The 72,089-nt window shown below is 32.5% G+C and overlaps 4 protein-coding genes and 1 long non-coding RNA gene across 10 annotated transcripts in view; 2 read left to right on the plus strand and 3 right to left on the minus strand.

Moving 5' to 3' along the window:
* The window catches only part of LOC107934199 (serine/arginine-rich splicing factor RS2Z33), a 3,790-nt gene extending 2,875 nt beyond the window's left edge, over positions 1–915 (minus strand). Inside the window, exons 1-2 of one of the 6 annotated variants that reach the window (XM_016866570.2) lie at positions 799–915; positions 1–122 (exon numbers count right to left, since the gene is read on the minus strand). The exon at positions 1–122 is cut by the window's left edge and continues 7 nt beyond it. In XM_016866570.2, the coding sequence (XP_016722059.1) occupies positions 1–103 (103 nt within the window). In that variant the 5' untranslated portion in view covers positions 104–122; positions 799–915. Of the gene's footprint in view, positions 129–798 lie in introns of those variants that run through there. The other 5 variants (XM_016866572.2, XM_016866571.2, XM_016866574.2 and 2 more) reach the window with 5 other exon arrangements.
* Positions 916–15,628: 14,713 nt separating this feature from the next.
* On the plus strand, positions 15,629–25,624 carry LOC107934193 (SAC3 family protein A). Its single transcript, XM_016866561.2, has 14 exons — positions 15,629–15,971; positions 16,150–16,222; positions 17,159–18,028; positions 19,319–19,756; positions 20,779–20,880; positions 21,546–21,643; positions 21,789–21,966; positions 22,132–22,623; positions 22,737–22,877; positions 23,006–23,065; positions 24,061–24,191; positions 24,308–24,441; positions 24,537–24,772; positions 25,111–25,624. The coding sequence occupies exons 2-14, from the start codon at positions 16,163–16,165 to the stop codon at positions 25,210–25,212; spliced, it is 3,042 nt and encodes a 1,013-aa protein (XP_016722050.2). The 5' UTR covers positions 15,629–15,971; positions 16,150–16,162; the 3' UTR covers positions 25,213–25,624.
* A 2,931-nt stretch (positions 25,625–28,555) lies between these two features.
* On the minus strand, positions 28,556–30,571 carry LOC107934189 (uncharacterized). The gene has a single exon (XM_016866558.2). It carries the CDS (start codon positions 30,569–30,571, stop codon positions 28,556–28,558), a length of 2,016 nt encoding a protein of 671 aa, XP_016722047.2.
* Positions 30,572–39,798: 9,227 nt separating this feature from the next.
* Positions 39,799–40,293, minus strand: LOC121208110 (keratin-associated protein 5-1-like). Its single transcript, XM_041078609.1, has one exon. The coding sequence runs from the start codon at positions 40,291–40,293 to the stop codon at positions 39,799–39,801; it is 495 nt and encodes a 164-aa protein (XP_040934543.1).
* A 7,464-nt stretch (positions 40,294–47,757) lies between these two features.
* Positions 47,758–49,448, plus strand: LOC121207746 (uncharacterized). The gene is made up of 2 exons (XR_005902857.1): positions 47,758–48,987; positions 49,122–49,448. It is a non-coding gene; the product is annotated as an uncharacterized lncRNA (long non-coding RNA).
* The last annotated feature ends 22,641 nt before the right edge of the window (positions 49,449–72,089 follow it).

Raw genomic sequence — 72,089 nt, forward strand, 5'->3', positions numbered from 1 at the left:
ATCTGCTAAACATGTCCTCGAGATCACGTGATCTTGTCCTTGACGATAAGTGACCAACATAAAGGCGAGTACCACTACCGCGGCGGTCATCATACCTAGGCATTTTTCTTTACCTGCAATAACTAGCTCCAGAGGAACCAAAAACACAAAATTACTTATATTTACATATCACATCGTAGAAGAAATATTTCTTTTTCATATGTAACAGAATCAGAAAATCTATAATTCAAGTTAAAGATGTCTTAAAGCTCCCCTCCAGTAGATATTTATATTACTACAACAGGAAATTGTAATCCATTTCAAACATAACATGCTAAAATGCAAAGCAAATTCCAATACCATTTTAATTTTCAAACGAAAAACTTTAAATCCAATTGCACACAAATATCAAATGATAAAAGGAACAACCAAACAGTACTTAAATAAAACGTTGTTTCTATGCACTAATTATCTTGTATTATACCTCACAAGACCGGGAAAAAAATACTTTTTTTTTTCTGAAAACAAAAAATTAAACACGAAAGAAAAAGAAAACACATTGAGTATTATTTTAATTTTCAGAATTCAATTTCCAACAGCCAAATTTACAAATCATAGAAACGAAAACAGACAAACAAATAAATAAACGATATGCAAGGGGAAAATTAGCATTAAAGGCGGCCAAATTCAAATTTGAAAGCTCAACAGCCTTTCAGATCTATAAAAAAATAACCAATAAATCGAATGTATAATAAGTGAATGAGAATCAAAATTGAAATAAAAAAATAAAAAATTTTGAAATTAAAAAACAATACTTACAATGAAATCTCAGAAGAGGAAAGCGAAGGAGGAGAAGATGAAAACCCTAGATTTTTCGAAAAGGAAAAGAGAGAGAACTTAAACGCTCCGTTTTCTTTTTTATTATTTATAGGCACATGGATAAGAATCAGTCAATACTCAAAAATTAGAGATCGTTAAAATTACCAAACAACCCCCATATAGTTTCATGAAATTACAGAAATGGGCTTCCAAAAAGTGGAATGTTTCAAACGTAAAAGCTGGGTAGAACCGGACAATGTTCTAACTTCCAAGCCCGGTCCAAATGGAGGATTTATAGAAACCGGTAATTGGACAAACTCGGAATACGTGTCATAAATTTTAGAGTAAAAAGGTTATGAAAAACAGCATGGAAATATCCTTATTTTTTAATTATCCAAATTCAAACATGCTTGAACTTTGAATTTGTTTATTGTCCTTAAATTATTTTAATATTATATTTAAATCTAAAATTATCCGTTAAATATTTGATTTCGTAAAAAATCGTAATTTAAATTAATTTATATATAACCAAAATTACAATCATTCTATAACTAGGAAATTCATATGCTATTAGAATAAGCGAGACAAATTTAAAATAATAGATATTCGAGATATCTATTTAAATCTATTCTGAATTCGCAACGGAATATTACGTGAATCAACTATATATTTGTAAAAAAATGAATCCGGTATTTACGAAAAATTGAATCTATTTACTATAAAAGGCGCTTTACCTTTTAGGCACTTTACCTTTTAGGTTTAGTATAAAATGCATTCACTTTCTATTTTTCTAAGAATATCCACTTACTCCTCTCATGTTAAGAAAATACTATAAATCCCATCAAAATCTATTTACTCAGTAAATTTTAAATAAAAAGATAATTATACCATTGTTATTTTTATGAAAAAAAACTAATTACTAATTTTTAAAATATTTTAATCAAAATCGATAGTCTTAACTCGATTGGTATAGACATTGTTGCCTATAAAGGAGGATGTGGGTTCGAGTACGCTGAAACGCATTGTCCTCCTATTTATGAGTTGGGGAAGAGCTGTAAATAGTTCTAGACATTGTGTCAAATAGAGCAAATATAATCATAACCTATAATAAGAATGTTTAGGTGGGTTTTAAAATCCTATTCCCACATTTGAGGCTCACTTTTTGCAAGTTTAAGTAGTTTCTTAGTTAATTAAAAATATTTAATATATATTAAAATGTTTAAAAATATCAAATGAATTGAATTAAATAAATTTCAAATATAAAAATATTAATCAATTATATAAAATATTTATCAACAAACTTTACACATAAATTTTTAATCATTGGACAAATGTAAAATAAAAAAGGAAAAAATCTCCACAACAATATTAAAATATTTCACAACAAAATCATCCAATACAAAGTATATAAAATGAAAAGAAACTAAAGTGTGCACATAATTTTTCTTTATTCCTTTAGTTTTTTTATATAAATTATTTACTTTTATTATTTATTAAGAGAGTATATATATTCTTTTAACATTATTTATGCATTAGTCGATGTCCAATGTTTTAATTGATCGAACCAGAATTTGATAAGACGAGCCAGTATAATCAGTATAGGTTGAAATTTTCACCGATGTGAAAAAGAGAATTGACTATCCTAATCTATTATTAGAACCTAAACATTTGCTGGTACGACCAAAATTCGTACGGAACCGATCAAAGTAATTGCAATAAAGTATAATTACTTTAATTCCCGAGACATGTTTGGGTTGGCTAGTATACTATAATTACATCTTAATTTCTTATGTCATTTTTGATAATAAAAACTATAATTACATGATTTAAAAAAATTAAAAGTCACTATAGGGAATTCGAGGTAATATTGTCGATTCTCAACTAGATTCATCCATCCATTAGGTGGTTTGCTAGGCACGACATAAATTGAGTTTTTTTGTCTCCAAGCCTCTCTAACTAAACCCTAAATTTAAATTAAATAATTTCAAACATGCTTTTATTTAAATTTAATTGTAAAAACATATAAATATTTTCCATTGAAAATCAAACTAGTTTTGCCATTGTTATTAGAGATGATGTGGGCAATTTTATCCAAGCTTTGTCAGGGCATTTTCAAAGAGTCATAAAGGCTCATGTGCCAAAGCTATTGTTGTTGATAAACACCAAATTATACATATCTATACCCCAAATACTTAGCATATTTATGGATGTTTATTACTAGATTTGTGGATTTTGGTGCTCTTAATCCGGTTATTTCATGTTTTGTACTCAGGAGAGCACCAACAGTCGAAAGAAGCCAAAAATGAGCTAAAAAGGGACAAAACGGACCAAATCGAGAAGATGACACGGCCTAAGGCTTGCCACACGGGCATCTCACATGCCCGTGTCCTTCGGGGGTGTCGACCAAGGTTTTTACGATTCACACGGCCTGGCCATTGAGCCCACACGGCCGTGTGTAATTCAACGGATCGAACACGGCCTAGTAATCACGTCACACGGCCGTGGCACACGGGCGTGTCCTGTTTTCAAATAGTTATATTTTACACGGAAAAGGGTACTTAGGGAGGAAGAAAGCCAATCCAAAACCTATATAAACACCCTAAGTGTGACCTAGAGGGGGGTCGCTCTTTCCAGAACTTTTCCTGAATACAGAACCACACACCATGAATTACTTGAATAAAGCCAGACGATCCATCTCAAAAGCCGGAGCTACTCTGTAACACCCCTAACCCGTATCCGCTGCCAGAACAGGGTTTCAGAGCATTATTACCATTTGCAGATCACTTAAAAAAATTAAAATGCTTACTGATTCAATGCATCATATAAAATAAATATATTACCATTCAATCAACAGTTTGGCACTTGTATAAGCATCAAACAACAACATTGTTAGTATACTTGCACATATCTCATATAAATTCAACATTGATAAATCTATTTTCTCGACATGTCGCACTTGAGTTTAATAATAGTCTCAATTACATAATTTCCTTGTATCAACATATCAAAGATAATCATATATGTACATGTCATGAAACATATCATGCTCTTACCGTTTCTTCACAAGCATATATCATTCATTTCATTATATCAATATTTTATGCTTCATCATTTCCATATATTTTATGTATATTTATTCTGGTAATAGCTTATATCAAACTTAACATAAATTATATTCCATGTACTTATACTTATTTCGTTTATCCATTTTCATAATTATTTCATACAACACTTTTGTTCATATGTTTCCATATGACCAGTTCTTGTAAACATTTCACACAACCATTTCATATAACCATTCGTCATCTGATACATTTTACCTGAATATCAATTGTTCAACAGATGTTATAGCGTCTCCCATCCACGGTCTTATTTATCTTTGACGTGATGCCATAGTGTCTTTCAACTATGGTCTTACTCATTTTCTGTCATGTTGCCATGATATCTTTCAACCATGGTCTTATTCTTTTCATGTCACGTTGCCATGGTATCTTTCAACCATGGTCTTACACATCTCATATCAGGTTGCCATGGTATCTTCCAACCATGGTCTTACACATTTCATATCAGGTTGCCATGGTATCTTTCAACCATGGTCTTACACATTTCATATCAGGTTGCCATGGTATCTTTCAACTATGGTCTTACACACAGGTTGCCATGGTATCTTTCAATGTTGGTCTTACACATTTCATAAGTCCAGGCTAAATCCCCTGTAATATAAACTCATAGAGTATTGTCGGGATTACCAGTCCAGGCTAAATCCCCTGCAACGATAATTACTCTAATGAGCTTGGATCTGAATTACCAGTCTAGGCTAAATTCAGACTCTAATTCGAATTACCCGTCCGGGCTAAATTCGTTTTACACATATTCTTCGGGGGGCTATATCAGGATAGGATCACCCGTCCGGGCTAGATCCTTTTTACCGTCAATTCCTTTTCAGAGATCCATCGAATTTTCCTTTCATTCAACCGGGATTTCTTCCCCTTTTATCAAATTTATCAATGTTTCATAAATTTTCATACAATGAACATTCAAATCATATTCACATAAATAACATACAATCTCAAGCATTTAAGAATATAATTCAAGTTACACGAACTTACCTCATTGCTTGCTTGTGTTTATAATTTTATTAATCTGATATCTTTTCTTTTCCACGATCAAGTTTCATATTTGAGTCGTCTGGATCTTTATAAATAAATTTGATCATCATTTTCATTCATTTCATATTCTAATGCATTTAATTAATGCTTTAGGCAAAATTACCATTTTGCCCCTAAACTTTTAATTAATGACGATTTCATCCTTAGGGTCAGGAAAATAAAATTCTTGCAATTTAATCCTTATTTCCAGCTATTATTCTCATATATATTGATAACAATCCATGAATTCTATAAAATATCAGAATTTTTCATAATTTCAACACTTTTCAATTTAATCCCTAAAACATGTTTTCCCCCGATCTTGAACTAAATTAATAATTTCATTCAACTTTGTAATTTAAATAATAAAATAATCCATTTCATGCAATTTGGTCATTTCTGATATGTTTACAAAATTGCCCATAAAGTTTTACTTTTATTCAATTTAGTCTCTGAGCCTAAAATATGCAAATTAGCCATGCTAGATGAATATTCATACATATTTTTCCTCCTCCTCCTTTCCATTCCACATCCTTAATGTAGATAACACACTTGTAAGTAACATTATCCATAATTTTTATTATTTACTTTTATGAATATTCAAGCTGTCTATCTGCATCATAGTCACTAAATTATTTATATCTAGATCTATAGAACTCCAAATTAATATCCGATAATTTTCCATGAATCTAGACTCATATATATTCTTACCATAAAAATTTCAGAATTTTTGGTTTAGCCAATAAGTACAGTTTATTCTTTAAAGTTACCCATGTTCTGCTGTCTGACAGTTCTGACCCCTCTTCACCAAAAATTAATTATCTCCTCATACAGGATTCAAATGATGTTCTTGTTTGTTTCACTTAAAAATAGACTCATTCAGGATTTTAGAAATATAAATTCAAGCCCCTAATTATTTTTATTCAATTTTTTATGATTTATCAAAGTCAAAACAGGGGAACCCAAATTCATTCTAATCTTGTCTCACAAAATTCATTATATCTCAAAATTTACAAATCCATTGCTTACACTATTTCTTCTATGAGAAACTATACTCAATAAGATTTAATTCCATATATTTTTTTCATATTCTAATTCGATTTCTACAATTTATGGTGATTTTTCAAAGTTAGTCTACTGCTGCTGTACAAACTATTTTTGTGCAAGCTATTAATTACCATGTTATAACACCCTTCTTTTCTTTTTTTACACCATTTCTCATCACTTTCTCTTATTTTCTCTTCACTAACATATCAAAAACATAGGACCTTATGTAAGAAAACTCTATTATAACATTATTTCCATGCTTTGTCAATAATAACAAACTTAAAAATATATTGAAATCTTGATATACTTACCTTGTTCTATTGATACTAATCTTTAACTTGATTTTCTCTCTCCTCCAGCTTCTATTTCTTGAATCCAACTTGATATTCTAACTCCCCATGCTCTCCTTAACATTTTTGTCTCTTGGTAGCTATGGAAATTCATTTGATTTTTGGGTGAAAATGGTGAATTTTTGGTAAAAGGACCAAATTGTAAAGAAAGCAAAGCTTTCTTTCTTCCTCTCTTTCTCTCACGTTAGTGCATGGGAAAATATGGATGAGAATTTCTCATCTTTCTTTCTTTATATACTAATAAAATAATAATAAAATATCTTATTAAAGTATTAATAAAACAATATTTATCTAATTAAATAATTATAAAATATCAAAATATCTCTAGCATCATTATTACTTTCTAGATTTCTCTCTCTTCCAATTGACCATTTTGCCCTTTATTATCTTTTAAAATTCCATCCTTGAGTCATCATTTAATTTCGTAAAATTGCAATTTAGTCCCTCATAGTTCTTCATCTATTCAATTTGGTCCTAATTCATCCATTTTCCTTAGTTTCTAGATCATTCCACTATTAAATTATTTACACTATTGGTCCTTCAATTTTTTCATATTTACACTTTAACCCCTCAAATTATGAATATTTACTCTTGTACAATAAAACTTTTCTCGCTTTTACAATTTAGTCTTTTCTTGAATTAATATATCATAATATACTTCTCAATATTGACATAACTCAAAATTTCCCTTTTTGTCACTTTATTTCCTTATTTTACTATATCAAGGATAATATTTTATTGTAAAAATTTTCAGGGTATTACATACTTTAAGACTGAAGATCTCTCTCAGAATTCCTTCAGGGGTTTTAGAGTTTTTTTTATGTTTTGTTATTTTCATACTCTTGAGATGTACTCTTATTTTATTATGAACTAAACCCCTTAGATACCTAAGGGAGATAAAACCTATGACGGATCTTATTATTATTATCTGAACTGTAAGATAAATACTTGATTTGTTCTTAATTATGTGTTCTTAATGCTTGAGTTAATATTCCAGGTATTAATTTATGATTTGATGTGCTTATGTAGAGGAGGAATAGACCATGCCTAAGAATAGATTTGGCATAATTAAGCGGAGTTGATCGAACGCCTAAAAATAGGGTTATGAGATTTTACCGGATTAGGGTGAAACCTAATATAGGAGTCCATTGAGTGATTTATTGCTTCTATAGGGGTTTTAATTAAGAAAAAAATTTTGACTAATTCAACTGAGGGTTAGACGTTATTAGTCTCGAAAGGGATAATAATATAGGTTAGAGAGTCTTACGGATCAAGTCAAGTGAATAAATCGTTCGGTTCAGAGTCAGATAACAAGTGAAATCTAGGTGGATTCCTCCTTGAGTGTCGTCTTTATCAATTGCTTTTCTTCAAGTCTTTTTCCAAATTTTCTCTTTGCTTTAATTAAATCAGTTAATTAGTTTAAACAATGAGTTAATTAAAACAAACCCTTTTATTCTTAGGCTAGATAATAAAAAGATAGTTATTACTAGTACTTTTGGTTCCCTTGGGTACGATATCCAAGTCTTGCCATTACTATGCTATTGTTCGATAGGTGCGCTTGCCTTTTCGTTGTGATAATAGTTAGTCTAGGTTTGATCTTCATTATAAATATTTATTACTTGTTACAAATCACGCGATCAATTGTCCACGAGGCTCTTTAATGGATCAAGGTGTCGAACCATGACAAAGTTGTTATTGAACTTGATTGCATGGAAGTGTTCAATGCTTTGGGCCAAGCAGATTCCGTGTTGTCGGAGTTTGGTTTAGATTTAGACGATTGCATTGAATTAAAATATCAGTTTCGTAATTTATCCTTCCAATGGATTCAACGGAGTGCCAATAAAGCCACTTATTCTTTAGCGAGGGTTGCCCTATTTTATGCAAGCCATATTGTTTGGGATCTCACCCCTTCATGTTTGAATTCTATTATCCTTCTTGAGCTTCTTATTGATAATGCTAGGATTAGGATAGAAATTAAGAATATGCATATTATTGGATTTGGTGTCTTAAGTGTAGTATTTTCGTCAATATACACTTGTAATTTTTTTCGAACAAATTGGTTAATAAAAAAATTTCATTACTTAATTTGATATACTTTGTATAAATTGACCTCAAATGGTTTTTCCATGCAAAGCAAAATGGATGCAAATGTTGCTCACTAGTTGTCTAATGTTTAACTGATACTAAGCAGTATTGCGTGGTTGGATCGTGATACAAAAAGACAGGTTGTTCTAGTAGACGAACCTAAACATGTCATTAATTTAATCGGAAATGAATAAATTGATTGAAAGACTAATATGTCGTCTATCAAGTCCAATTGGGGGAGATACCTTATCTTGGGCATCGGAGTGGAATACTCCCAGAAGATAGAGACATATATGTGATTGACTGAATTGACAGTATATGGAATAGGAACCAAGTAGAATAGATCATGAATCTGTTTATGGATTTATTCACTTGTGATGCTCATAGTGTGGCATATTTAAATCCTATGTGGATGGCGGACTATGTATGTGTTGTAATAGCTCGTTTTTAGTCAAATTAGAACTGTGATTTTGAGACCACAAGTCTGAGGTTAAAATAATTATTTTATTATTATTTCAATGTTTACAGCATGATATTATGTTAGTGTGAAAATTTCATTAAGAAATTTTATTGTTTGAGTGGTCAATTTGATAAAATAGACTAAATTGCGTAAAGTACAAAAGTGATGTTTTAATAGTTAAAGGTATTAAATAGTAAAGGTCCTTATGTGATGAATAATCCATTAATTTACTTAGTGGATACTTTTGGACATTAAATTGATGATATTAATGGTTTTTCATTAAGGTTAAATTGGTAATTTGGATATTAGGGTTAATTAAATAAAAACAAACAAAATTTTTAATGCCTTCATCTTCCTTAGCTAAAAATTTGAAGATAAGAAAAACTATTTTAGGGTTCAACATTCGACAATTGTAAATCCTTACAATTAGGTATGATTTTTGTTCTATTTTTGATGATTTCTATGTTTTTGAGATCGTTGCAGCTTAATCTAGCTAGCCCAAAGACTAATTTGCAAAAATGTTAAAGGTTTAGGGTTTTTCTATTGATGAATGTTGGTGTGTTTTGATGTTTAATGGTAGAGAATGTATGCTTGTTGTTAGATAAACAACATTTGTAAAGTGATTTTTGATAAAATTGTCAATTAGGGGTTAAATTGTGAAATGTGTAAATTTTGCAGCTAAATTGTGAAATAAATGAAAAATATGGACTGCTAAGGACCTAATTGAAATTTGGCTAGCATAGGTTTTGGTTGAATTGCATGAATTTGTGATTTTATGAAATAAGAACTAAATTGTAAAAATGTGAAATATTAAGGAAAATGTGTAAAATTGCCTTAATGTATATTTTAGACTGAATTGAATAGGGAGATTATTAAATAAGTTAATTTTGATTGCAATTAGATCAAGAAAGGCGAAATACAGATTTAGATCGGGGAAAAAACAATGTTTAGGATTGATCGACTTAATTTGCCGTTTTTGCATCCAAGGTAAGTCCGTATGTAATAATTATTGTTATAATTGTGTTTTAAATGCTTTGATATTGCATAAATTGTTAATACGACCTTACGAACACGTTCGACAATAATTCGGCAAGTATGAACTTCTGGTTGAACCATAGGAATAGTTAGGGTACAAATGACATGTCATTAAGGGTTATGTGATTTGGGTGCTGGTCCGTACATCCTACTAGTGGCTGAGTCATTTGGCATGTGTTGCGGATACTTGTCAGCTTGTGTGAGCAGCACCATGTAGCTTCATCATGACTGTCAGCTTGCGTAAGCAGACCTGTTGATAGCTCTAGTGTGAGCATTATATGTGATACGAGATTGAGATAGCTTTAGCTATGTATGTGGCACTTAGGGTGCGAGATTCCTGAGTATCTGATAGTATTCCGAATGGTTCAACGGGTATGTCAAAGATGTTGATGAGTATGAGTTTGATACAGGATGGTATATGTACGAACATGAACCAAGCAATACATTAAAATAAGGAAAATTATGAAAGTTACATCTAACTTTATGAATGCAAATGAGGTAGATTGGTGATTCAGTATAAGATATGTTATATTATGTATTATTTGCTTAATTTGAGCATATATGATGAGTTGATTTAAATACTATACGAACTTACTAAACTTTATAGCTTACTTTGTTTAATTTTCTGTGTTTTATAGTGAAATCAAAGCTAGCTCGGATTCGGGGATCGTCGGAGACTTAGCCACACTATCCTTCTATCTCTTGGGTACTTTTGAACTTAAGTGTTTTAAGCATATGGCATGTATAGGAGTTTGGCTAATGACTTTGGTCATTTGAAATGACTTGTAAATGTTAAATGTTTTTGGTTGTATATAGCCATGAGAGTTGACTTAATTTGATTGGTATGGTTGTGTGTATATATATGTGTATATAGCTTGTGTTGTGAGTTTATAGATGGATATATGATGCTTGTGGATTATAGATATTGTGGGTGTCAAATGGTTGATATTGGAAAAGTTATATGCTTGTGAGTTGGGCATAATGGTGCATGTTTGAAAGTGTCTAATTAGTTGATTTGTGTATGTGAATTTGGTATAAATAGAATGACCTATTTTGTGACTTGTGTGTATTGTGGATAATAGTATAGAATTAGCAAGAATTAGGCTTGATTTAGTTGGTTTGAATGCCTATATATGCTTTGTTTTGGTGCTAATTGGGTCGATGTAGGTGTAAGCAAGTTTGGATGGCAAAATGGCTTGGTAAATAGCCTTATTTTATCCACATGGATAGAGACACGGGCGTGTGTCTTAGCCGTGTGTGACACACGGTCAGGGCACACAGTCGTGTGTCCCCTGATGTTGAAATAAAAATCAAGTCAATGTGCTCCACACGGCCCAGCACACGGGCGTGTGATTAGTCGTGTGGCCTAAGTCAGTATACCCTACAGGTTTGGCACAGTCTAGCACATGGCCTAGCATACGGGCATGTGAGACCATTTTGATTGGGCACACGGGCTGGTCACATGGGCGTGTGCTTAGCCATGTGACCCAAGTCAGGGAGTTATACGGGGTAGGACACGAGCTGGAACATAGCCATGTGCTTCCATTTTGAATGTCCACATGGCCTATGACACAGGTGTGTCTTTGGCCGTGTAAGACACACGATCGAGCCACACGGGCGTGTGTCCCCTGTAGTTTAAAAATTTTTCTAAATGTTCCAAAAATTTCTTGGGCTATCAGTTTAGTCCCGAATCACACTTAAAGCATATTTAAGGTCTCGTAGGCTCGTACTAGGGACAATGTGATTGATTTTGAATGATGATTGCATGAAATTTGAAAATTGTATGTGAAATGAATGTTTAATTGTTTTATAAGTCTGGTAATACTCTGTAACCCTATTCTGGTGTTGAATATGGGTGAGGGTTGTTACATTTATATGTGTAACTCGTACACTTTGATGTAAATAAAAGCCCGAGTTCAAATAAATAATGAACAGAAAGCTGATGCGTTAGGTGTACGACTTTTGTAGTATGTAGTGTCATTCAAAACAGTAGAATTCATAACTTGAAACATGGGTAAATGACGTCCTCTCATATGCATTACATGATTGATGAAAAGTAAATGTGGTCACCGATCGTTCGTATTTGTGATGGATGACTTAATCACTATTTGATAGTGATTTGACTTTTCATGAAAAAAGTTGGAATGGTTACCATGAAATAAAATAAGTTCATATTAGGAAAGTAAATATTATCACAAAGAGATCAATGATATCCTATGAGAGTAATACACTTATGACAAGGTCATTAGATGAGCACCGAGTAGTTGCTTTCATAATGATATATCGTTAAGGAGAGCTCAGTCAAGATACCATAGTGGAATGACTTTGTGATTAAATGAGTTTATAATTAATAGGCGAAAAGTTGGAGCTTAATTATAAATCATTTGAGCCCTAATTACATATGTCCAGTCGATCCCCCCGCTAGCTCGTTGAAACCAGAAATGAATTGTGTGTTTGAATAGAAATGAACGAAATCAATAGGAAAAGAGAAAAGAGAAAAATTCAGGAATTATCATGGTTTTTTCTGAAATGGAGAAATGGAATCATTTGAAATAATTGTAGGTTTCAAAAAAAGGAAATTTGCAATTCTATATGGGTTACTTAAAAATGATCGAAATAATAAGTTTATGTTTTTGAGTTGTTTTGAAGCTCAAAAATGAAATAAATCATTCGATTATAGCGAACATGTTAAGTTGTAAAATATTAAACATATTTTCTCGAAATTTTTATCAATGGCAAAATCGTCAAAATTTTATCGGGGGTAAATTTGGGATAAGAAGATTATTTAATTGGAAAATTAATATTTACTTTGAAAAATAGAAAAATATGTATTAGTTTGGATAAAATTATAAAGTGTTGGGATAAAAATTCAGAAAACACATTTAATTGGGCCCAATACAATAAGAGGCTTGAATCCCCATTATATACATATGAGGGGAAGCACACCTTATTACCTCTTCTCCTTGTCCTAGTTGGACTCAAAGGTTATTTTTATATTTGAAATAAACTTCTACAATTCAATAAGGGTTTTAACTTCTCTCTTTATAAATAGATGCTACCGATAAAGCTATTTACATCACATTGAGAAATTATTACTTTGCTGAAAAATAAAATGAATTTATTATCAACTATTAAATATATTTTCTAAAATAATAATTCTATAGGTTTCTGTTAAAAAAGAGAATTTTCGTTTTCATCCCAAATAAAAAAGAGAACTTTTTCTAGTTATGTGTTTCGATTCAATTGGTTCGAGCTCACACTTAAAATAGTTTGTGGTATGAGAATAAATGAGAAAATAATTTGGTTGAAAGTCGAAAATAACGAACGTCTGCTAAGCCGAAAACACATGTATGAATTCAGTTAGGGTTTATTGCTATAAATATCATAAACCAGGTCGGTTTTCAAAATTTTAATTTTTCACTGTTCAAGAAAACCATTTTCAAACCGAATTTTCTCCAACATGTATGGGATAAGCTTGTTAGCATATGATTAGTTTGGTTATTCTATTTGATTTTTTTTTTATGAATTACAAGAGGAGGGCAAAACCTAATAACAACTTGATTAGAACTCAGGCCACAGCTAGAATGATAAACACCCTGACCATCATTCTATTTGATTTTTGTCTAAGTTTCGATTCTTTTTTATGAAAGCTCTTTTATTAAAAATATTTGTAACAAATTATTATTTTTTTAAATAATAAAATTGGCTAATTAAGTGCATTGTATTTGGGTTTATGCCTAGATATTTTTAAAAATAACTAATATATAACTTTATCGAACTAATTGATGGTTTTATTTTTAACCCATATATAATAATTGAAGTAAATAATTGGGGTGTTTTGAAAAATAACCATCAATTCAATGAGATCATTAATAATAATGATTACTCAATTGTTTACAAATATGAATTGCTTTAACTTTTCAAATACACTCAATTGCATGGAGTAAGCAAACAAATTTTGATTATGAAAATAGGAACTCATTTGTGCAATGAGTTTAGCAAAGTCAAAAGTTCTCAAATTAGAGCATTAAAAAAGGTAAATTGCTTATAAATAATTTCTTAGCTTAGCGACAAAAGTATTTGTATTATTACTTAAAAGCTTAGGTTCAATCCTTAATAATATCACCTTTTCTTTTTGAGTATTTAATCTTCTATGCTTAAGGAGAATGATCGAAAATTATTCGAGTTAAATTAACTTATTATTTTTTACATTCTATTTTATACTATATAAAAATTATTTATTTTTTATATAATTTTAATTTTAATCTAAACAATCCAAATTATTATAATGATTATTGATATTACAATAAAGGATGGGATTTATAGTTGAAATATATTTATATTTAAATTTAAATAAAAAACAAATTGTTACTCTATTATTGATCTATTGAATTAGGGTCCTACTTAGGTGAGAGTGAAGTGCAAATGGCTAGCATAGGCTTTAATATGTTTGGGTGAACTAGAATGAGAGTGGTTGTTTTTCTCTCTCTATATTTCAATTTATTAACAAAAATAATTGATGTTGAATATATTCCATTCCAAAATTATTATCTTAAAAATTTAATAGGAAAGAAAAATTTAAATTATTATCCTATAAAAATTTTTAACTCACTGCCACTGTTGTTTTTACATTAATTGTAGGAATCCACCCTGAGTCTTAATTTGATTGCTATAGATATTGTTACTAGTGCAGGAGGTCATGAATTAGAGTGCGCTAAAGTGCATTATTATCTTATTTAAGAGTTATGGATGGACTATGGATAGTTCCAACTATAGTATAAAAAATAATAAATACATTATCTATATTTAAATCCATATCTAATATATTCTCTAATTTAATTTAATTTTAATTAAATTATTTAAAATTAATTTAAATTTAATAGTAAGAAAAAATATTAATTACGAAGTATTTATTTTGTCTTCGATCTTTATACTTTCTATACTTTTAAAATTTAATTATTTTTCTTTTATTTTTAAAAATTTAGTCTCTTTACTTTGATTTGAAATTGAAATCCAACTGTTAACCTATATATATTTATTAAATTTGAATAAATCACATTTTAATATTCAAAGTTTTAATTTAAAAATTACAACTTAAGTAGCAACACAAAATCAAATTTAAAAAAAAAGTCTGATAATAATATTATTGATTGGACTTTAAATTTTAGGTTGAAATATGCTGCCATATGTTCCTCTACTTTTCATAAATTAAAAAATTAATTTGAATACTTTTATTTCTAAGAATTTGGTCACTTTACTTTCAATGTTTATTACAATGTCTATTTTTTAGTTATATGGCTACCAACTGAGTATTTTTTTATTTCAAAATATTACGCCAAAAATTTTAACAAAATAAATTTAATTGTGTTAATAATTGAATTTAAATTTTAAAATATAAAAAGGGTAGAGAACTAAATTCTTGAGAATACAAAAATACGGACTAAAATCCAAATTTATAAAAAGTACAAGGACTTGTAGCATATTTTAACCTATATTTCGATCGATTCAGATAAATGGAGGACTAAATTAAAAATGTCTGAAGAGTACAAGCACGAGATATAAATTAGATCTTTTAAGAAGATATTGCAAAATTATTGTGGCAAAATCAAGTTGGAGGGTTTTTGTATTGATAGTGAAATCTTCTCAACCGGGTCCGGTTCTTTTTATAGATTTCGACATATCGGCCCAAACCCATTAAAATCTATAAACAGTAACCTCTTATTAAATCCCTTTTTCTCATTTATTTCTTATTAATTTTTTCGTTTTCCAATTACAAATTTCCTCCGATTCTCTTTCTCCTTTGTCTGTCTTCTTTTCTCGCTCGTGGGGTTTCTTTCCTTTTTTTTTTAATTCAAATTTTCTCTATATTCTCTGCTCTATGTTGTTTTATTCATTTTAGTTGATGAAATCTTATATTCAATTTTTTGGCATATAAAAATTTCCTTTTTTTTGTTATTTTTTATTTTCTGGGTTTTGTCCTTTGATCTCAAAACTTTGTTATTTGCTGTTAAATACGTCCTTTCACATCGATTCCGAGGGTTTTTTAAGGTAAGAAGTTGGTCTGATTTCTTTAGATTTAATTAGGGTTTTGTGGTTCCCCAAATTTTCTAATATTATTTCAATGCAAAACTTTTAACTTATTCCTGGTTACTTCATTCTTGATTCGGTACAATTAGTAATTACTTTTTTACGGTGCTAATATTCTTTTGTTTTTGGTGAAATATAGGGATGATGATGAAATGATGAATCAAGCTGCCAATACACAAACATTAGCTTCAGTTGACCCGAACGCTGTTGAGGTAATTTCCTTTTTGTATAGCTAAAATGGCTAAAGAAGTTGATATAAGTAATGGGTTGGGTTAAGAAAGTATTGAGATTGAATACCTAAGGTAATAGTAATTTTTCTAACGAATATGCTTTGGGATTTCAAAATTGAAAATAAAAGATTGTAGCAGAGCTTGTGATGGAATTTTTGATTTATTTAGTTAGATTTTAGCGGTTTAGGTATTTTGGTGGTGAATGGTGTAGCTTCCTGTAGTTACTTTAGCATTGGATGACAAAGATGTTGAAATCGAAAATTGAAGGTAGTAACATTGCTTGCAGATTGGGTTGAAGTGTTATGTTAGGGTTATTTGCCTTAAAACTTTTTTCGAAACAAAGAATGTTATGTGTTGTGAATTCGGTTTGAATATAGAACTCAATTAAAAGTTAAAAGGGCTTCATAATCTTAGATTAGAGATGGTATTATTGCTTGCAATGAATTTGGTTTGAAGTTCATGAATTGTTTAGTTAGGTTTTGGGTTTTTAGGCTTTCTTTTCAGGCAGAAATTTCTTGTTCTGAACTAGATTGGTTTACAGTTGGATTATAGAAGTGTTGAAATCTTAAACTGAAAGGATTTGTTTCTAATGAGTAATGAATTGTGTTTGAAGTTTCTATGTTGTTTAGATACCTTACAGTGACATTTTAGGAGTGGAGTTTTCTTGTTGTGAATTGGGTTTGAGTTTACATCAATGTTTTGTTTGAAGAAGGAAAAGTTTTTTTCGGTTTTATTTGTGTATACTGCATCCAAGTTAATTGCATGTTTTATTATTAATCTGATTTAGGGTTCTGAATTTTGAAGAACCTTATCTTAGATAAGTTATCTACTATTGTAGTAACTGGAATCTGATTCTGTTATTTTGGTTGGTTGTTGCCTTCGTATGTCATTCATTAACTTTTTTTTCTTTTTTCTCAGAACCGGTATGTTGTTAATGCAAATCAAGGGCAGACGTCTTTATATGTTCCCTCAACAACTGGTTCAGAAGCTGCATCATGGAACATGTATAGGGTAGAAAACCACTCTGCAGAAAGTGAAAGTTTTTCAAATTCCACTTACCACCATGTGCAGCACAGCGAGCCATCCTCGAGAACCGTTCAGGATGGGTCTAATGCAACATCTCTTGCCACTTCATCGAGCTTAGGAGGAACAAATACACAACCAGACTATGGTGGCTATACTTCATACTCAAATTCTGCTGGTACTTATTCACATGGGAGCGCAGGTTACCAAGGTTACTATAGTGGTTATCAGCAACAACCTAACCCCTCTTACTCTCAGCCAGTAGGAGCATATCAAAACACAGGTGCTCCATATCAGCCTATTTCCTCATTTCAGAATACAGGGTCTTATGCTGGGCCTACAAGTTATTCAAGCACTTACTACAATCCTGGTGATTATCAGACAGCTGGAGGTTACCCAAGCAGCAGTTACACTCATCAGACTACTACATGGAATGGGAGCAATTATGCAAATTATACTACTCAGCAGTATTCAAACTACACTCAAGATTCAAGTGGGGCTTATGCCGCTGGTAATGCAGGTGCAAATTCTTTGCATTATCAGCAGCACTACAAGCAATGGGCTGATTATTACAATCAAACGGAAGTTAGTTGTGCCCCTGGAACAGAAAATTTGTCTGTTGCTAGTACATCCACTCAACTGCCTCAGGTGTCTCAGGTTCCTGGTGTTAGTGGTGGATATCCCACTTCAAACAGCCAAGCCCCCACAACTTTTGCTCCACCTTGGAGGCCAGAGTCCAGTTCAACTCAAACACCATTGTTGCAGGTTTGAGTTTTTGTTGGATGCATGGTCCAGGATTAGCTGAATTCATGCATAGTGACGACTTGTTTGAGCTAACTGCTGATCTTAAAGTGTGCATTCTATCATTATTTTGTTCTGTTTGTGTTTGGGTCTTTTGCTGTATTAGTTATACATACTATTACTATGGTTGAAGGTGATTGTTTGATGTGTGCTTTTGCAGATATTTTACTTATGTTTCTATTTTGTTAGATTTGAGGTGTAGTATGATAAGTGCAGTATTTTGTTTGATTGTTATTGATCAACTTTCTGTTTGATGGGATATATATTTATATCATGGATATTCTTCTTCTTCTCAATATTTTGATAATGAATTTTGGATGCTTCCACCAGGTAAGATTTCATTGTTCCTAAGATGAAGGGATTTGGAACTTTATAAAATATACTTCCTTTCTTTGAAATGAATTAGAGCATGCTATGCATGACATATTGGGGCAAGTTTGTTACAAAGTTGGCTCCTTAGACTGACGTTCCTCTATCTGTGGTAAAATCGAGACCATTGTTAATTTTGAAACTAAAATTTCCTGTGGAATTAACCCTTTGTTGTGACTTTAAAACAATACACTATTGGCATAATTATTATTTATATACATTTTATTTTTTAGTTGGATGATGTTTTTATGGCCTAGAGTTCTATCGAGCCACAATATGTTTAGCCATGTTGTTATGATGTGAGTATGATTAGTTCAAATTCCTCAGTTCTCGCTGCCCATGGGAAGGTAGTTTTTTTTTTTTTTGCAAGGAGAATCGTTGCTCATTCTTTTCAATACTCTACTGGTGGAATCCCACTTCTGCTGCATTCTCTAACCAAAGAATGGAGTGATGTATGTACTGATAACAACATTTCTAAAGGATTTGCTTAAGCGGGTAGAGGGATAGGAATGGATTTGTATATAAACTGTTATCAAAGTAATGCTTGTTGTTCGTGCTGTGATAATAGTCCTGATTCTATTGCATGCTTCCCTTTGATATCTTCTCTTTTTATAATATTTTAATTATTTTTTATTTTTCATGAAATACTCCTGAATAAGAATGCATTTATATTCAGAAGCCTTGAGTGTCTTATATGGTACATCCAGATTGTAAGGTGGGTTTCATAGTATGGTTGGACAAGGAAAATGATAAATTTATGTAATTATATTATAGTGCATCAGGAATTTTATTATGTGCTTCTTGTTGCTATATTATGTTAATAGTATCTTTGTGGATGCCTATTACTTAATCTCTTTTTCATCTTTTTGTGCACTTTTTGGTCAGCCTGGTGCAACTGTCACTGGTGCTTATGATAGTTACCGCACACATGGGGCTCCAAGTTTTCAAAATCAGCATCCTAGTCCTGTACAGCCACATTTTGTGAAGCCTTTGGAATCCAAATCTTCATATGGTAACTTTCAGGAACAACAAAAAACTGCTTGCCCTCAACTTCCCAATTTACAGTATCCTGTGGCTCAGCAGGCACCTCAAAATTACCAACCACCTATGCAAACCGTTCAATCATTAGAGACACAAAGGGTAAGCAAACTACAGATTCAAACAAATCCCAGAATTGCCTCTAATTTGCCATTAGGTTTACCAAAATTGGACAAAGAAGGCCCCAACAACAGTGCAATAGCAAAACCTGCTTATATAAGCGTTTCCCTGCCAAAATCCAGTGAAAAAGTGTTGTCCAATGATGCAGCTGATACTGTACTTAAGGTAAGCTTTCTGATGTAATTGGATAGTTTTTTTTCTTCAAAATAAACACCATATAATTATCCTACTAAGATTTTCTATACGGAAATGAGGTGTGTAAGAAAGCTGCCTTCTGCCACCCAAGTTGAGCATCTGAATAGTAGTACCTGAAACATATATACTTTGTCTAATCTTAATTTCTTTGTTGCCTGAAGCTCTGGAACTAGATCACTCATTGTTGGCATAGTTCGTTATGAGAGTAATGATTTATTGCTCTCTTAGAAAGTGCTTGAGTGCTATAATGTTACAGGATTTGACAGCATGGTAGAATTATTTCCATGTACATTGAAAAAACTTGAACACCATTGGTCTGCAAATCAATGATGATGTGCCAGCCTGGCTGTTCTACATGCTAAATTTGGTGATAGATGCCTAGAAACTTTTTCCTGAGTTCTGAATTTGTTTTATCATGATTAATATGATTGTTTGAATAATAAGGATTATTTAGGTTTGCTGTGTCTGTAGATATATCTGGGATGCTAGCATCTGATCTGAGAATCCAGATACTTGCTTCATAGAAAGGGCATTATGAGATTCAAACTTAAATTTGTAGTTTGCAAGACGTAACTAACTTTGTTGAATTAATGTTGTTTCAAAATGTTTATATGCATGCATATTTGTCAGTGTTTGGCTGCACTTGGTGTGTTAATTGCTCATCCCCTATTTTGTGGTAGTCCTTTTATTCATTTGAGAGGCAATCTTCCTTTTTATATTTTTGGCTCCTAATACCAGATGGCTAAACTTGCTTGGTTATGCAGTGCTGAATTAAAATGCATCTTTGCAATGTGGCAGATGATGATTTAGACATAAATCACTCTTGGAAATTGTTCTTAAGTCCTTTATTCTCTTAGATTTAGATTGTATAGTTTAGTTACAAGCGCCCTCAACTGCCCCCTGCCTCCCTATGAAAAAAAAAAAAAGATTTATCATGGTTTACATATTTCAGATTTTTGAACAACGATTGATGGCTGCTTTATTGCTTTCAGGCTGGTGTGTTCCCAAAATCATTAAAGAGTTATGTTCAAAGGGCATTGGCTCTATGTAAGGATGAAAAGCAATCGGCAGCTTGCCAGGAAATCATGAAGGAGGTGAGGGCTTTCTTTTAAATAAAATTTTGGCAGCTGTTATTCTGGATTATGTGCATAATGAATTGTTTCCTTTAATTTCTCTGTTTTTTTAAAAGTTCTATTCATGCCATGTTCATCAAACATTCATTAAGAGTTTGGGTTAATGAATTCTTAATATGCTTGTAACTAAAAGTTGTTTAAATGAAGAATATAAGTGTTTCACTACAGAAATTTCATCTTTACAAATTGACAGAGCAAGGAGGCTAGCTCGAAACTTAGGATAGCCTTTAGCCACTGAGCTGACCTTGTCATGTTGATTGTCTGCATTTAAAAGAGGGTACTGGGTCCACTAGAAAGGAAGATTGAAAACAATGATTCATGTGCCTAGCTTTATGGACTGATTTTTGACAACTTTTTGACTTCCTATGTGTATGCTATTATTTTTCTTTATAAGGGATGCTATGGAAAAGGTTTTTCTGTGGTAGGATTTAGCTTTAAAGTTATCGAGATTAATTGGTGCTGATACCTACATGTTAAATGTTATATATTTTGGGATATTTTGATGTACTTGACTTCATTTTTGTCTTTTTATTGTTCTACTTGCCATAAATCTGTACTTCTCTATTTTACGCTGGATGCATGTTATGTTTTAACTTTGTCCTTCACCTCCTCCTGTCCTCTTTCAGATAATTACCAAGGCAACTAGTGATGGAACAATTCATACACGAGACTGGGATGCCGAGCCTCTCTTTCCAATACCAAATACAGATATGACTGATAAGAAGTATCTATTCTTGTTCCCTATCTAAGCTTGATTTTTTGTCTTGCTTTTATTTGGAAATATATGGCATTCATTTAGGTTCTAGTAAATAACTTGTTCTGCCTCAAGCCTTATGCCTCTCTTCCTTTCTCTTTTTATCTTCTCACAGCAATTCACAGAATTCAACCCCTGTTTCTTTATTTTCAAAGTACAAGAAGAGTCCAACTAGACGGACCAAGAGCAGGTGGGAGCCTTTAGAGGAGAAATCAGTTGACAAATTGGGTTCTCTCAACAATTATGCTGCAAAATATAGTAGCCGAGTTCCTCTTGATGAAAAGGACAGAAAGGTAAAATTTCATTCCATTGCATTTGTTCTTTTGTAGCAATTCTATGCTAGGGTTGATGCTTTTTTTGTTTTTTGGTGGTAGGTGTTTAGTGATATCATTGGTTCTTAAGGCATTGCACTTCTGCTACAAATAATTTAACGAGCTCTTTGTTGAATTATTGTGCAGCCCATAGGAGCAAGTTCTGAGGGGAAGACTGATGTTATGAAAAAGATTAGGTTTCCACAGATGGAGCAGAAATCTGCTAGTAAAACTGTTCAAAGACAAGCAAAGAGGCAGCGTCTTGCTGATGCTAGTGCTGCTGATAATGGTGATGCATCTAGTGATAGTGACAAGGAACAAAATTTAACAGCATATTATTCTGGTGCTATTGCACTAGCTAATACCCCAGAGGAAAGAAAGAGACGTGAAAATCGTTCTAAGCGTTTTGAGAAAGTGCAAGGAAATCGAGCAGAAAGTAATCACTTTAAGGCCAAAAATGCGGGCACTGGAAATCTATATGCTAGAAGGACTACTGCTTTGGTGCTTAGCAAGAGTTTTGAAGATGGTGGCAACAGGGCTGTTGAAGACATTGACTGGGATGCACTAACTGTGAGAGGAACATGCCAGGAAATAGAGAAACGATACTTGCGTCTTACTTCTGCTCCAGATCCCTCCACTGTAATCATCGATATTTATAGTTTTGTTGTCGTAATCTTTGCATTCCATCTTTTGAATTATTTAGAAAGAATGATGCGATATTTGCATATTTGAGCTTCCTTATTGATTTACAGGTAAGACCAGAAGAAGTTCTGGAAAAAGCTCTGCTTATGGTTCAAAATTCCCAAAAGAACTACTTTTATAAGTGTGATCAGTTGAAGTCTATTCGCCAAGACTTAACTGTCCAAAGAATTCGTAACCATCTAACAGTAAAGGTATATCTGATGCATAACCCCGTCTTTGGGAGAATAAGACGTGTTTATGTTGATGAGGGTTTCTTTTTTAAAACTGATAAATCCTGGATATTGTGCTGATTTTCAAGCATAATTTCACTGCTAATCAGGTTTATGAAGCTCATGCTCGATTTGCTTTGGAAGTTGGGGACCTGCCAGAGTATAATCAGGTTTGGACTTCAATTCATTTTATTATAATTTCTTTTTTGGAGTAGCTTTTGTTGAAATGTGTAATGTATAATAGTGGTTTGTTAATGGGACTAAATTCTGTCTTTACATAATTGTTATGTTTTCAGCCTTTTGTTTATCAGATGTGGCCGAATGCTTGCCCCCAAACTATAGTTATCCTTGTCTGCCAAGTTAAATGAACATACTGTGCTTTTACAAAAAAGCTGATAAAACACATGGCTAAAGTACTAAAAGAACTCTTATCCTTCTATATGCCCAATTACACCCTTTAACTGTTACTTTTGTTCTTTTTTTTTCGGCCAAAACCATTACTTTTGTTTAAGCAAGCCCTTTTTGCATGAAAACTAAAAAATAAAAAGCTGTTACACATAGGGGTTTAACTAACAAAAATAATAATTTAAGAGCTTTATTAGATAAAAATTGTACTTTGAGGGCTCAATTAGACAAAAATAATATGTTGTTATTGAGTATGGTTATCTAGAAAATTTTGAAAAGTGCAAGGGCTTTTCACGAATTTTAGCCTAAAACACACATATGGACACTAGTTAGTAGTGTGTATAACTATTGTTTGAAACAGTACCATATTGCTAGGTTTTTTCTCTTTTGGTGGCATTATTGTTGAGTAATGTTTTATGTAGCCAACACTCTTCTAGTCGGTCATATTCTCTATTTCAGTGAGATTATTGTCAGGTAATGTTTAATATTGCTAGTTCACCATACGTTCATCCTTATTTTCAGAAATTTGTGAACGAGTTGCCAAAGGATTTGAGTAGTATCTTTCTTTTTTTCCTCTTTTTGGGGCGTAATGCCATTTTAAGTCAGCTGGTGCTTAGCATTCACCATCTTGAAAGATTTGGCAACTGATATTTGATACTGAGTTGGAGATAATAAATGTAAATGTATAAAGATCTTGTGTTACTATCTTACATTTGTAATCATATTCGCTTTTCTTTCCTTTTCCTCCCATGTGGTCCAGTGCCAATCACAGCTGAAAATCCTTTATGCTGAAGGAATCGAGGGTTGCCATATGGAGTTTGCTGCTTATAATTTACTTTGTGTTATAATGCACTCAAATAACAACAGAGATCTTTTATCATCAATGTCACGGTTAGTTCTGTTGCTTTTTGATGTACATTAATTTTTCCTTAATTGCTTGAATCATTTATGTTATTATTCAGGCAATGAATTTTGACGCAGAATATCCAATTATATCTGATTTCCAGGTTATCTGCTGAAGCAAAGAAGGATCAAGCTGTTCAGCATGCACTTGCAGTTCGGTCAGCAGTGACTTCAGGAAATTATGTCTTGTTCTTTAGATTATACAAAACGGCACCTAACTTGAACTCCTGCCTTATGGGTAAAGTGTATTCTACTGGGTTATCTCAATGCTAATAACTAATTACATATATCAAAGGAGTGCTAAGGTCTTTCTTGCATTTGTTCCTTTCGCAGATCTTTATGTTGAGAAAATGAGATATAAGGCTGTAAGCTGTATGTCTCGTTCTTATCGTCCTCAAGTACCTGTTTCGTACATTGCTCAGGTGCTGGGCTTCAGCAGTGGTGTGCTTACAAATGAAGGAAGTGACGAGAAAGAGTCGGATGGATTGGAGGACTGTGTTGACTGGTTAAAGACACACGGTGCATGCCTTGTTGTGGATAGTAATGGAGAGATGCAGCTTGATGCTAAGGTATCGTTAATCTCATCCGGATAACAAACATATCTAATCATATTAAGCTTTTGATAATTAGCAATATTCCTGTCTTGGTACATTCATTAGATCCTTGTGTTGTTTAATTAGCCTGATGATCTGAGCTCTAAATAAAGCCATCAAAAGTCTGCTCCCGTGAGAAAATATCACTTCATGTCATGAGAGAATATCTTCACAGGAGCAGTCCGACTGTTCCTAATTTCAAACTTTGGGCGTTCACCATTTGCATTGCCCGTTTGTTTCCCCCTTTTCCCTGTCTCCTCAAGATACCGGAAGTTTGGTTATGCATTGCTCTGACTAGTGTTCTTAATGTGCAGGCATCATCTTCAACTCTCTACATGCCGGACCCTGAAGATGCTGTAGCCCATGGCGATTCCAGTCTGGCAGTTAACGATTTTCTGACACGGACATCATCGTAGCCTTGTTCTCCTTTTTTAAAAGTGTATTTGAAAGCATTAGTAAGACGACGAAGTGTTAAGCATTTGCCAAATCGCTATCAAAGAAAGAGTGGGAACATTTCGTAGAAGGCGTGGCAAAATCTGAAAGACTCAACATCTGACGACGTTTCCTGTACCCTAAGAAAGAGTAAGATCCCATTTGTATACCATGAAAAACTAATTCTAAAAGAACTCAAAATCCTCTCAGAAATGGGTTGTAAGGTGGCAGATTGAGAGAGAGTCGGTTGAGTTAGGCAAGTACCAATGTAGTTTCTTTTTATTGAGGTTTGTTTTCTGAAAACATAGATAGATTCATTCTTTGTTGGTGAAAAGACCGAACATAGATGTATTTCAGGAAGATGATAATAAGGAAAATTAGTCTCCCTGTTTGATATTTGAATGCTTTGGACATTGGGTTAAGTTCAGGTTTGCCTGAAAATTTTATATTTATTTTAAATAGTAAAATTTGTTTTCAAAGTTTTTAAAAAAACTGGATTGGTTCTTATTAAAAATAAATAGATAGTTTTCTTGCTTGTTAATAATAAATATTATTGAAATTTGATAAAAAATGGTCAAATCAAAGTTTTATATGAGGGGGACAATTTCTCATCACATTTCTAATAAAATTCTTACTAAACAAAAATATAATTTCTCTAAATTTTAGTATTTTCTTAATATACCAAGTATTATAATATTACATCCTAATAATCACATTTTTAACAATCACATTTCTAATAATTTTACTGGAAAAAAATGGCATGAAAACTTTGAGAATGAGAGTGTGCTCATTAAAAAATTGCCTATCAATTAGATCAAAAATCAACAAATTGATCCGCAAATCAATATGACATAAACCAATTGAACTAAATTATGTGTATTATTATATATAAGTTTTGATTTTGTGTGATTTTATACATAACCTTTTAATTTGATTTAATTTTCATAAATTACTAACAACACTATCAAAGTAGTACCATTTTATGTTGATATATTGCATACACAAACAACAATATTAATCCAATAAAAAAATAAAATGTATGTATTTATTTCTTTAAATGTGTATAATTAAATTAAAATTAAAGTTTCATATATACGTACGAATTACAATTCAAGTTTCATATATGTATATCTGCCCTAAATTAATGATTATGTATCAAACTATGCATTAGACTAAATTTCATACGTAAATTTGATATTTATCCTTTCTTACCCATTATTTTTGGAAGGTATAAATACTTTTTTCTTCTTTATTCTAAGTTGAATAGAAGCATAGAGGTAGGTGGAGAAATAATCGTTTTACATGAAAATAAAAATTTAAATTTAAAAAATGTGAAAAAATTGAGATGAAAGATAATAATATGAAATATATATATATTTAAGATAAATTATACCATCAATCACACTATTAGCATGTCAACTACAAAAACTTTCAATTTCTTACTAACATTATGAAAATTATCTAAAAAGAAAAAAACAACTTTTCCGAAATAAAATTTAGTTAAGATTTTCTACAAAATATTCTTTTTACTTTTCCTTTTAGTTGGATTTTACAAAAATTTTATTAAAATGAGTCTAAATTTGTGCTCAAGTCTAACGCAGATAAAATGTTACGATTCGAGCCCGAACCATTTGAATTAATTTTTTATATAAAATTTTTTAAAATATAACATACAACAAATACTAAAAATATTAAAAGAAATATTTTCCAATAAATTAAAAATAAGTAAAAAATATTTATACTTAAATAACACTGAGATAGATGCAACTTAATAAACAAATGCCTCTAAAATAGTAACAAAAAAAATAAAACAAGAGTTATATAATATCAAAACAATAACAACAAAATAATAGTAACATAATAGTGAAATATTAGCAAAATAGTGAAAAACAAGAGAAAACAACATATTATTTTGTCTTTTTGCTAATTCAAGCTCGGGCCGAATTTGGGCAAAAAAAGCCTTACTTGAGGCTCGATCTATTTTTTAAACTGATCTTATTTTTTTATCTAAGCTCATTTTTCGAGTCTATATTTTTTCCCAAACCCTTCCATTTTTCGAGTGACCCTTCTGACCGACCCAAGTTTACTCACAATGATTAGCATAAGAAAGATTAATATTCTTGAAATCTTTGGAATTAATTGTTAGATCTAAATAGTTTATTTATAGGAGGAAAAAGTAAAATTTCTTTTCTTATTCCTCTCCTTATTCTATTTTAAATTTTTTTATCTATTTTTTTAAATTTTCTATGTTTTTTTTTATGATTTAATCATTTTTCCCATTACTAAGTTATCTATCCACATTTATTTTTTATGCATATAATTTTTCCTTTCTTTTCCCCTTAAGTTTTTTAATTATTTGATTGTCAAGAAAGAAAATTATGCTTATTTCAATTAGTTGATAAAACTTAATCAATTTGTTATCAAATCACAGCTGTCATTGTTTTATTTATCTTAGTGTTCTAGTATAAAAAATAAAAGATTATATTCACTTTTGCGTAAATGTAATTAGCGTTGTTCATAAGTCGGGTCGAGGTAAAAATTTTAGGCCCATCTTTTAGATTAGAACCCTGCCCAAAAAATAGGCCTAAAATTTTGTCTAAACTTGACAAGAGAAAAATGCTAAAATTCGAGCCCAACTCGCTTGTATTAAAAATTTTTATATTATTATTTTTATATAAAAATAAATTTTATAAATATAACACATCGAATACACTAAACCCAACAAATTAAAAATAAATTTAAAAAATATTTATACTTGAATAATACAAAGATATGTGTGTAACTTAGCAAACAAATACCTTTAAAATAGTAACAAAATTAATAATAAAATAAGAGTTATATAATATCCAAATAATAATAACAAACTGATAGCAATATAATAGAGAAATGGCAAAACAACAACAGTTTTTTTCGGGCAAATTCGGGCCAGGTCAGGCCTGGGCAAAAAAGCTTACCCGAGGTCCGTTTGTTTAGAAAATAGACCTTATTTTTATCCAAGTTCATTTTTTTGGGTCTATATTTTTACCTAAATCCTTCCACTTTTCAAGTGACTCAGACCCATTAACAGGTCTAGATGAAACAAATCTAAAACATATTAATTACTTCCATTTTCAAAGAAATAAAATATATTCCTATTAATCACATAATTAAGATTACATCAAAGCTTTATAGAGTGACTTTTCTTATGCAAACATTTTGGACATTAACAAATGATAGACAATACAAGAAGCACATATATTTACAATGAAAATAAAAGAAAAGAAGAACTCTAAACAAGCCACATTTGTAATTGTGTTTGCTAACATCAATCTCTTTATCCAATGCCTGTCAAACAAGATTTTTCGAGTCTTTCCAAAGGATCTTGTAGTTTGAGTTGCACATCCAATGGCTAATGTATTTGCATTCTTCCTTCAAACATTCAAGAGCTAAATCAAAGCAGGGTTCACCACATTTGCAACATTTAGGATGATGAGCCTTCTGCACAGATATGAGAGTGTGCTGGTGGTCGTTTGTTATGAAGGTTCTCCCACGCTTGATAAATGGGTAATCCCCAAGAACACAATGGAGGTGTGCCGAGTTGTCACAAATTGCACAATGGTAAAACCAAGTATTGGGGCTTCTTTTTTCTTCACAGATATCACAATGATGATATCTTGAATAATCATTATCTTCATGGTATCTAAGAGTAAGAAAATGTTTGTCCCATTTGTGCCAAGCTATTTGTGGTGCCAAAATACATTGATAATGCACCGCAAAACTGCAAGTCTTGCATCCATAAATTGAAACACCATCAGTACTACCGCCACAAGCATTACAGGAGAGCCCATTAAGTTGGGGGTAAAAGTGAATAGGGTGCTTATGTCCTTGACTTTTGTAGGGCAAATGAATTTCAGCACACCTAACACATATAAGGTCATTACACATATAAACCTCACATTTGTAGGCAAAACCACTACGCATGAAACGACAAAGTGCACATTTGAAAATGCAATGTGGAATAAGGCTAAGGGGATCTTGGTGGTAGAGAGAAATAACTTGCTTCTTTTTAGGTAACTTGGCACAATATTTGTGGAGAAAGAAGTCACATTCCAAACAACCATAAAAGGAAGTCAGGATGAGTTGACTGCAGCCATCGCAATACATACGATCCTTAACTTCATCAGTAAGTACTAAATTATGTTGATGACTGAAATGTTTTATCTCTGCATTTATAATTTCTTCTCCAATTTTAGTCATTTTAGTAACGAAAAAGCTTGGATCTAAAGCACCGACGGCCGACATTGCATTAACCGTATCTTTTGACTCAATTTTGTAGTACCATCGAGCATCCTGTAGTGCACAGTTCACATGGATAATGAACTTGCACTTAGAACAATAGTAACTCCCGCTCTCCATGTTCACATCCTCGTGACAAAATCCACAATCACGTGTTGTACACTCATTGTCTACCACAAAGTAATTATGAGAAATGGGATGGTCATGCCATATGCTTTTGATGAAGCGTGGCAATGTAATGCATTTCTTATGGACCATTAAACTACATGTCAAGCAATTATAAGAAACATAGTTTCCTAAAGTGCCACATGCATCACAGTTGAATGACTGGTTTTTTAAACACCTTGTGAATGGATGTTCATGAGTACTTGGATCCTCAATAATGGGTGGTGGTGAAACACATCCAGTGTGAAGGACGAACTTGCAAATTGAACAGCAATAAACCAGCCCTTCATGTTGGGTTTCTTGGCATATTTGGCAAGGGAGATGGTCACTGTTAAATTGTAAGAATAAAGAATGGTGGCGGTGGCAAGGGTGATTGATTTCACGGGGTAACTCAAGGCATTTCTTATGTAGGTGAAATCCATAATCAGGAGAGATGTAAACAGAATCTAGTAAGGACTTTTGACATGCAACACATTGAGCTTTTTCAAGTTCTCGTGAATGGCCTTCAGAAGAGATTATTGGGACGAGGTGTTGAAGCTCTCTAAAGTCATTTTTAAGAACTTTGTATGAAAGAAAAGCACATTTGGTGTGAAAGTCGAAATTACAAGAACAATGATAAAGAAAATTCCAACATATATTATTGCAGAAACCACAGAGAGGGCTACCTTCATCATACGGAGAGCTTGCCTTAAGCTCAAGGTTATGGTTGCGATGAAAGGGATGATTCATCACATCAGGTGCCTCGGCGCAATTCTTGTCGAGATGAAACCCACATTCCATGCAGCTAAACCTTGGACCTAACACTAGCTCTCCACAGGCATTGCAATAAACCTCACTTTCATGGCTTCTCTCTTCATTGAAAATCAGAGGATGCTCATGGCTAAAATGTCGAAGAACTTCCATTTCTCTCGTATCTATGTAAGTTTGTAGGCGTGATAGTTGCTAATGATTTTGCAAAACCAAAAGCTGATATATATTCTTCAAAGTTTCATCCTTATCATTATTATACTATTTTCACATACTAATATATTATCATATTTCACAATTAATTTTATTCAAGAAGAAAAGAATTTTACTTTATTCCTTCTTCAAATTTATGTTTGTTCTAAATCCTTTTACATGGATAACCAATATCTTATTATTAATCATTTTTGCAAGAATCAATCATTTTTATATGTTTCATCCACTAATCACATATATAATAATATAATAAGTTCCAAAAGCATATTCGGACAAGTGGTGTAATTAGGGGTGAAGCCAAAATTTATTTTAGAAAAGCTGAAATTAAATTGTAATTTTTATTATAGTAAAAATTTAATTTTTAAAGAATTAAATCAAAATTTTATCATTTTAAAGGGTCAAAGTGTAATTTTTACTTTTACTATTTTAAAAATTTAAAATTTTAAAGGGCCAAAATAAATAAATTTCCATTTTAGAGGTGGCCCCTAGATTCGCCCCTAGCATAATTATGTTCTTTTATTTTTTATAGTTTTTCTTTTTTAAAGATGAGTGGATCAATTAACTTTTTCAATTATTTATTTATTTAATTAAAATTTTATATTAAACATACAAAATTTAAAATATTCACTTAAAAATATTGTTATAGATAATATATAGTTAAACAAATAATTTTTTTAAATTTCTATTTATTTAATTAAAATAGATAATAGGAATTATATGCATTTACTCATTTAAAATTATTTAAAAAAAACATAACATCTATGATTTAAAAATTTTAGGTTTGAAAATCTCAATCTAATTATTTAACCTTTTTAAATATTTAGTGAATTTTCAAATTAAAAGTATACAAATACTTAATTTCAAATATATTAGAAACATTTATGTTAAAACTTAAAATTAAAATTAAAAAAAGTTTCATTAAAAAATTATCTTAAAATAAAAATATAAAAAATTAATTTAAACTAACTATTTATTTAATTAGCATAAGATAGTTAGACAAGAAAATGTATATTGTTCTACAAACATAAGATCTCACGGGTTAATTTTAAATTGTTTAAAATAGATTCACCTTAAATTCATTCCTCTTGAATGATAGATACATTCATGCTCCATATGAAGCGGATAGCTGAATAAGGATAACCTCACTGTTATCCTGACAAAATCTCTGGCTTGCAGCTTGTGCTAAATCGTTGCCCAACATAATGGTACTTGGTGGTTCCTTATGGTACTCACTAGACATTTGACTCTGACGGATACTCCCGCTTTTCTGGTTATCGAAGGGTTTAAGAAAAACCCTTCTCGTAGCCAATAGATGTCAGTAGCGGATTTAAGGACCTGAATGGTTTATTACAATTTGAAACCCAAGCTTTTTTTGAACGTTGGCTATTTAAATCGAGACATGATGGAATGGAAATCCTTGCATCATAAATCAATTCCCCCCTAAATTCCTTGTCGGTTAAGTTTCTTTCTGAACCCTAAGTCTTTTTTCTCCCATTCCTTTCTTCCTCTTCCTATTCTGTTGCTGGAGTTTATCCTTCCTCTATAGACTTTACCCGGTTTCAAGGTAATTCTTTAATCTTTTGCACATACTTCTCATTCCCTTTTTAGCATGTCTGGAATCGTACAAGTGTCAGGAGGGACGGCTAGGGGTTACGGGCACTGTAGCCAAAGGAGTCATCGGAGAAGTTCTTCGGTTGCAAGCGGTAATGATCCACAGTCCCAAGAGACTAGTACTTCAACAATGACGCAGTTATATAGTTTCCTAATCACCTAGGAGGATATGGTAAATTATTTGGCAGCCTGGGGTATCCGGTTACCAAATTTTGCATATCACTTTGAAATCGTTAATGGGGAGAGACGCCTGAGTATTTCCAGCGAGGGTTTCATACTGTCTCTCTACCTGTTAGAGGCTGACTTCCCCCTTCCATTACACCCTTTCTTTTACACAGTCATTGAAGAATACAGAACTGGGCCAGGGCAGCTGACCAGTTTATCCTGGTGGACACTAGTGCCGTACTTCCTAAGCTGCAACATCTGGAATGAGCCACCCATGATTGGCTTATTCCAACGCTTCTATCGTTTGAAGGTCCAAACTTAGAGGCCCTCAGCTGGGATGATTTATTTCAATGTTCGCAAAGGCTGCGAATCCATGCTCAGTAATTTGGCTTCCAACCTTTGCCTAAACCGCAACAAATTCATCTTGGTGAGGAGTAAGCTCCCTAACGGGTTCGGTTTCTCTGGATTGCTGTGAAGCAAGTTGAAAGGTTGAGTCCGGGACGCACTCTGGAATTGAAAAAACTCATCACCGTCCAAAATATCTTCTGCTACTATTTAGAGGGAAGAAGCCCAAATAGTTGGCGGACAACTGATCTTTATCTTGGTGTGAGTCCTAGGATAGTATAGTTCGCTAAAGAGGCGTGGCCATTAGGGGTCAATAACGAGTTAGCTTAGGCGCTTGTTGGAAGAAGCAGGGAGCCCCTAAATTTCTTTTATATCGTTTGCAATGTACCTCCCTTCCACTGGTCCACTTCCTCGTTAGGATTCAGAGGTGAGTCATCAGGTAAATATTTAACTGAGAATGTTGCTGATCCCTCTTTTGATACTGCAGGCCCCAGTCTTTCCTCACTCCCATCACAACCTTCTCAGCCTAAAGTTATGGATGTGGAGGCGCTAATGGAGAGTGCACAACAGACTGTGGAAGCTACCGACGCTAGGATTTAGGCGGGCAGTAGTAGCTGCAAGAGGTCAAGATCTGAAAGGGACTCTGATACGAGTCACAAAAGCCCAAATTCTTGAGGGCAAGGCCCAATAAGAAGATTCCAAGCCCAATCAAGAAATCCACCCATACTTAGTTGAAAATCAGACCAAATTGTCAAAGTGGCCCAAGTTGTAAAGTTTTATTTTTATTTATTTATTTATTTTACTTAGTTTAAATGTTTATCCAAGAGTCCCAAATAAAAGACACTTGGCCGAATTTCCATATTAAAATAATTAGGAGTTTTTTTTTTAGTTTTAGTTTTAGTGTTCTAATTAAATTAGGAAAACATTTGAAAGGCCTATTTATATGGCTTGGCCAACCACCCTACATTACATTACAATTACATTGAAAATTTCAGATTTGATTTGAGTGAAAATTCTCTTTGAGTTCTTCAAGGATTTTCTCTTGAGTTTTCCTTAGAAGTTGTTTTAACAATCTTTTTGATTGTGGGAGCCATCTTCAACCTTCTTCTTGCCATTGATATTCTTTGGAGGGGAGATTAGAGCCGTTTGAAGGGAGTTGTGAGATCTTTCGAGATTTCAAGGCTTCTTAGGACTTATCTTTTAATTTCTTACTGTCAATTCTTTCTTTATTTCTACTTGTGCTGAATCATTATCTAATCTATTTTCTGTTCTTATTGTGTTTTCAGCCTTTTTCTATCTTAAGGAATCAGCCCAAAAATCCCCAATTTCTAGGGTTTTTCCATACTCGTTTTGGGTGAAATTAGATTGTCGAAATTTGGGGAAAACTATCTTGGTGTTCAATTGGGCAGAATCACAATCTCCTTGAGGGTTTCAAGAACCCTAACACTTATTTCTATTCTCAATTTGATTCTTTGCTGATTTGGAGATTTTATTTCAGATCTAAAAATTTAAAAATCTAATCTTTTAATTTTCTGTTTCGTTTCAGATCTGATTGTTTAGGGTTTTCGTAGGAGTTTCTCGTGACTTGGCAACTCGATCTTGGTCCGCGCGCAACCCCGTATCATTTGGTATCAGATTTTGGACGTTTTGGGTGTTCTTGGTTGATTTCTAAACTGATCTCTATTTTTTAAATTACAAACAGCAGTTTTACCCAGAAAAATTTTCGAAAAAAAATTCATTTGAGTGGGTAAACGTTTTCTGATTGATCTGAAATTTTACATACATATTTTTGGCACTGTTATTGAATATACAAAAATATTTCCCGCAAAAAAATAAGTCGAAAAAGTCAAAAAATTGAAAAAAGACGAAATTCAATAAAAAATTAAAAAAATATCCAGCGGGTTGAATTTGGTGCCCAAATTTTCCAGATCAAAAATCCAATATTTGAAGACATTCCAGATTTAATTTTGTGATTTTTTGAGATCAGGAACACCTCAAACGAAGTTGTCAAGTTACTCCGCAGTTTTTCGGGTTTTCTGTTTTCAGCAAATTTTATTGATTCTTAGCTGTAGGTTTTCATTTGTTTACCTTTATTCTTCCTTTACGTTATCTAACACCTTCTTGGTTCTTGTGTTAGTAGGATTTAAACGTGTGCACAACTTCTTCCTCGGTGCAACACGAATCAATTGGTGTCTCGTCAGTTTTTGGCATCCTAGTGCAAATTAGGATTCTTTGGTAGTTTGGTTCACACTCTCTAATTGGTTGATATAAACTCTGATAAAGAACTCACAAGATTGAATTCGACCTCATTGAGAATTTGATTTTTCTTTTTGAGTGATTAATGGTGAGGTTTGCTAACTTTTATTTTTGAGTGTTGAGTGTTTATTTTTTATAGGTTTTGAAGATGTCTAAAGGTGATAATAATGATGCACTTATGAAAGTCCAACAACAGTTAGACAGACATACTGCTGCAATCACACAAATAAATGCTACACTTCAAGCATTGAATACTACTTTGAATGAGGTACGAGTGAATCAAAAACATCAATATCGAGATCCAATTAAGAAAGATAGGGATAACCAGCCCCATAGGTGCAACCCTCAACGTGTCCCTAGAATGGATGATGATTGTCATGATCATGGACAATCATCTTTGGCAAAACCAAAGAGCGAGCAGCAACGAGAACATCTCTTTCATACTCGCTGCCACGTACAAGGTAAGCTTTGTAGAGTTATTATTGATGGTGAAAGTTGCTCGAACATAGCCAGCACGACGATGGTGGAAAAGCTTTGCTTAACCACTACCAAGCATCCACAACCTTATCAACTACAAGGGCTTAGCAACGAAGGCCAATTTAGGGTCACTCAACAAGTGCGCATCGCCTTTTCTATCGGTAAGTATCAAGACGAAGTTGTGTGCGACGTAATGCCTATTCAAGCCTGCCATTTGTTGCTAGGAGAACCATGGCAACTGGATCGAAAAGTCACTCACGATGGTCGTACCAATAGGTATTCTTTCAAGCATCAAGGAAAGAAACTTACCTTAGTGCCGCTCACTCCGGAACAAGTCCATGAGGACCAAATCAAACTGAGAAATTCTGTTAAAACAAGTGAGGAAAAAGAAAAAGAGAATGAAAAAGAGCAAAAAGAGATTGAGAGTGAAAAGGAATGTGAAACAGAAAAGAAAATTGAAAAAGAAGTTGAAGAAAGAAGAGAAAATGAGTTAGAAAAAGAAACAAAAGAAAAAGACGAGGAAAGGCTAGTGAGGAATGTTTCCACTAACCAAGATATGAATTTTTCTTGTGTTGCTACTTTTCAGGTTCCCGAAAGATCGAAAGATAACTTTCAACTTCAATACCTCTCAAATGAAAGACGCTTTCATACGATCAACTTAAGCAAAGATGAAATCACACTACATGATCTCGAAGGTAAGCGAGGTAAGGAAATTTTAGAAACCGAGTCCAGTGCAGATTTGAAAATTATTGATAAAACTTTTGGTGACTTAGTTCTTAAAAGATCCCATCATTTTGATCCGATTAATTGTTACTCTTCGATTGTGGTTGATAAAGTCATTACGAAAAGAAGCGTGATTTGTTATTCTCTTGATTTACCTTGTGTAAAATCCTTGAATTTGTCCAAATCTGTTTTGGAGAATAAGGTAACGAAATTTGCCAAATTTGTTTTCAATTTATATTCTTGCCTTAAACAGTTTATGTGGTTGTACATGAAGTTTGAGTTCCATTTGACAAAGGTTAACTCAACAACGGAGATTCGACTACACTATGCCCCCGATGAACGAAGGTTTGTTTTAAATGAAAAAGGTAAAATCGACCCTTATTCTTTTGCTTATCGAGGTAAGATGCTTGAAACCTTTGAAACACTTTTGTACTCCTCGGATAGTGATAAAGATCGTGTTGATGAACACTTAGATCGAAACATGCTTGACTGTCCTATTTTATTTATTGATGATCTATCTGTTTTGATGGTTGATAAAAAGATTCTTGTTTTTGATAATGCATGTGTGAGTGAATCTATAGACCGTCGATTAATGCATGGTATGATTATGCAACTCTGTGAACCATGTAAATCTTTTCAAATACCTACTTGTGACGATTATGTTTACCATTTGATTTATTACTCGCAATTTATTCATGGTTTGTGGGAACAATGTGAGACGACTGAATGCCTTAAAACATGTCCATCTTTGTTTCAAATATTTGACGAGGCAGTGGTGAGTAAATTAGATTGTTTGCATGGTAATCTGAATCTGTCCATTCACATGCGTTATACCTGTTCTGTTATGCTTATGATTGGACTACAAGCTTGTTTCCGTTGCTATTTACTATCTCATGGCTATTCTTTTCAGTGGACTCAATTGCCATTAGTCCCGTTCGATAGAGGAAAGTCGAGTTCATTTGATTTTTCAGATTCGAGGACGAATCTTTTTGAGGAAGGGGGGAATGATACGAGTCACAAAAGCCCAAATTCTTGAGGGCAAGGCCCAATAAGAAGATTCCAAGCCCAATCAAGAAATCCACCCATACTTAGTTGAAAATCAGGCCAAATTGTCAAAGTGGCCCAAGTTGTAAAGTTTTATTTTTATTTATTTATTTATTTTACTTAGTTTAAATGTTTATCCAAGAGTCCCAAATAAAAGACCCTTGGCCGAATTTCCATATTAAAATAATTAGGAGTTTTTTTTTTAGTTTTAGTTTTAGTGTTCTAATTAAATTAGGAAAACATTTGAAAGGCCTATTTATATGGCTTGGCCAACCACCCTACATTACATTACAATTACATTGAAAATTTCAGATTTGATTTGAGTGAAAATTCTCTTTGAGTTCTTCAAGGATTTTCTCTTGAGTTTTCCTTAGAAGTTGTTTTAACAATCTTTTTGATTGTGGGAGCCATCTTCAACCTTCTTCTTGCCATTGATATTCTTTGGAGGGGAGATTAGAGCCATTTGAAGGGAGTTGTGAGATCTTTCGAGATTTCAAGGCTTCTTAGGACTTATCTTTTAATTTCTTACTGTCAATTCTTTCTTTATTTCTACTTGTGCTGAATCATTATCTAATCTATTTTCTGTTCTTATTGTGTTTTCAGCCTTTTTCTATCTTAAGGAATCAGCCCAAAAATCCCCAATTTCTAGGGTTTTTCCATACTCGTTTTGGGTGAAATTAGATTGTCGAAATTTGGGGAAAACTATCTTGGTGTTCAATTGGGCAGAATCACAATCTCCTTGAGGGTTTCAAGAACCCTAACACTTATTTCTATTCTCAATTTGATTCTTTGCTGATTTGGAGATTTTATTTCAGATCTAAAAATTTAAAAATCTAATCTTTTAATTTTCTGTTTCGTTTCAGATCTGATTGTTTAGGGTTTTCGTAGGAGTTTCTCGTGACTTGGCAACTCGATCTTGGTCCGCGCGCAACCCCGTATCAGACTCCTTCAAAGTTGAGGAGGGTAGTGGCAATAGATTAACCTGCCACAGGCCGGGCAAGGAGCTAATCTTTTCGGAGAGTGAGTCCCCTGTTCCTCCTTCAGCCATCCCCGAGCTTCCTACTGAATTCGTCAATGCTGAGGACCCTCCTACACCCACTTCGACGCCTTTTCCCGCAGGTTTAGGTTTAAGCACTCCCTGCCAAACTTCCCATACTCCCCTGATTAGTGCCCCTATTACACTCCTCCTTCAGGCGAGGTCCAAACCTTCTTCTCTTAGCGTAAACATGTTGGTGTGGTATAGTATCCTTTCTCTCCCTTTGTGGTCCAACAGAAATAGGACAGGGAGTTGTCCTAAGAGTTAAAGGAGTTCACTTATCCTTCCTCCCCCTCCGATGATGTTCACAAACCCACTCAACCCACTCTTTCTAAGTTGGTGGGTTCCTTCTCCATGTTGGCAGCAGAGTGTGGACTCAGAGTTGGACCCTTCAGAAGGCTTGTGTTGAAAATGAAGCTAAGTGGGCAGAATCTGAGAGGACCATTTTTTCTGGCGAGCAATCTCTTAGCCAACTTCACCAGTCATATGAAGCCTTTGTCTGCCAAAACAATGAGCTCACAAAGTCCGTCTCCACTTGGGAGACCAAATACCAGCAGGCCCGAGCAAATTTATTAACTGAAGTGGCATGTCATATTAGATAAAAACGTTGATTGTTAATTGATTTACTATTTCCATCAATTTTAGTTTTATTCGAAATTTTTTCAATAATGAAAACAAAATAGTTATATTCATATTAACTATATTTAATAATGACAAAAGTACCATGAAAACTCTTATATGAAAAATTATATTATATTTTACTCTCTATTAAAAAGTACATTAGATCAACTGATCTTTCTATTAAAAAATTCATCTATTTGGTCTTACATCACATGTCATTATTTGATTATACCGTCAACTACACTAACTTTTAATAGTACAATTGGATGAAATTTTTAATAGAAAGAACTAATTTACTTTTTAATCTAATGTAAAATGATTAATTAATCTATTTTTTAAATAGAAAAAAACAAAATGTAAATCGTATTATAATTTTCCTCAATAATACTTTTACCATTGAATAACTCTGTCTTTTTCCATGCTAAAGATTCTATTCCTCTAAAATAATTTGATATTAATAAGAATTTTTACTAACCCACTTTTTTCCATGCTAAAGATTCTATTCATCGATATTAATAAGACTTTCACGGTTCTTATGAAGAGAATAAGAACAGGTTTGAATATTTTATTTTAAAAATTATAGGTATAATGTGAAAACAGAAAAAGACTTTTAAGGGCATATATGCTGATAACTGTTTACAGTTTTGAGGTTTTATGAAGATAGATAGATGGATAAATGAGTCCATTTCTTGTGGGTGTATAATACAAAATATCCAAGCAACCAAGAGAAACCTTATCAAAGTATTGAGTGAATTACAGTAGAGTTTCCAGAAAATATGAGCCATTCCAGTCAAAAATCTACTGTACATAATCTACAAACAACTGAAGATCAGCAGCAATCAACTGAAGAAGATCACCAGCATTTGGTTCTGGAAAAATTTGATGATCCGATTCATTCGAGGATACATGAGCCGCAAGTAAGCATCTCGGCAAAAAACAAAATAGCTCCATCAAAACCCCCACCCCCGGCAGCTGCACCCTTGGTGGCACATCTGGAACTGCACAATCTACATGATGAACAACCGTTGCCAACCATAATAGAACCATCATTCAAATCAATTCCTCGATCGCCATCCTCGCCAGCTTCACATGCGGGGGCATATCCGTATCCACACTTTCCACTAGATGAATCACGAGGATATCTGCAATCTACGGTAGCTTCACCGGTGGTGGGATATCTGGATCCGAAAGGATTACCACAAGTTCCTGAAAAAGTATCACCACCTGCATCAAATCTTCCGCAACACGACCTGCATCCCAAGGAAGTTTTGCTACAACCGCCATCAGAGCCGCCGTCGTCGCGGCCTTGTTGTGCTTGTATCATCTTATGAAAACCATGGTTGATCTTAATCTCATCAAGTTTGATATCAACTTTTTTATGATCCATTTGCAGTAAGTTCTCATTTTAAATTTATCTTGTTTTTGATGAATTATAATGCATGAAGTTTGTTTTGCATTTCAAAGAAATCATTATGTTTTGATCAAATAAGGAAACTCTGAATTTAATGAAACTATGAATTACTCTTAAAAAGATTTGATTAATGATAATAATTAATTTTAATTTATAAGATCATATTTGTTCTTTATATAATGTTTACAATTATTTTTAACTTAACTTTTAAACAGAAGGGTAATGTATTTCATTACACTTAAATTTATATTTTTTTGTATTTATAATAATATTTATATTAATCGAGTTAACAGCGAAAGATGTTTAAGAGAATCTGTAAGCTTTTACTTTACTTTGCAGCAATGACGGAAGTAATAAGAATTAGATGTAGACGGTCAATTTTCTATTTCATCGGTTGAGCTCTCCGTTCGTAGAAAACAAAATATTAAAGAATAAAGATTTAATTGCACTAAATATCCCTAAGTTATGATCCTGATTTTAAATTAATCCTCAATATTTAAAGTATTCTAATTACATTTTTAAACTATTAGTGTTATATTAATAATGCCTGCTATTATTAAAATCGTTAATTTAACTATTAAATGAGACGTTGGATTCTATGCGACATAATTTAAAATGAAAAATCTAAAGAAAAATGAATTTTGTAAAAATCTTGTTTTGAGGTTTTTAAAACTTTTACAAAAAATATCATTCACTCACTCTTTTATGCTTGTACTTTATTTTTGGTTTTTAGTTTTAAAAGTTATTTGGCAATTCTTTTACTTTTCTTTAAAATTTTAATTTTACATTTGTCAAGTAAGATTATACACGTCATTTAATGGTTAATTAATGGTTTCAACAATAGAAAGACTTGATTGATATAATATTGATAGTTTGAGAATGTAATTAGAATATTTTAAAGTTTGAGGACTAATTGATGGTCATAGTTTGAGGATGCCCGATGCAACAGATATGAGTAACAGATATGAGCCAAAATAATGAAATTTAGTTTTCCCGAAAAACCTTGATCCGTTTCTATTTTTGGTTAAGATATGCCTCAACTCCCTATACTCTTCATTAGGGATGAGTAAAACTTGATTTGATTAATTTTTTTTCGAATTTCGAGTTAATCGAATCAAGTTATTCGAATTTTTTGAGTCATCTCGAATAAGCAATTCGAGTTCAAGTCGAGTTGAATTTTACAATTTGAATAACTCGAATAATTCGAATAATAGATTGATGTAAATACCCTTTTGGTCCCTATCAATTTTGAAAATGAATAAATTGGCCACTCTCAACAAAATTACAAAAAAATTCAAAATAATTTTTAAAAATTCAAAATATTTATAAAATTTAAAAATTTATATATATTTTTAAAAAATATAAAAAATTTTAAAAAAATTCTAAAGAATATATAAAGAAAGTTAATTTTTTTACAGTTTTCTAAAATAATAATTTTGAGGACTTAAATAAGTTAATCAATGATTCAAGTTTATCATACTAAAATATCTTATTTTTTTCCCCTTATTTTGCTTTGAAAAAGTTTTCAAATATATATAGTTTCAAATTTATATGTTATAACATGAAATTAGTTATACTGTAACAAGATTTTAATTTGACATATTTAATTTTTTAATTTGACTCGAACAATTTGACTTGAATTGAATTTTATTTCACTTGACTCAATTCGAAAAAAAATTCAAATCGAGTTAGGATGATAAAGTAGGACTTGTTAAGTTGATTAACTCAAAATTTTTTCATTCGATCTGATTGAAAGCTCACCCCTACTTTTCATTCATTTGGAATTTAATTTATTTACTTTTTATATTTAAGAATGCACGTCCAATTATTAATACGATTAAAATCCTTCTCTTAATTCGAGTCCATTGCAACACTATTTCTTTTGTTACATAGTGATATTTTTATTAGTTCAAAAACATCACACTCAAAGTGCATACATGTATGGATATCAATTCATCAGTACCCTTGCCTTTGTTTGTTACAACCCAACAATTCAAATCTAAAATCTAAATAGAAAATGGCTTAAATGAAATCATAAGACTTTTTATGTTGTACACTTTTCTTTATTTCCCTGAGATTATAGTTTAATTGGTCAGAGCATCACCCTGTTAAGGCAGATGTTGCGAGTTCAAGCCCTATTAGTACAGATAGATAAAATTTTTAAAATACATCAATTGATCCCTCCGTTTTCTGTCAAAGGGGATACAAATGACAGAATTTCATTGTCGAACGATATCTTTATCCTATTTTTTTTATTTTTTCCTCACTAGACTTGTCCTTGGGCCAGGCCAAAGCCCACCCAAAAAGTAGGAAGGTTTGAGAAAAAATATAGGCCTGAAAAATGAGTTTGGGCAAAAAAATAAGACCTGTTGAGAAAATGAGTTGGGTCTCGGGTAAGGTTTTTTGGCCCGCTTGAATTTTCAAAAAAATTATTGTTTTATTGTCGTTTTTCACTATTTTGCTGTCATTTTACTATTATGTTACTACTATTTGGATATTATATAATTCTTATTTTATTGTTAATTTTGCTATTATTTTAGAGACATTTACGTGTTAAATTGCACCTATCTTGCTTAGGTAGATAGTAGCAATATAATAACAAAATTATATTAAAATAATAGCAAAACAACAACAGGAAAAAAACTGCCTTTTTTGACCCGAGCTCGGGTCGGCCTGGCCTAGCTCGAATATACCAAAAAAAACTGCTATTATTATTATTATTTATTATTTTGCTACTATTTTACTACTATGTTACTACTATATTGTTGTTATTATTTGGATATTATATAACTTTTATTTTATTGTTAATTTTGTTACTATTTTTGTAACGTCCCCCTACCCGAGACCGTTGCTGGAGTCAAGCAGGAGACATTACAAAACTTATCTTAGCACTTAAATAGTTTTCGTAGTAAACTATCCATCTGCGTCACGGTCGCTAAAAAAATCATATCTCGAGTTACGAAACTAGAAATCCAATTCCGTAAATTTTCCCTGAAACTAGACTCATATATCTACTTACTAATTTTTTTTCTAGAATTTTTGGTCAGGCCAATTAGTACAGTTTATTAGAAAAAGTCTCCCCTATTTCAGGGTTCGGCTACTCTGACCCTTGTGCACTACGAATCAAATTTCTTCCTGTACAGAAATCCAATGACTATGCCATTTGTTTCAATTAAAAATAGACTCAATAAGGAATCCATACATATAAAGTTTGAGTCCTAATTCTTAATACACAATTTATGGTGAATTTCTAAAGTCAAAACAGAGAATCCAGAAATTATTCTAACCCTGTTTCACCAAAACTTAAATATCTCATAAAATACAACTTTTTTACCTATTTTGTTTCTTCCATATAAAAATAGATTCATTAAGCTTCAATTACATATTTTATTTATTATCTAATTCACTTTATACTATTTTTGGTATATTTTCAAATTTGGGCTACTGTTACTGTCCAAATCTATTTTAGTATAAAATGTTGATAACTAAGTTTATAACATCTTCATTTCTTCTCTCTACAATATTTACCAACACTTCCTCTTATTACTCTTCACTAACATATCAAAACATACCATATTTAAGGTTTTGGTAACATTTACAAAACATACCAAAATATCACTTAACAACTTAGATACTTTCGAAATGACCAAAAGACATCCTAGGTACAATGCCATTTTCCAAAAAGATAGAAACTTCACCAATTTGAGTTCGGGGATCGGCTTGTATGCTGAGTCCTTATACTTTCGTACCTAGCCTGCGCACGGAAACAAACCGTATGCTGAGAATACTCTCAGTGGTATTTCTATAAACAATAGCTTAATCAACTTTAAAATATGGTAATTCAAACACATTATTGCTATTATTCAATATCAATCAGTACTTTAATAATCTTTACTTTATTTACCCTTATTAACATAACTCGGACACTAACGGATACACAGATCCAACCCACACTCCGGGATAAGCACATAGTGCTTCATCGAAACAAATCCAGAACTTTAACATTATAGTACACAAAGTACTTCATCGGAACAAATCCGGAACTTTAACAGTAGTCGACACATAGTGTCTCATCGACTCAATGTCGGAATATCCCAATACTTCCAATTCCTATGACATGTCAACTATATCCGACTAACACGACACTGTTAATAGGGTATTCAAAATCACATTCATTTCAATATGGTAAAAAATACTTACCTCATTCACATATTCATACAATATCAATATCAAATATAGCAATAACGATTAAGCTCGGTTTATAGAAATACAAACCACTATTTATCGAATTTAATCGATATCTTCGTTCACTTTCTCTTTTCCCTTCTTTGATGACGTATCCGGTGCTACGTTTGCTATTAACAATCATACAATTAAAATCATCAATATACTAATTCATAAAACACATTTTCACTTTCTATCGAACTTTTACAAAAATTCCAATTTCGTCCTTTTTCCATTACTAATCTTTTTTCTTTAACTTAAGCTTCATATTCTCTTTAATCAACTCATTAACAATTTCTAACTCATAAAATTCATTATAAAACATAAATTTTGAGCTCTATTCAACTTAATCCCTATTTAAACTAACTTAGAATTCTTTTAATAAATCACTCAATTTTCACTTCTAACTTCAATTTCTATCAATTTAACCCATAAAACCTCAATTTATTCAACTAAATCAATATCTAAAAATTTTCTATTTTTCTTCATTTTAACCTCATACATGTAGAACTTTGAATTAGGCATCCATAAACATAAAAATTATAAGAAAATAAGCTAAAACATCTTACCAATCAAGCTTTAGGGCCTTAATCCTCAAATTTTCCTTTTCTATTTCTTTCTTTCTTTCTTTCTTTCTTTCTCACGTTTGCTCTCTGTAACTCTTTCTATCTTTCTTTCTTTTTTTTTAACTTACTCATAAATCTATATTCAATATAATAATATTAATAATATAATATTATTCTAATAAAATAACTTAATCTATAAGAAAAACTACTTTAACACATTTAATATCTTTACCAACTATTACACATGTTATATCATACATTCACACACATGACACTTAGGGTCTAATTGCTAGATTAGTCCCTTTACTAATCTTTAATCTATAATTAAACTTTTATACCGTATGCAATTTAGTCCTTTAAACTAAATTCAAGCTACTTCACTTAATTAAACACTAAATAACCATTCAACTATAATTCATAAATATTTCTAATAAATATTCATGAATTAATTTCACGGAAACAGTACTCAAGACTCAATTTTCGATACCGTAACTTTCGGTTCATTACAATTTTAGAGATATTTGCTTGTTAAGTTATATCTATCTTAGTGTTATTTAAGCATACATATTGTTTTTTAATTTATTTTCAATTTGTTGGGAAACATTTATGTTAATGTTTTTAGTATTTTCGATGTATTATTTTTTTAAATGATATAAAAAATTAATACGAGTGGGCCGAGCCTGAGTTTCAACGTACATTTTAATCTAGGTCGAGCTTAGGTAAAATTTTAGGCCTATTTTTTGGGCCAAGTCAAGCCCGCGCCTAGCAAACAGGCCTCTAGTAGTAACATCATGAAATTTTTTTTAAAAAGTATTCCAAATTAATCTCATATTTTTTAGTAGCTGAACAAAATAACAAATTATTGATGGAAAATCACGTAATCCATGCAAATACTTTTAACCATCAGGAAAAGAATAATAAAGGAGGACAAGAAAAAATTGATCAAAATAACCCTTCAAAGGTTATTAAAAATTAATGTTATCGATGTGGTATAAAGGGATATTAGTCATGTACTTGTTGTACATTTAAACATGTAGTGAAACTTTATCAAACATCTGTTAAAAAAGAAAGTAAAAAATATTGAGATAAATTTTACATTCCAAAATGATGAAAAAGAGACTAATTTTTTAATAAAAAATAAAGATATTTATCATGATACTAAAACTGACCATGCATAAAAGGATAATATTTTTAATGGACTTAATTATATAACGTATCAAGATGTGATAGATTTTTTTGAGAACGATGAAGTCAAAAATTTTAAAAAAATTGATATTATGTTAATATTTTGTAGTATTTATTATGATGTGTTTTTTTGTCCGTGAAAAATATGATTTTCTTTGATTCTTTAGTTAAAAAAATATTATAAATAAAATTTAACTAAAAAAATAAAAATTAAATTAACAAAAGATATTATATATTAAAGATTAAATTTAGTATTATGTGTTAAATCTATAAACAATTAATTGTCTTAAACCATTAATCAATTTTGAGGTGATGATTTTATTTTCTTAAATTTTTATAATCTTATTTTAGATATTTTTATTCATTTTTATGCATTTTTTTAAAATTATGTATTTTAAATAATTTTACATTTTAAACGTTTTTAGAATTTCTTTTTCTATTTGTTTTGGATATATTTATGATCGTGATTAAATTAATAGAATATGTAAAGTTGAGACTTAAATTTATTGTATTTTTTAAAATTAAGATAAAATTGATAGAATTTATAAAGGTTAATAGGATAAATTTGTTATTATAAAAAGGCCATTTCATTAGTAGTTTAGCGTAAAAATAACCAAAATATCAAATATCGATAATGTTAGTGACTAAAAAAAACACGCTAATACTTAAGTGATCGTACTATTGTAATTTACCCATAAATTAAATTAGTGAAAAATCACACTGCAAATCAAGAAGCCAAATCACCATCTTAGATCGAGAAATAGAGATAGAGAAACAAGCTCAAAAAGAGACACAATTATCGACCCTTACCACATTTACCTTGGTTGGTGCAGAAAAAATGAGACGATTGCGTGGATAATTCTCATTAAAGGACCAAACGAGCGTAGATGGGCAACTTCTAAAGGAAGAATTCAGCATCAAGATGGGGTGACGAGGAAGTTACTAATGTTGCGAGTTGTACTACCAATAATTTTACAAAAAGGCATAAATTCTTGCATACTTAAAAGTGGAGGATAAGCTGGTAAGTAAGATCATTTAGAGAAAACATATTTCGTTCCATTAGTCACTCAAATTAATTTTGGACGGCATACACATATATTAATCCAAGAAAAAGGAGGAGAGACTATCTTGGGCAAATCGAAAGGCAAGATAAAATCTTTAGTAGAATCTTATGAACACATGCGCGTTACAAGAATGTCTAGTACATTTTAATACGGTGGCTTATAGTAATTAATTTTATAATTGAATTTGATATTATAATTGTGTTGAGGATTGATCCGTATAAATAACAAGATAGTAAAAGTAGAGAAGAACGAATATAAGTATTTTACATGAAAATCTTCAACGAGGAAAAAACCACGGGCAAAAGAAGCTTCACTTCTTACTAAATTAGTAAACAAATGAGAATACAATATGGAAAAAATTAACTGAAATGTATTAAATGTATATTATCTAAAACCTCAGATACAAAGCTCAAAATCACAAAAAATAAAAATCAGTAAACAAAATCCTAGATCTTATAGGGTCCTCATAAAGGGATATAAAATATTCTCTATAATTACCACAAAACTTTCATTAAAACTCATATGAGACTACATCTTATTACCTTAAAAAAATGTCCTTATTGATTGGTATATTGAAATAGGGATACAATGTCCTTTAAGTAAACTTATAGATTAGAGTTCTAATATACTAAAATATTCTTAGTAGTACAACTAAAAAAAGATAACAGAGTTAAGAGAAGAATAGAGACACACCCTACACAGTTTGTTATTTTTTTCTAATATGAACCGGTCATGCTATTACTGAAAGAACCTGGAAACAAGCAAACAAACATAGTGTCCTTCGCCATTAAATGCAGGTGCACATGCTACGAAGCAAAACAACCCAACAAACAAAAGCAGAATACAAAAGAAAACCAAAAAACAGAAAAGAAAAGCAGAAAACAAGCAGCTGAAACCCTGCAACAACCCCAGTTGCGCACGCATGTCCAGTAAGGCCAAACCACCGTCAGAAACAGTTCGCGATACACGATCCATGGTGAAGCTACAACAAAGCTTGCCAGTAAGATAACCAATCTGGTCGAAACAGAACTCGAAGAATGCCCTCCATCAGAAGCAGGCACAGCCCCGACGATCTTTTTCCACCTACCCCAGCACAGACTCCGGCCCATCCTCCATCCAAATAACATCCCGTCAGGAAACTCTAACGAGCTAGCAGATGGGCAACCATATTTCCTTTTGTTTTATGTGTTGGAACTTGAAATGCTCGAAACCCAAACTAGTCTCTTCGCATCCCAAACATAAGCTCCCACCATCGACCAATCAGTGGCCAGACTCCGAAGCCTGGAGATAAGCACCGCCGAGTCTCCCTCAATCTCAACCCAATGAAAGCCAAGATCTTGGGCAAATCGAATGGCCTGCACACACGCGAGAGCTTCTTTCTGTAAAAGACATGGCATGTGTTTTTCCCAAAAACATGCCGAGCCTAATAACAGACCTTCAGAATTTCTAACAACTATCCCTGTGCTGGCAGCCTACAGATCGGTAAAAAATCCTACGTTAAAGTTCACGCGAACCTATGGGTCCGCAAGGGACATCCAAAGTGACGAGTCAGCAGTCTTAGCATCCTCTCGAGGAGCGAGAGGGATTCTAGCTCACGCATAAAACCCAGAATAGAGATGAGTATCTTTCGAGTAGGTTGATAAATCCCCTCATGAATTAGTTTATTTCTAGAAGTTCAGAGAGTCCAGATAGTGAGAATAGAGAGTTGTATATGTCTCGCAGAAGTAGCAAATAATTGACTAACCCATTGAATGGTTGTCTTCAGATTCCGGTATTATGTGCCAAGAGTAACCCAAGCCGTGCCAAACTTCCTTAACCACAGGATTGTCCCGACAGACGTGCAGAATAGTCTCAGGCCCACTACCACAGCGTGGGCGCATGCGGTCAGCCCCGATTCTCCGACGAAACAGATTATCCTTTGTAGGGAGAAAATTATTTGTGTATATCCAACATGTAAATTTCATTTTTTCGGGCACTTGAGCCCCTCCAAAGTTGTTTGTAAAGATTTGTTGTCTGCCGCATAACACCACTGTATCGATCATCTTCCCCCCGAAAAATCATGCAATAACAATATGTAACTGCTATACGGATAGAATAATCGTCTGTGCTATCTGGGAACCATTTCCAACAATCCAACAAATCATAAGAAGCCAACGGGATACGTCGAATAAGATTAACAATCGGGTCACGAAAACTAGTCCGTAAAAACTCAACAATCAAATCTGCTACGCTGTCAATCCCACTAACCCGATCCATCTATATTTTGTAGGGCCGATCCCTAAGGAGCCAAGTATCATCCCATACCAAAATCGAATGTCCATTACCTACCTGCCAACCACAACCCTTTTACAGCAGACCCTTGGCAGCCCAAATGCTTCGCCACACAAAGGAAGGTTGATTCCCTAACCCAACCTCCATAAAATTGTTATTTGGAAAATACTAGGCTTTAAGTACTCTGGCCATTAAAGCATTTGGATTAGTCAATAGAAGCCAACCCTGTTTGGCAAGTAGAGCAATATTCACCTTTGACAAGTAACGTGTTGAGGCCAAATTTTGAACAAAAAATAAAACCTAAAACTACCCAAACCCCAAACAGACTTAAACCCACTAAACCTAAAACAATGCAGCCCAAATCAAAAACAAATTAAATCAACCTAACAGCCCAAACCACAAAGACCTAGCCCACCTAGCCCCCCCAAAAAAAAACTAAAACAGAAAGCAGAAACCCTAGGAGCCGCCTCGCCCCTGTCCCATCGCCCCATGCCTGTCACGTACACCGTCTGCCACCACCACCTGCTCTACTGCCATCAACCGACCTGCAAAATCAAGCAAACACGCAATAGGATTAGGGCATTGTAAATGGCTATAAAGAGCCAAGTCTAAAACCATTTGGGGAGAGGATTTCGGTTCTTTTGCAAATACAAAATATTCAGCAATATCTTGAGAAATACAAAAAAGGGTATTCAAGTTTTATTCTAGCAACATCAAAGCAAAGGAATAGTGCAAAAATCAAACTCAAATATCACGAATCTGAGAACCGAAATACCAAAACCTAAGGTGATTTTAATTTCATTTTAGTTTCGTTTTTGGGTCCATTTTCTCACGTATATATATATTAAAAACATATAAAAAATATAAAAAAATAGAATAAAAGACGTATCACGCAGTGGCCGACGACGGCGGCCAGCGGCGATATCATGGCGTCTCCACGCCGGATTCTGGCATTGGCCCGAGAGAAAAATGAATGAGAAATCCTTTTTTTTTTGAAGCACAGGGAAAATGAATTTTTTATAAAAAAATTTTACTTTTATAACACTAAGGAAACGACGCCGTTTCATTAGGCCCCCCACACGCCCAAAACGGCGTCGTTTTGGGTGGCCGACCCGAAGACCCGACCCGCTCCACAAGAGGATCCGCGTGTTTCTACTAATTGGGATAATTCGCGTGCGGTCCTTCTGCATTTTTATTATGTTTTAATCTAGTCATTTCCTATTTCTTAATTCTGTCTTTTAATTTTAACTTCGTTTCAATTTGGTCCTTTGACCATTTGGGGGAGGGACATTGGAGCGACGTCGTTTCGGGGATAAGGCATATTTCACAATCGGTCCCTCCGTTTCATTCGCGTGTTCTATTTAGTCCTCTCCTTTTATTTTTTATTTTAAATTGGCCCTAAACTTTCGCTTTATGTTTAATTTAACCCCTTTTTAGTTATTTTTACTATTTCATGATTAAAATTAATTGATCATTATTATTATTAATATTAGTGTATAATTTTATTATATATGTATGTAGTATTATTTTTTTATTATTTTATTTTAGTATTATTATTATATTATATTTACTTATTTGTGTTTCATTATTATTTCTAGTATTATTATTATTATTAATATTAGTGTATGTTTTATTATATGTATATATGTATATATTTACATATAGTATTATTTCTAATTATTTTATTTTAATATTATTATTATGTTATATTTACTTTTTTGTATTTTAATATTATTACTATTATTATTATCATTGTTAATATAGTAAATGTTTTTATTATATATGCATATATATATGTATTTATATAGTAGTATTTTTAATTACCTTATTTTAATATTATTATTATATTATACACTTTCCTTTTCATGTTTATTTATTTATTACTTTATTACTAATTAATTTAACTTATTAATTATTATTATCATTATCACTATTGTTATATTTATTATTATTACTTTTATTATAATTATTATTATAGCTTTTCTTTTATATATTTACGTTTTTTATATGATACATTAATTCTATTTTATTATTTCAGTATTTATTCGATTACACTTTTATGTAATTTTAAACTTTGAAAATTTTCTATTATCCTGTATCATTGTTTTGTTTCATATAATACTTGTCTATATTTATTCCAATATTATTTTATCATTTTTTACTTAAATTATAAGTTTGTTCACACATATTACATAATATTTGTTATTTTTATTATCATTATCATCATCATTAACATACATATATACGTTTGTATTCTTCATGTGCATATTAGTATTTTTACCATTACTACAAATACTATTTCTTTCATTATTTTATTAGAACATTATTTTTATTATTTTCTTTATTGTGAATATTATTGTTATTTTTATGCTAATATTATATTTTAATGTTTTTCATTAATTGTATCATCACTTGTATTGTTTACAATTTCCTATCGTAAATGATATTTTTTATGTTTTTAATCAATTTAAAAAAATAAATAAGGCAACGTACTGATTTCAACACTAAGTCGCTGATTTCATCGCTATGTTGGGTGGATATCATTGGCTCGTGTTAAAAATGAGACGTCCTTCTAAAACCAAAAATTTCAAATTCTCGTATTTTAATCGGATCGCAACTAAGTATTAAATTAAACTTGTATTTTGAGAATTATGACAATACGTGTTTAACAAGATACCAATCTTGGGCGTCGCGAGGGTGTTAATACCTTCCTCGTGCGTAACCGACTCCTAAACTCTATTTTTTTCTGGATTTTTGCGTAGACCCAAATTCGGCATTCATTTTGTTCAAGAATAAATTTTCTTTTCTAAAAAGAAGGTTTATTAGGTGTCCGATCACGCCTAGAAAAATGGTTGGTGGCAACTCATTTTTTTTTAAAACTGAAATTCTATTTTCAAATTTTCAAATTTTCAAATAATTACCTCAACTAACGACTAAAACGAAATTTTTACGTCGCTACCTTACGAAAACCCAACCCACCAACTTCCTTCAAATCACACAAACCCTCCTAGGACCACCAATGGATCCCTTTCTTGGTGGTTGACTTGCCCCCCCAGAACCGACACATCAAACCCTCCAACTCTTTACAAAAGGAACTAAGGAATAAAAAACAATACATCGAATATAACGGGATAACTTGCAGAATCGACTTGATAAAAACAATCTTGCCACCCTGTGAGAGGCACATAGGAGACCACCGCCCTATGCGCCCAAGAAACCGATCTTTGATAGCCCGAAAAGCCCTTCGTTTATTGGTACCTACCACAATAGGCAGCCCCAAATAATTCCCAGGATCATCAGTGCTCCGAACATTCAGAACATTCTTGATAGCAGTATGAGTCCCCGATTCGATATTAGGGCTAAGAAAATAAGAGACTTGTTAAAGTTAATTTGCTGTCCAGAACACTACGCATAGTCACGCTGTCATCAATCGTTGCCTCACCAAAACTTAAGCTGTCATCAGCAAAGAGTATCCGAGGCCCCCTACGATTCACTTTAGTCTTTGCATATATATATATATATAAAGCAACCAAATCACCAAAAAATTTAAACCAAAGTGTTGCCTTATAATTGACTACAAACTTTAAGTCAATCTAAGTGTTTAATATATTTTTTATTAAAGTATGCTTTAAGTTTGTATATTTTCGTTAATTTAGTTTATTATTTTTATTTCAAAGAATTAGTTTTTTTACTACAAGTTCAATTATTAATATCATCAGATCTTTTTTTTTTAAATTGAGGTCTATTACAATGTCATTTTGTATGTTGCATGGCTATCGAGTGAGTAATTTTTTTATTATTTCAAAATGTTAAACCAACGAATTTAATAAAAAATTTTTGATGGTGTTAATAATTGAACTTTTATTTTTAAATCCAAAAAGTAAAAAATTAAATTTCTAAAAATAAAATGAAGAGATCAAATTTCAAATATATAAAAAATACAGTTAAATAACATGTCATTAATGTAGAAGTTGTGAAGGCTATCTAAGAGGGCATCAAATTCTACTCTGATAAGGAGAGTTCATCAGCTTTTGCTTAAGGATAGACAATGAATCTTACAACACTTCCCTAGAGAGACTAATAATTATGCTGATTACCTAACTAAAGTGGCCTTTGAAAGGGAAGAGAGTTCATCAGCTTTTGCCTAAGGATAGACAATGAATCTTACAACACTTCCCTAGAGAGACTAATAATTATGCTGATTACCTAACTAAAGTGGCCTTTGAAAGGGAAGAGAGTTCATCAGCTTTTGCCTAAGGATAGACAATGAATCTTACAACACTTCCCTAGAGAGACTAATAATTATGCTGATTACCTAACTAAAGTGGCCTTTGAAAGGGAAGAGAGTCTACAATTGTCTGAAGTTTCTCCAAATAGAGATTTCTCTTAATTTAGTTTAATGTTCGTGTTTGTTTATTTCTCACCAAATATATATAGTTTAAGTATCAAATAATTATTTAAATTAAATAAGTATCGGAAAATGATTTATTTATTTCCTTTTATATGAGTGTAGTATTACGATTCCTAATGTTTATTTTTTAATATAATGTCTAGAACTATCCCCTCCTCAACTTTAAATAAGAGGACAATGCGTTTTAGCACACTCAAATCTACATCCTCATACACTGTTAACAATGCTAATGCCAATTGAGCTAATACTCAATTAGTTAGAATCAATTTTTTAATCTACACTAAATTGATTCAATTTGCAATTTAATTAATGAAAAATATTTAGATTTAATAACAAAATCTGTAAATGTTAATATAAAAAATAAAAATAAAATTCTAATTTATTTTAAATTGTAAAAGGAGTTCTCAAGTAGAATTTTTTTAATTTTACACTCAAAGTTTCTATGCTTCTGATTTGAGGAGCACATTTTCACTTTTAAAGTATTTCTGGCTCTTAAAAGTGGAGCAAATTTTAACTTTTAAAGTTTTGAAGCCTCTTGTTATAATATCATATTTTTATTTTAAAAGTTTCCATACTTTAGAGGGAGAAGCAATGATATTTGAACCGGATTAGGTTAGTTAGTTGAACTTATTGGATTGAAAATTAGTTAAGATATGATTTGATGATTGACCAAATCGATTGAATCGTATTTTTTATTTTTTATGAATGTTTAATAATTTTTAATTGAACTAATCCGCTCAACAAATCGATAGTTTAATTGATTTAATTGTCGATTCAATCCTTAAAAACATTTGAGAGAAGCATATTTAATTTTTAAAATTTTTTAGCCGAGTCTATTTTTAATTTTTTAAAATTTTTATTTCTTTTATTTAGAATAAATCATAAAATAATATATTAAATTTAGTTTAACGTTCAATATTATATATAAATTTTAATTTAATTAAAATTTTAAAAATTATTATCACGTTTATTGATATTAATATCATTTTATGTTTATTAGATGTATTTATTATTTATTTTCTTTATCGAGTAAAAGTTTTTTTTGGATAAAATTATTATTCGCTGTAGGTAATTATAAAAATTGAATTTGGTCCGAGTCATAAATTCCGAGTCATCTAGACATTGCACTTGATCAAATTCGCCCTAGATTCTAATTCAATGTACTCAACTTTGATTTGCAAAATTGAATTTTGATTGGGCCAAGTAACTCAATAGGACACTAATATTTTAGGTCATATTTAATAAGCTGAGACACTAACAGTTAGAAAATTAAATATTTGAAAGAAGGTATATTTGATATATTATTTAAAATTAAGTACGAATATATTTGTGTAGAGTGTGTCTCGTATTTTTTTGATAAATTAGAGTCGAAACAGGATCGATGTCACGACGAGGCAAAGCACGATGTGGCGACGTGCTCCCACATAAGTCGAGTCTTTTTTCACAGTTAAATTTAATTAATCTAGGATATTTTAGTCATATTAGCACTTCGAATTTAGCCTATAAAAAGGGTCTTAGTAATCTTAGAAATTATGAGGAAAAAGAAGAAGAAAAGATTAATTCTTTGACAGAGTTTTAAGAGCAAGAGCGAATCCAAGGGGGTTGGCAGGGCCCCAATCCCCTAAAATGGAAAAATTTCTATTTAGGTGTTTTAAAATTTTTAAAATTTTAAATTAATAAAGATGAAATTGTCACTTTACCCCCTAAAAATGATAAAATTTTGATTTAATCCTTTAAAATTTATATTTTTACTATTGTACAAATTATAATTTAATTTCGACCCCTCAAAAAAATTTTCTGGCTTCACCCTTGTTTAAGAGAGCTTTGCTTTTCGGATTAAGAGTTTTATTTTGATTTTTTCCATCTTGGACTCTTTGTTGGTTTGCCGATTAGTGAAGTTTCGTTTGCTCGTGATTTTTTATCCTATTTATTGAATTTTTTATGTAAATATTTGTGTGTCAAATTTTCTATTCTCTTTTGGTTCTTATTGATTGCTTATACGGATTTACCTCAAAAGTTTAGCTTTGAATTCACTATAGTATTAAATTGGATATTTAAAATCTTAAAAAAAATCTAAAAAAAAAAAGAAACATTCGGAAAAAGTAAAAAAGAAAAAAGAAAAAAAGAAAAAGAGAGCCAAAGTTTGACTGAGTTCCATGTTGAGATTGGAGGGATTAAATTTCTCAGATCCAACGGTTTACATCAAAGATCAGAAGTGATTGAGTTCTTCAATTCCTGACACGTATATGATTGGTTGGCCTTTTGGTTTTAAGAGTTTTCTATGGTGGAAGCTTATGAGAATAATTTGGTGAGAGAATCTTAATACCCCAGAGGCTAAGATGGCATCTAACTTTATTGCAAAGATGCCCCCATCTCTTTTATATATAAAAAAACATTTTTGATATAACTTTTTAAATTTAAGATTTTTTTTATTGCATCCTAATATGAGAATGAATGGGAAGTGGTTTTTGTGTTTTTAGTTGTCAATGTCAAATCATAAAAAGAAGAAGAAGAAAATAATAATTCGATGTTGATTATGTCACGTAAGATTTGTATTGAAAAACATGAGTTTACCTTTTAATCAATTTAACCGGTTTCAATACTAAAGAAGGAGAGAAACTGATTTCCAGAGAAAAACAATGTATTACCCACTCAATTTTTTTAGTTTATAATGACTTGATCAGACGATTATAATCTCTTTATTTTTATCTCTTATCCATAACCGTTAGATTTGAAATATAGTAACCTAATTAAAATTATTAATAATTATATTTTACTTCACTTATTTTCACTAATCATTTCATCTTAGCATATTTGAAAATATTTATTTTGTTGATTGTGATAGATTATTGGACTCTTAATTTCAACAAATTAAATATTTAATAATTGAAAGGTGGTAAAAAGAAAAAAAATGAAAATATTTAAATAATCTAAGAATAATTAGAAAAAAAAACAAAATTTAAATAATCAACAAAATATTTATAGAAAATTTTATTATTTGATATATTAGGTTGATTATTTAAATATTTTCAACTATTTATTTGGTTGATTATTTAATTTATTAGGTTGATTATTTGATTATTTTTAGAAAAATATTTTGTTGATTGTTCATTTATTAGGTGATTTAGTTGATTGTAATTATATATGGAGTTAAAAAAGTTTACTACTAATATATCAAGCTTTACTACTTTTTTATCGTGGGAAAGTCAAGGAGCTTGTAGGGTTTTCGACCCTTAAAATGGAAAATTTTTATTTAAGCTTTTTATAATTTATAAAATTTTAAATTAGTAATAGTAAAATTATATTTTGGTCCCTAAAATAATAAAAATTTAATTTAATCCTTTAAAAATTATAAAGATATAGACTATTAAAATAGTAAAATTATATTTTTACTATCGTAAAAATATATAATTGAATTCTGATCTCCTAAATATTTTTTTTGGCTCTGCCATAGTCTCTTAATAATATTATTTTCGAAATTCAAACATAATTCTTTCTTAAAAATAGAATTAAGATAAAAATTGAAACATAAATTCTAAAAAAATTGCAATGAGTAGGTTTCTTGATGGTTTCTAAGTGGATTCTCTCTTCTTCTTTTCTCAAGAGTAATGCTTTTGGAGTATGTGATATCCTATTTTATAGTAATGTTGATTTTTTTTTTATAAAATGCCAATTGCCATATAAGTAGAAGTTTTCTTCCTAATGAAAAAACCCTACAAATTAAAAAGGCTATGCATATAGTATTTTGAGTATAAGCCTTTGGTGATAAATTCTCTACACAATTTGATTTAAAAATTATGGTTGATTCAGAAGCAAAACTAGGGGTGTTAGCAGAGTTCTAATTTTCTTAGAATAGAAAATTTTTCATTTAAATTTTTGAAAATTTAAAAATTTTAAATTAGTAAAGGTAAAATTGTACTTTAGCCCTTCTAAAAATATAAAAAATTAATTTAATCCTTTAAAAATTATAAAGATATATGCTATTAAAATGGTAAAATTATATTTTTGCTATCGTAAAAATTATAATTTAATTTTGGCCCCCTAAAATTTTTTTTTTGGTTTTGCCCATGGACTCATTAGATTTATTTTTATTGGATCATATTGAAAAAAAAATTGCTGTAAGCACTCTATAATGTGGTTGATTAATTTATGTAAGATGAACACAATATTTTTTTTAAAGGAGATGACACATTATTATTCTTTAATTTCTATTACTATATTAATTGGATTGTTTATTTTTAAAAAAAATATTATTCAGTTTCCTCATATTGAATCTATATTTAAATATAAGTATAAATTTTTTAGGAGAAAAATTGGGTTGTTCAGATTCAAACTCTAAACTTGATTATCCAAATATATTTATCGATAATATTTATCTATAAAAAACACATACTTATATCTAATACTTGTCTTTGAATTTCGATAACACACTTCTTAATTTTTAACGTGAATATTTAGTATTTAAATTTGATTTCAATATTCAAATTAATATTTATAATTTTTTTATTTAAATTGGTATTCGAAGTAGATCTCCCTTACACATTTTAGTTATTTTTGTAACTCCATTAAAATTGAATGAGGTGGATAGTAAGTACATTAGCAAATGATACATGTCTAAATTTGATTAGTTTAATATTTTAATAATGGAGTTACAAAAATGTATAATGACTTATTTGGTCCTCCAACTTTAAAAAAAAAATTATCCATTCATTGAATTTTTTGCTTCTTTTAACTCTTAAACTCGTGTTACTTATCAAATCACCCTAAAATGGATGAAAAATATTAACGTATATTAATTTTGTTGACGTGTTATACACGTGGGTGTCACGTAAGTAATTAATTATTTTTAAAAAGGCTAAAAATAAAATTTTAAATTTTTATATTATTTTCAAATTTTTGAATTTAATTAATTGATTACATGATACCCACGTGGTAATCCACATATATGCTATGTCAGTAAGTTAACAAATGTTAATATTGACCATTTATTTTTGAGTAATTTGATAAAAAAAAAAGGCAAATTTAAGGACTAAAAGAGATGAAATATAAATAAAGGACTAAAATAATAAATTTTTATAAAATTAGGGGACCAAATAAATTATTATACCTTATTAAAAATAGACTAAAACATACTACAAAATCAAATTTAAATACCAATAAAAAAATATTAATTTAAATATTGAAACCAAACTCAAATATAAAAAAATAAAAAAAATCTGTAATTTGTTCCTATATCTGCCCCAGTGATCTTTTTAAATTTCCCTACCATTCCTACATTTGTTTTCGATTTTTTTTTCTTGAACAAATATTAGAAAAAAAAAAGAGTAATTTTCCTCAAGGGTCTCCCTTGAAGAATTCTTATGCACAACAGCCAGCTGGGATCACAGATGAAAGCAACAAAGAAGAGCTGTCGTACATGGGTCAGGAGCAGAACCAGAACCACCACCGCCAGCAGGCGGAGCAGCCGCAGCAACCACCTCTTTCAGTTGGAATTTCTCCGGAACAACACCCGCTACATCCAGACGACGGTTACCCTTTAGAGAGCAGGGACAGTTCTAATCATAAAAGACCATCAAATAATACTAGTTACGAGGAATTCGTTGCAGCAGAGGAGGAACGACAAAGATTGATATTATCAGAAGATATGGACAGTAACGGGTTCCCAAATAGCTGGCCGAAAGTATCACCACCACCTTTTCTTCCAGTAACGGTCGCTCCGCCAACAGTAGAACCACCGTCTCCGGAAAAGGATTTTTCTCCACCCACTGTTACTCGGAATATAGAATCACCACCTCTACGTCCACCACCTCCTCCTTCCAAATGTTGTATTATCTTATGAATATCTCTGAAAATTGATTTTTTTTTCTCGTGTACATTGAAAAAAAAAATTACGGATATAGATGAATACTAAGTTATTTAATAAAATATACATTTTGAGGAGCGGACTTCACCACCATCACCGTAGTAATTTATTTTGTTAAATAATATGATATCTAGACATATTTATAAGTCGCGTTCTCACAAAATTTTAAGTCCATTTGATAAGCTTGAACTTGACTTAATCCGAAAAATAAGTTAAAAATTTTTGAAGTACACAATTAACCCTTCCTCATAAACCTCTTTCAAATCTTAATTTAAAATATTAAATTTTCTATCTCATCCCTCTATCTTTCTCGCACATCTCTCTTTTTATCGCTCTCATCTCATCTAAGATTGAAAGAATCTGATAAATTCCGTCCCCCTTCCCTTCAGTTTTTTATGTTTTCATTCCATATCTCCAATTCAATTGAGTGAAGGATAAAAGAAGCAAAGGCTGAGACAGCTTTGCATTTAGCAAAGAAAGTGGTGTTATGAAATTTTTAGGGCAATTGCTTGGATTTTCACTTTTTTTTTCATTGTTTTTATTACTTTGAATTGGAATATGATGGGTTGGATTTGGAAAAATACAAAGGATTTGGATCAGTTTTAAGTGATTTGGGCCAAAAACAAAGAAATTTTTTCTTTTGGGCCAGGATATTTGGCCCAAATATTAAAAAATCGGTTGAACCAATTCATCCGATTAACGGTTCACAGTTCAATCGCGGTTCAAATCAATTAACAAGACCAATTTTCCTGTATATTGGACCGCTATACTGACTAGTTTATGGTTGGATAAGCCAATTCGGTTCAATTTCAAAAACATTGAAGAAATCATATTCTATATTTATTCTATGGTAGTATAAAAAAGATGTCAACTTCATTAATAAAATTGGAACTCAAATAGAAGATTCTAGAAAAAGCTTGACGTCTCATCCATCCAATATTAAATCTCGAAAATCTTTATTTCAAAAAGTCAATTTTTAAGATCACATCAAAAAAACTCTTGAAGCGAACTCAACCATACAAGATTAGTTTTTCCCTTAGATCAAACTCTTTTCAAGTTGATCTTATCAATGTAAAGAATCAATTTTATTTTTAAGATCAAATCTCAATTATGCTTGAAACGGACCCTATTTATTAAACATAAATTTTCAAAAATTCCTGAATCCAATTTTTTTAATAATCTCATTATAGGTTCTGATCATATCCGTTCTTTCCTTATAAAATGCTTAGAATTACCTATAGCCTCTTCCCAACCCTTGAATAGAAGAATAATACATTTTAACACACTCAAACTCATATTCACATATATTAACAGCAATACACATATATTTAACGATGCCTTAATCTTATAATATACTTTTTGAACCCGTTATTCATAGACTTTCATTTAATGTCTTTTTTACTTTAGGTGTTTAATGTCTTTTTTACTTTAGGTGTTTTCTATGGGTTGGGACACTACGACTCAAAAAAATTTAAAATTTTTATTTAAACATAAAATAAATTAAATTAAATTTAAATAATTAGATATCACATATAAATTATTAAACTATTTTAAAATTATGTATTTATAATTTGAATTAAATTAAAATAATTTAAACTCAAAAATTAACTTAAACCGATTAAATTAATTAAATCGAACAAATTGTACAAATATTTAATGGAATTGTACAAATTGTATATAATCGAGAATGACTAGAATTGTAGTGCCACGTGAAATGTGTGGAATCTCACTTTAATCAGATGTAAACAGGTGGGGAGTGTAAGCACTAAATTTTTGTCTGACTAGAATTTGTGTTTAATTTTCAAAATTTCAAAAAAAAAATTTAAAAAATAAAAATTGCATTTTGACCTCTAAACTTTTCCTAAATTTCATTTTGACCCTTAAACTTTCTTTAAATTTCACTTAGACCCCTAAACTTTCATTAAATTTCATTTTAATCCTAAATTTTCTAAAAAATACATTTAGCCCCGGAAGTTTTGCTGCATTTGTGATTTGGTCCTTCAGACAGGTTACGTGATTTGGGGCACCCACTTCCCAGATTTTCAGGCCACAAACATGGGTGGCTGCTCATTCTTCACCTACCACCTGCAAAAAGGAAGCAAATATCAACTATAAAATGGGTGAGTTGAGTCTCAGGCCACACGCTGAGGTCTTTTCAAATTCTGTTTTTAATTTCTGTTTTTTTTTAATTTCTGTGTTTCAAAAAAAAAATCAACTCATATTGCAAGAGGTGAGTTGAGCCTCAGGGCACGCTGAGGTATTTTCAATTTCTACTTTTCAATTTCTGTTTTTCAAAAATCAACTCATATTGCGAGAGGTGAGTTGAGCCTTTTAATTTCTATTTTTCAAAAACCAACTCATATTGCGAGAGGTGAGTTGAGCCTTTTTCTATTTTTCAAAAAATCAACTCATATTGCGAGAGGTGAGTTGAGCCTTTTGCAAATTCTGTTTTCAAAAATCAACTCATATTGCGAGAAGTGAGTTGAACCTTGGCTCACGTGCTGAGCTATTTTCAATTTCTATTTTTAATGTCTAGTTTTAAAGAGTCAATTCATATTGCGAGAAATGAGTTGAGCTCAGGATCACATGCCGAGTAAAGAATAAAGATTGGACAATTGAACAAAATTTAGTGCTTTTAAGTCTTTGCACTATCCTTGTTTCACAATGATGAGCAAAGAGGGGCAGTTGTAAGCACTAAATTTTTGTCCGACTAGAATTTGTGTTTAATTTTCAAAATTTCAAAAAAAAAATTAAAAAATAAAAATTGCATTTTGACCCCTAAACTTTTCCTAAATTTCATTTTGACCCTTAAACTTTCTTTAAATTTCACTTAGACCCCTAAACTTTCATTAAATTTCATTTTAATCCTAAATTTTCTAAAAATTACATTTAGCCCCAGAAGTTTTGCTACATTTGTGATTTGGTCCTTCAGATAGGTTACGTGGTTTGGGGCACCCACTTCCCAGATTTTCAGGCCACAAACATGGGTGGCTGCTCCTTCTTCACCTACCACCTGCAAAAAGGAAGCAAATATCAACTATAAAATGGGTTTAAAACCCCAAAATCAAACCCCCACACCCACGAAAAAAATCAAAAAAACTTGCAAAAAGAGAGATTTTTTCGAAGGAAAAAGAAGAAAAGAGAAGAAAAGGAGAAAGAGGAGAAGAAAAGAAAGAGTACCGGCGTCGGAGGAGGTAGCGGCGGTGCAAGCGGTGGTGGAGGCTAGACTTTGAAGAAGAAGAAGGAAGAAGAAGGAAAAAGAAAAGAGGAAGAAGAAAGAAAGAAAAAAGAAAAAGAAAAGAAATAATAAAAAATATTATAACAGTCGGGTCAACTCGACCCGACCCACCTACGACCCGAACCGACCCAGCAGCCCAAGAAAAACAACAAAAACAAAAAAAAAGAAACAAGCCCAAAAAAAAAGAAGAGCAGGCCATTTCTTAGCAGACCAGCAGCAGCCCAAGCCCAGGCCCAGCGTAGCCTAGCAGGCCAGCACCAACAGGCCAGGCCCGCACGCACCAGCCCAGCAGAAGCAGGTCCAACGGGTTGGCCCAGCAGAGAAAAAAAAAGAAAAGAAAAAGAAGAAAAAGAGAAGGAAAAAAGAAAAAAAAAAGAGGTTCAATTCGTGTAACCCGTTCGACGAAGCTCGTGTTTCGGTAGCTTTTCGGTAATTTCGTTTATTTTATTTTAATACTCGTATTTTTATGTTATTTCGTTTTAATATTATTAGCATTTTATGCATATTTATATTTATATTTTTAATTTAATTTGATTTTTATTTTATTTTATTTTAAATAATTTTAATAAATAAGGCAACGAATCGATTTAACATAAAATCGTTGATTTCATCGCTATGTTGGGTGAATATCACCGGTTTGCGTTAAACTCGATACGCCCTTTTAAAAATAAAAAAATATTCAAAAAATTGTAATTTCAATAATCCTCGTGCTTTTAAAAATTCTCATGTTTCAAAAATCTTCGTGTTTTCAAAATTCTAGTGTTTCAAAAATTTTCTTGTTTTAGAAAAAAATTTCGTGTTTTATAAATTTCCGTATTTTCAAAAAAATCATGTCTTTCAAAAATTTTCGTGTTTTCAAAAAAATGACCGTGTTTCAAAAATTTCCGTGTTAAAAAAAATCTTCGTATTTTCAAAAAATTTTCGTGTTTCAAAAATCTTCGTGTTTTCAAAAATTTCGGTGTTTCAAAGATTTTCGTGTTTTCAAAAACTCCGGTGATTTTTAAAAAAAAAATCGTTTTCTAAAAAATTTCCGTGTTTCAAAAATTTTCGTGTTTTAAAAATTTTCCTGTTTTAAAAATTCTCGTATTTTAAATTTTTTTTAAGAAAAAAATTGTGTTTCAAAAAATGTCTTGTTTTAAAAATTCTCGTGTTTCAAAAAATGTCGTGTTTTAAAAATTTTCGTGTTTCTGAAATTTCCGTGTTTAAAAATTTTCGTGTTTTAAAAAAAAAAACTTTCATTTTTAAAAAAAAAATTTTCGTGCTTCAAAATTCTCGTGTCTTAAAAAAAGTTTTCATATTTCAATCGGATCACGACTAAATATTAAATGGAACTCGTATTTTTGAAAATTAAGACAACATGCGTTTAACGAGATACCAATTTTGGGCGTCGCGAGGGTGCTAATACCTTCCTCGCGCGTAACCGACTCCCGAACTCTAATTTTCTCTAGATTTTCACGTAGACCTAAAATTACCTCTTTTTTAGGAAAGTTTAAAAATAAATTTTTCTTCTAAAAAGAGAATCCATTAGGTGTTCGATCACACCTATGAAAAAAGATCGGTGGCGACTCCCTTTTCAAATAGATCGAGATTCTGTTTTCAAATTTTCAATATTTATTTCGATTAGCGCCCGTGCTAAAACTTTTAGGTCGCTACAGCTGGCGACTCCGCTGGGGATCTTTTTTCGAGAGTCGAGTCTAATGTTAAACGCGTGTTGTCAAAATTTTCAAAATTTCTTGTTCAAATTAACATTTAGTCGTGATCCTTAAATTTTTTGTTTTAAAAAAAATCATGCATTTGCATCGTGTTGTATATATTCTAACTTGTTTTATCAGGTTGTTTTTCGGCTTTAAATTTTTGCAGTTTTAGTTTTGGTTTAGTTTTTCTAAATAAAACGTAAAGGTTTACAAGTTTCTCCCCACACACCGTGCACGTGCATTTATGTTGCATAACATGAGCTCTATACCCGGGCTCCATCCCTGTTAAGAGAAAGTAAACGCTACGCTTTCGTGAGTTAACTCGTTCCTCCGCACAGGCTAGTGAATACTTTCAGGTTACATATGACTTATGCTTTCGTGAGTTAACTTGTCCCTCCGCATAGGCATAAGTAAATGTAATCCCTCGAATTGATCTCGTAATTCTATGATGGGCCATGACCGAGGCTCTGTACTAATCTTAGTAGATGACAGTGCAGACGATTCGGGTACCCACCTAGAACCAAAACCGCATATAGTGAACCATACGAGCTATCCAATTAGAGCCATGCCGAACCTCTGTCCGCTTATAGTCATCAAAATAAGTACACGGGAAAATACCTTTTGCCTTTCATTTACACTGTTTATGCAAAATAATTGGATTGGGTAGTTTAATTTGTTTTTCAAATTATATTTGTTGTGTTTACTAACCAAGTTTGTTTGTTTTTACTTTTATTTTCATCATGCATCATAGGCATCATATTAGGAAGGTGTTGATTAAAAGTTGGTTGCCAAAAAAACGGGTTTCTGATGGAGGAGTCAATTACACAAATAACCGAGAAGAATGCCGTGGTTCGGGACTGGTCTCTAAAAATTCAGAGAGAAAAGGGGGATAGTCTAGTGGAAGGGTGTGTCGCTAATTTGCCCGAACATATAACTGTAAATGTTCGCCAAAATAACTTTGAGGATTTGGTTCGAATTTGGAATCAGTGGGATTCAGACACTAGAGACATTTTCACTGAGAGGTATGGAGATATAGCTCACCTGATCACCATCCGTGTAGACGAACAGTTGATTCAAGCCATGGTTCGGTTCTGGGACCCAGCTTATCAGTGTTTCACCTTCAATCAAGAAGACATGACTCCAACCATAGAAGAGTATGCTGCTTTACTCTGCATCGACAATGTACAATTCGGCAAAATATATGTGAAGGAGCCTAAGCCGATGACCTTCAAGAAAAAGTTAGTGAGACTGACAGACATGACTGATGCATGGGCCGAAAAACAGATAAAGAAGAAGAATGAAACCATTTGCATTCCATGGTCCTCCCTACGAGATTTGGCTCTGAACCATCCCAACATGCTGAAAAGGGTAAATCTATTCGCTTTGGCCATTTACGGTTTGGTCATTTTCCCAAAAGTTCTCGGACATCTCGAAGTTGCAGTAGTTGATTTTTTCGAAAGGTTAAAACAAGGAATCAACCCTGTCCCGACCATCCTAGCCGAGACCTTCAGGTCCCTGAGTAGTTGTCGAAGAAAAGGGGAAGGACGATTTATCAGATGCGCGCAGTTGCTCAATGTTTGGATTTTGAGTCACTTCTAGAAGGTAGAGCGCACTCTGTTCCATATGTTTTCTAAAACATTCTCCCCGCTAGAAGCTTACCTCAATAAAGAATGGCCGAAGGAAGTCATCGAGCAATATTGGGTATCAGTTTTTTAGAATCTTCGCGCCGAGAATATAACATGGAGAGCACCCTGGATCCGTCCTTCAGTTCTGCTATACAAATGTGGAAGCCAAGATTGGGTACCTTTACTCGGGTTATGGGGAGGAGTTGGATATGCTCCGCTATTAGTCCAAAGGCAATTTTCTTCGCGACAATTCCTCCCCGCAACTGCAGGATTAGCACAGTTCGAGTTCGCTTTCGCGGGTGAAGGATATATGAAGAGAGTCCAAGACACTGCAAAGTATTGGAAGGAAATTCATTTCATGGAATTAGCTTTGTATGTTGATACCCTTACCCAAGATTACGACATATGGAGGAAACAACGGGTAAATAGTCAGCAAATCTCATCAACAAACTACACCATCCAGAATCCTTTCTCGGAGGAAACGCCGTCTGAGCTAGAAATGGCAAGACAAGAATTCGAACGAGAAAAGGCCAAGATGTCTCGGGACCTTAGTGCCCTTCAAGAAGAAAACTATCAACTGAAGATTGAAGTTCAGGTTGAAAGGTCCAAGACTGAAAAAGTACAAAGAGAAGCCGGGATTGTGAGAAACGACTTAAGGGACCTTCATTTGGAAAACAAGAAATTAAGAAACACTATAAAGAATAGCGGGTTGGGCAAGTCAACAGCAGAATGGAAGGAAGAAATTAGCAATATCAAGGGAGGAATGGAGTTTTGGAAGGGAAAAGCAAAGAAAGAGGAGGAAAAGGCTGCGCGCGCTGTGATAGAGTTAAGAAGGAAGAACGCCAAGTATGAAATAGTGACTGCAAAATTGGCGAATAGTCAGTCTGAACATCAAGAATTAAAAAGGAAAACACGAGATCTAGAAAATATGCTGCAATCTCGTCAACAACAATTAGATAACCTCTTGAAGGCTCTAGAAGAAAAGAGTGAGCAGTACGATAGGGACATTCACGCGTATGAAGGAACTCTCAAAGAAAAAGAAATGCAACTTGACTTCTTGATCAATGAAATTCGTAAAGCGGCTATGCAAGTTGTTCAATTATCAGATGAAGCCGAAGTTCTCAGTTGCCAATTCCCTCCGAGCCAAAGATCGAGCATATCAGAGTTTTTAGAGCAAGTGAAGAAACAAGGCAATGTGGCTAGGAAATTTGTGTAACTGTTGGAAAAATGAGAACTTTGTGTAATAGACTATGTTGATAAATGAAATGCCTAAATATGGGACTATCTTGAAATCAACACCAATTTCTTGCATTTCATTCATAACTTACATTCATTTGACATTCATGCATTCATTCATGCATCAATTCATTCATTGCATATCCCATACTCGTTCGCTGAGATTAAAACGTACAATTCGTAGTTGCCAGACTTCAAGACTGGAACCACGTCATCCGTATAAAACGCGCCGACAAGCTAGAGTAATGGAGAATAAATTCAATGAGAGAATTGAAAGGATGGAAAGGGCTTAAAAGGAATTACAAGAGCAACTGGCCAAATCGCAACAAGAGACGAGAGACCTAATGGTGAGATCTCGAGAGGAATCGCTCGAGCAAAGAGATCAGATGGCTAAAATGATGGAGATGATGACAACTTTGGTCAAAGGAAAGGGACCCATGCAGAACTCCGATGTTATGGAACCTCGGTCAAGAATTCACCATGATCAGGATCCATTCTATCCCCCGGGATTCACTCCACCGCCCGCATATACAATACAAAGAGGGTATACTCAAGAGGAACCCACTGGCTTGGAACATCGACCTATGCCACCTGCTCCACCCACTAATTTGGGGCAAGGAATGTTAGCGTCGAACCCAGGGGCTAGTCCTGCTAATCCACTAGTTCCAGATCTGGATGACCCAGCAGAGGTAGCCAAGTTGAAATTGGATAACCATGACGCAAAATATAGGAGTCTAGAGGAAAGACTCAAAGCAATAGAAGGCACTGAAGTCTTCTCCGCACTAGGTGCCAAGGAACTCAGTTTGGTACCTGATCTAATTTTGCCTCCGAAGTTCAAAGTGCCTGACTTTGAGAAGTATGATGGGACAAGGTGCCCAAAAGCACATCTCATTATGTTCTGTCGAAAGATGACCGGTTATGTGAACGAGGATAAACTACTCATACATTGCTTTCAAGATAGTCTAACAGGGTCAGCTCTTCGGTGGTACAATCAACTTAGTAGAGAAAAGATTCGATCTTGGAAGGACTTGGCGTCAGCATTTTGCGAGCAATACAAGCATGTATCGGATATGGTGCCAGACCGTATGACCTTGCAAATGATGGAGAAAAAGCCATCAGAGACCTTTAGACAGTATGCGCAGAGATGGAGAGACGTCTCAACTCAAGTGGAACCCCCACTAACAAAAACGGAGATAACCGTTCTCTTTATCAATACTTTAAAGGCACCGTTTTATGACAAATTAGTGGGAAGTGCCACGAAAGATTTCGCGGATATTGTAATATCCGGTGAACTCATAGAGAATGCCGTCAAGAGCGGTAGAATGGAAGGATCAGAAGGCTTAAGAAAAGCAGCACCATTAAGGAAGAAAGAGCCAGAAGCCCTCATGGTGGGAACTAGGAGTCGTTACATTCCCAATTCGTATCCTAATCAACCCTGACCTCGAGATTATCTACCCTCGAATTTCCATTATCCCCCTCAAACCCCTTACTACCAAGCACCACATCCGTCCTGCCCCGTATACACCACGAACAACCAAAGACCCGTCACCCCTTTCCCACAAAACACGGTACCCGCCCAAAGCCAACCCAGAAACGAACCAAGACCATCAAGGCATAATCCCGAGAGACCGCAATTTACCCCCATCCCTGTGTCGTATGGGGAATTGTACCCAAAACTTTTAGAAAAACAACTAATTTCTCCCCATTACATGGCACCCCTTAAACCTCCATACCCAAAGTGGTACGATCCAAACGCTAGTTGTGCATACCACGCAGGGAACCAAGGGCATTCTACTGAGAACTGTCTCGCTTTCAAAAGGAGAGTTCAAGGACTCATTGACGCGGGTATCCTACGATTCGATAGTGCTAGTAACGCCACGGGGAACCCGTTCCCTAACCATACTGAAGGGAATGTGAGCACAGTGGGGAAAGAGGATGAATGGAAGGTCAGAAGATGTGTGGCAGAAATAAGGACGCCTCTGCAGAAAATCTGGGAGGTATTAGTTAAGAAAGGATTGCTCTGTCACTCTGATAGAGTTTTTGGAGAAGAAGGTCAAAGTTTTTGCAATTTTCATGGGATTGTTGGGCACGACATTCAGTCGTGCGAGGACTTTAAAAGGTTACTTCAAGACCGGATGAATAATAAGGAGATCAAGGTCCTTAACAAGAGTGAAGATGCCAACGAAAGAGAAGTATGCGTCTCTGATAGCCAATCATCAGGGCCCCCTTATAGTGCTGATCGACCGTTGGTAATTTATTACGACGCGATGAGAGAGCCATTGAAACCACAGATGGTAATTGAAGTACCATCTCCTTTCCCGTATAAGGACAACAAAACAGTACCGTGGAGATATGATGTTAATATCGTTACACCGGAAGTTGAAAAGTCCAAAGCCATAATTGAAGATGTTGGGGAGGTAGGTCATTTTACTCGAAGTGGACGATGCTATTCTAAAGAAGTTGAACCGGTAAAGAAAAGTAGCGACTCGAAGCAAAAAGGGAAAGCAGTGAGACACGAGGTCGAAGTCGAGCAAGAAATTCCACCCGTGCAAAAAACTAAAAAGCCTGTGAATGAGGAAGAAGCTCAAGAATTCTTGAAATTTATTAAGCACTGCGAATATAGTGTGGTGGAACAACTGAGCAAGCAGCCAACACGAATCTCAGTTCTATCTCTACTGTTAAATTCAGAGCCACACCGGAACGCTTTATTGAAGGTGTTAAATCAAGCTTACGTGGCCAACAACATATCTGTCGAAAAGCTTAATAGGTGGGTAAACAATCTGAATGCGGACAACTTCATCTCTTTTAATGATGATGAGATACCGCTAATTGGTAGAGGTTCGGTGAAAGCGCTGCATATCACGACCCGCTGCAAGGGCTACATAATACCGAACGTACTCATCGATAATGGGTCAGCATTAAATGTTATGCCATTGGCTACATTTTCCAGAATACCGATAAATTTGTCCTACTTAAAGCCCTGTCATTCCACGGTAAGGGCATTCGACGGGACGAGGCGTGAAGTCATGGGAAAGATCGAAATCCCTTTGGAAGTGGGCCCCTACATCTATGAGGTCGAATTCCAAGTCATGGATATTACACCCTCTTATAACTGCCTTTTGGGAAGACCTTGGATTCATTCTGCTGGAGCAGTCCCATCATCCCTCTATCAAAAAGTGAAATTCATCATGGATGGCTGTTTGGTCACAGTCGAGGGCGAAGAAGACATCATCGCATCTATCTCTGCTGATACGCCATACCTGGAAGTAAGCAAGGATGCAGTGGAATGTTCCTTTCGATCCCTTGAATTCATCAATGCCACTTTCGTCGCTGAGGGAAATAGAATTCTGATGCCAAAACTATCGAGAAATACCAGAATGGGTATCAAGTTGACCGTAGGAAGGGGAGCTCGTGCGAGAAGAGGTTTAGGGAGACATCTGCAAGGAATAGTGAGGGCTTTAAAGCCAGTGCACCACAAGGCCCGATACGGTTTGGGGTTCCAGCTTGACATGCGCCAAAGAAGAAGACAGTATAAGAAGGATCAAGAGAGAAGAATTGCAAGAACTTTGGGCCGAGAACCAGAATGGGAACCAATAGAGTACCCTCCTTTGTCAAAAGCATTTACATCTGCGGGAATGATGTACCCTGGACAAGAGGATCCACGAAACATGCTGGGATTAATTGAAAAGGATTTTCAGAATGCTAGTATAAATGTCATTGACAAAGAAGCTGGTGCAAGTAAAGATGTCTCGAGGATACGCCCTTGCCCTCCTGGTTTCATGTTGAACAATTGGATTGCTGAGGAGCTTCTTGTAGTTTATAAGCCTTCAGAGTAATGCCAAACATCAACCTTCTATTGTGTCATTAGATATAATAGAGTTCTTTTGTAAGAGTTTGCATTCGCTCTTTATCATTTAAATGAATTTCAATGAAGATGTATTTTGTCATGATTTTTCGCATTATCACTAATTTCATAATCATTTTCTCATTTCATAGCCTATCCTTACATTTGCCTCATTGCCATGACATAACATTTTGTTTGTTGTTTCCAATACTTGGATGTCCCCCGATAGCTTCCTTTTCCATTCAACTTTCAGGTGCTCAGATATTGACGACATGAATAAGCCCGTTACGAATCTTAAATTGATGTTGAGAAGGCTATTTGCTTAGGAGAATTTGAAGCCGAAGAAAATGCTGAAGATTATGTCTCGTCTCCTGAATTGTTAAGAATGGTGGAACAAGAGGATAAACAGGTTCTGCCTTATGAAGAATCTGTAGAAACAATAAATTTGGGCACTGAATAGAGGAAACAAGAAGTGAAGATTGGGACTTCTATTTCAGAAAGTACCAGGCGTAGTTTGATCACTTTACTCCGCGAATACAAAGATGTTTTCG

This window comes from Gossypium hirsutum, chromosome A10 (assembly GCF_007990345.1).
Source record: "Gossypium hirsutum isolate 1008001.06 chromosome A10, Gossypium_hirsutum_v2.1, whole genome shotgun sequence".
Classification (NCBI taxonomy): domain Eukaryota; kingdom Viridiplantae; phylum Streptophyta; class Magnoliopsida; order Malvales; family Malvaceae; genus Gossypium; species Gossypium hirsutum.

Coding starts and splice junctions, on each gene's coding strand:
- LOC107934193 (XM_016866561.2), top strand. CDS start 16,163: ATGATGAATCAAGCTGCCAATACACAAACATTAGCTTCAGTTGACCCG. Junction 19,757..20,778: donor CAGCTGATACTGTACTTAAG/GTAAGCTTTCTG, acceptor TATTGCTTTCAG/GCTGGTGTGTTCCCAAAATC. Junction 24,773..25,110: donor AGATGCAGCTTGATGCTAAG/GTATCGTTAATC, acceptor CTTAATGTGCAG/GCATCATCTTCAACTCTCTA.
- LOC107934189 (XM_016866558.2), bottom strand. CDS start 30,571: ATGGAAGTTCTTCGACATTTTAGCCATGAGCATCCTCTGATTTTCAAT.
- LOC121208110 (XM_041078609.1), bottom strand. CDS start 40,293: ATGGATCATAAAAAAGTTGATATCAAACTTGATGAGATTAAGATCAAC.